The following is a 68,716-nucleotide window of genomic DNA, read 5'->3' as shown; positions in this document are numbered from 1 at the left end:
TGAACTAACTCTACAAAGACAGAGCCTTGTTAGAGCCTGATATGTAACAACCAGAAATTTTATAACTGGTTAATATGACAAAAGTGGTGAGCTGAACATGTAATAACTTTTTGCAAGTTTGGTTGGTTACTACATTATGGGGTGTAAAAATAATATTCTCCCGATAGTGTAATAATGGTATTACCTCATAGACTGAGTCTATTTATGATTTAATTAATTATGCTTTAATGCAGTGTGCTATCTTCTCTCTTTCTTCACTTTATGAAAACAGAAGACTAAAAATGGCTTTGGTAACAGCAATAATACATATGGAACATAGACTGTACAACGACCAAATACTGTACATAGACCATAAGCTGTACATAGACCATAAACTGCACATAGACCAAGAACTGCATAAAGATCATAACCTGTACATAGGCCATAGAATGTATATAGACCATGGGCTGTACATAATAATATGACAATAGACTGTAGACCATAGACTGTACATAGACCATAGGCTTTATATAGGCCATAGACAGTGGCGGACTGGGACTGAAAAACAGCCCTGGACTTTAACTCGACCCAGCCCATAACAACGGGAGACGTCAGTCAGACCAGTCCGCCCCTGGCCATAGACTGAAAATAGACCCATAGATTGTATACAGACCAAGTACTGTGTAAAGATCATAATCTGTACATAGACCATTGACTATACATAGACCATAGACTGCACAAAACAATATGACAATAGACTGTATGTAGACCATAGACTGTAAAAAGGCCATAGACTTTAAGGGCGCGGTCACACTGGCCATCCAAACCGTGCCCTGCCTAAGCACGATTGCCGGCTTGGTGTTTCCATGGTTTCTGGTACTTCCAGGACCAGCCTCCAAAGGACACCCAACAAACTGCAGATTATAGCACTTCTGCTTTGCCTCATATTTTTAGACTGGAGGTTGCCATTTGACATTCTTTTAGTGTTGTTTACTTACAGCAATTTAGGTCCAGTAAATAAGCTGAAACTGACTTAGTATTTGATGTCATAAAATTATTACACTACTAGGAGAAAAACATTTTGCCTGCCCCGTAACGTTATAACTGACCAATCTGGCAAAAAGTTATTGTGTTTTGTGCTCAGCATCTCGTCCCATTGTTGACTAGTTTTAGGGGCTTTAACAAGCCGAGAAAAGGGTGCTAAAAGCTCAGACTCAAAGTAGCTGAGAGTGTTTTTATCTCTTCATTGTGAGTGGTTGAGACTGAAGGCACCCAATTTGCAAAGTTGTCAAACCAGCTTTGATTTTTTTTTAAAGATTTCTCAGTTTGTATTCTTCTATTGTCCGTTTTTGATTTGAAAGATTGTGTCTGACTTTTTTCTCTACCTTGTTTAACTTCTTTAAAAAGCACACCAGACTCTGACCAACATGAACCAAGACTTCCTTACCTGTAGAAACAAACATACTGCTCCTTGTAGGTGTCTCGCTTCAGTTTGGCGCTGGTCGTCATGGAAAAGGGATTGCTTTGATTGCAGCTGAAGAAACAGGAAGAAAAGAAACAATCACTGATGAGGAGCTTCTTGTTTCAGATAGTTTTATCAAAGTTTATGTCTTTATTAAGAGGATAAGAGGATTCTGATTGGTTCTCCTACCATCCATTCCTTTATGCATCTATTTCCATCCATCCATCCAGTGTTCTCTACAGTTCTCACCTTGAGCTGTTGAGTTTTTGAAGTAATGTCTCCATGACCTCCCCGCTCATATCCCACACCTCCAGGATCACCACCACACTGTACTGAGACATGATCTGCAACACAACACACTGTTCACACACTTCACAAACACTCTGTCACCATCATCACTGGTGTGCTTCACAAACACTCTGTCACCATCGTCACTAGTGTACTTCCCATAAACTCATTAAAGGAGGAGAAGGAGTTACCTTAATCAGGTAGGGGACGACAGACTCGTCTTTGACTTTCTTCAGCCCCAGGCGCTTCACGTTGAAGGCCGCAATCTTCATTTTAGCTTCAGGTGGCTAAAACTGACCTTAGTGGGAATAACGGTGACAATGTGTGTAGGTGTGACGGAGCAGGGCGCGCGCGCGCACCGGCCCACCAAACTTTTTTCCCTCGGCTGCATTCACCCGCCCAACACCACCCTCAGCCCCCACCCTCCCCTTAGGTCAAGAGTTTTCCTGGGCGTGTAATAGTAAACTCCATATCGCTACATAAACACACATTCGCACTGTTCTGTTCGCCTACCGTTCAGACCCCGACCAAGTCCGGAGGGGGTAGGTATCCCAGCGGGGGTACCTGCCTCGGCACAGCAAAGGTTCCGAATGAGGAAAGCGCGCGCCAGCTGCGCATCATTAATCTTAATGGAAAGTGGCCACGTGGCCCTGAGAGAGCTAATCTCTTTGTTTTAATTTGAGTCAGTTTGTGTGGTAATGGGTTCAATTAAATGCCAATTTAAATGGTTAAGTGATCATTGTAACTGTATTCGAAGTAAACGTGTTGAAATGCATGAAGTACGAAAATAAAATATTTCATTTAAATCATATTATTTCCATATGTAATATTATTATTTTTTTTATTTTTTTAAAAATTTTTTCCTGTGTTTTTCCACTTTGAGTCTACAAAGAGCAACCTTCAACAAATGGGCAATTCTAAAACTATAACAAGTGTTTGACTCCTCTTGCAATTTGCAGGAAAAACAGTAATGATTAAAAAAAAAAAAAAAAAAAAAAAAAACATGGTCCGTTCGTGGTGTATCCTAGCTAGAAATTTCCCAAATAGTTAAATTTAAGATGAAAAAGGCTCTGACGTGTCCAGCAGTGAGACTTCATAAAATCTGCATCAACAATTAAGTTCTGTGATATCTTGAATGGATTGGAGGAGCCAGCTCCTTAGTTTAGATTTTTATTTATTAGTTGAATTATATTTTTGTTATTTTTGTGTGTGGACGTGCAGAGAGTCTTGGCTTTAGAAAAGTTTAATTAAGAGCCAACAGAGAACAAGAACCCAGTTATTTTTTTAAATGCAGAATAATGTATTCTTAACCAACCACAATGAATTACTGCAACACTATACATGGGTCTACAAAACATTCAATGATCAGAGCTAAATATTGACAAAGAGCCGGGTCTTAGACCTTCTGACTGATTCTACCCCAGAGGACAAAGAGGAGAAGGGTCAGATTAAGGCCCTAAGTGTTCCCTGAACAGATGAGTCTTCAGACATTTTTAAAGTAGAAAGGGACTCTGTGGATCGTATAGAGTTAGGTAATTCATTCCACCATTTGGGCACGACAGAGGAGAAGAGTCTGGCTAGAGATTTGGAGCCATGCTGGGCTGGGAGCACCAGGTGTATCTCACAACCAGAACCTAGTTGGTGAGAAGGGGTGTAGACCTTGGATGAGGGACCCCACATGTGATTTAGACACTTTGAGATGAAACACAGCATTGGGCTGATGAAGCTCCACCTTTAAAGAGGCTTCACCTGAAACAACTCAGGAAGCAGGTTGTGGGTTTTGGTCCCTTCACTCAGAGAAACGACTCAGAGAGAGGACGGTAAGATTGACTTTCTTCACTCAGTGCTTCCAGAAAATCTGCAGAACAGGATCAGATTTAAGTGACTTTCATTTCTTCAGGGTTTATTTTTTTATTAAAGTGAAACAGACTTTAAACTTTTAGCTGCTGATGACTAAAATCCATCAAAGGTTTAAACGATGAGTGACTGTGGTAACTCTCAGCAGCGGGGGAGGGGGAGCACCTTCCTGTTGTAGCAGCTTCCTGTGCTGTGTGCTGGTTTCGGCTTCACTCAGAGACTGAATGGCTTCACCCTCAGAGGAGGATCTCTGCTGCCCGGTCTGTAAGGACGTCTTCAGAGACCCTGTTGTCCTGTCATGTAGCCACAGCTTCTGTAAAGTCTGTCTGCAGACCTGGTGGAAGGAGACACCAGCACAGGACTGTCCAGTTTGCAAGAGGAGATCTTCAAGGCCAGATCCACCTCGAAACCTGGTCTTAAAGAATCTGTGTGAGTCCTTCTTGGAGAGGGATCAGACTCCTTCAGAGGATCTCTGCAGTCTGCACTCTGAGAGACTTAAACTCTTCTGTCTGGACCATCAGCAGCCAGTGTGCCTCGTCTGCAGAGATTCAGAGCGACACACAGACCACAGATTCAGGCCCATCGATGAAGCTGCCAGAGAGCCCAGGAGGATCCTGGAGGAGACTCTGGAGCCCTTGAAGAGGAAGTTGGAGGACTTTCAACGAGTTAAAGAGAAGTTCCATCAAACTGAAGAGCACATCCAGGCCCAGGCCCGGCACACAGAGTGGCACATCAGAAAGCAGTTTCAGGATCTGTACCAGTTTCTAGAAGAGGAAGAGGAGGCCAGGCTGTCTGCGCTGAGGGAGGAAGAGGAGCAGAAGAGTCAGAGGATGAACGAGCAGATGGAGGCTCTGAGCAGAGAGATAGCAGCTCTTTCAGACACAGTCAGAGACACAGAGGAGCAGCTGAGAGCTGGAGACGTCTCATTCCTGAAAAACTACCAGGCTGCAGTGGAGAGAGTCCAGCAGCGCCCCCTGCTGGAGGACCCACAGCTGCCCTCAGGAGCTCTGATAGATGTGGCCAAACACCTGGGCAACCTGAGCTTCTACATCTGGAACAAGATGAAGGACGTGGTCTCCTATCATCCTGTGATTCTGGACCCAAACTCTGCTGGTCCAGAGCTGCTCCCATCCAAAGATCTGACCTCTGTGAGGAAAGGAGAGTCCCAGCAGCTCCCTGAGACTCCAGAGCGGAGCAATCCTTTCTGCTCCATCCTGGGCTCTGAGGGCTTCAGCTCAGGGACTCACAGCTGGGACATGGAGGTGGGGGGGAGCTCCAGGTGGTTTGTGGGTGTGTTAGCAGAGTCGGTCCAAAGGAAGGGGGACCTGAGGTCTGGGTTATGGGTTCTAACCCTGTGTGGAGGTAAATACGCAGCACGCTCACCTTCAGAGCCACACACCGTCCTCTCAGAGCAGAATCACCTCCAGAGGGTCAGAGTGAGTCTGGACTGGGACAGAGGAGAACTATGGTTCTCTGACCCTGATACTGACACACACATACACACCTTCACACACACCTTCACTGAGAGGATGTTTCCTTTCTTTTGTATCGTAGACATGAAGGTTTTACCTCTGAGGATCTGTGTGACACTAGAGCAGGTCTGACAACTCTTTGGTTAGAGGTCAAAGGTCAGATGAGCCAGGCTGAACAAAAGGAGGTATATCATTTTCTGGTGTAAACAGAAAAAGTTCAGTCTGACTTTTTCTCTCTAAGCTGCTCACTGACTGTATTTTTTGCTGCAATGAATAAATTCTTCCTGAGAATTAACAAAGTGGTTTCCTATCTTTCCATCTTGTGAAATATGTCAAATCACTGGAAAATACTGATATATTATCAAGTGTTTTTGTCCTATTTTCGGTAGAAAACGTCTTCTTGGAATTAATATGATCCACATTTACCTGATAAGTCCAGAAACATGTCTAGTTTCAAGTTATTTAAAGACAAAATGAGGTCTGAATTGCTTGTAACAAGTTAAAAAAATCTGCCAATGGAACAAGAGAAAAGTTACTTGTATTAAAACATTATTCTAGTTTCAAGGAATATTTTGAGCAAATTTCTCTTGCTGCGAGGGTTATCTTATAGGCACTTTTTCACCATTTAAATATATATACACAATTTTTTCTACTACTGTCTTACGTGTACTACCCCTTACATAAATGTGCATTTACTGACCTTTTGTTACGTTTTTTGCTGGCCAAAAAAGTTATAAGGAAGTTATAAGGAAAAAAGTGTTAATAAAAGCTTTGTGTGTGTCAAGACAATGAAGAAAACCCAGCAGCAGATGGTGTGAGGTGTTTTATGATGATTGTGTTTAAATCATGTTTCTCAAACCATTTTTTTCCCTACGCTCAGTTTGTCTTTGTTCAACGACCATCTCATGTTTGACCTCACGTCAGGCTGAGTAGAAGTTAGGTGAAGTCATTTCTAACGTGGTGTCCACCTCTGGTTGGTCCAGAAACAGATAGGCGGCATCACTGAGACTACAGTCATGTTGTACACGGACTATGATGTGGACCTGTAGAGTCCCTCCTCATGTTAAACCAACAGGACACCAGAGGAGCGAGTGAGCTGAAGAGGCTTTAATATGAAACAGACTGAGTACAAAAAGAGCACATGGTATTTACAAAATTAGATCGACAGGTCACAGACAGACAGATGGGTTAGAGGCCCAGCAGAGTTTTGGCGGTCTGACTCTGAGCCTGAAGAGTCTCACTGGCGTAACGCTGCAACAGCTCCATCTTCTTCCTCCTCACCAGAGCCTCCTCCACCTGAGAGACAGACAGAGAGACAGTGACAGAGAGAGACAGGTTACCCAGGTTACCCAAACTTGTCCTCATAAATCATAGAACGGTCTGACTCTGGGTTCGACTCAAAGGGATAATTTGAAGCCTCCTCTCTCCTCTTCGGCACCAGAGGTACTTTCTGAGTAACCAATTTGAAGATTGTCCATAAGACTGAGCAGTATTTGTGCTCGGAGGAGAGAGGATGGAGGAGACTGATCGGAGGAGCTATGATCAAGGAAACACAAGAGCCGGCTTTGCAGAAGTCTTTTCCCTGACAGACACGCCCCCATATGGAATATCACTCTCTGATTGGATGATGCAGCAGCTCAGACTTTACATGAAACTTCACAAACACAACGGAGTTTAATGAGAGAAAAGACAAGCTGAGGACAGAAACTGATCATAACTCTGGTAATAAAGTGTTCGCTGTGAGTTTAAAGCACAAAACACTGAACACAACCATCATCAAATCAATATAACAGAAGGTTAATACAGAAAACTGACTGATCAATAATATCTTCCTGAGACACAATAAGGTGGGTTATTAAGAAGCTTCAGAGGTCAGGATCAGATGGGCTCTAAATAAAGGATAAATAATCTCACAATTACGCATTTTACCGGTAAAGTGATCCATGAGCTTCTAAACAGCTCACAGAATAAACAGAGAGCAGGTTTTCTTCATGGTAACGTGTTTGTTAAACAGGTTAAAGAAACAGACAAATCTCTGTTACTGTTTCTGTTTGATAAGAGTTATTACAGCGCACATGTGCAGACGCACAAACAGCTGTTGGAGATGACTGACTGATGATCCAGAGGTGATCAGCTGATGCCGTCATCACTGAAACACGTAGCTTCATGTGACGATCCGAAGGAGAGGATGTCCCATTGCTCTAAAAACGAATCTCCTCCATCCTCTCTCCTCTCTTCATTTCCTCTCCTCTCTCCATCATCTCTGGTGGGAGGGACTAAGACGTAAGTGAACGACGCAAGTGGAGGAAGGAAGGATGGAACTTTGGAGCTTTGAGACGCACCCTCTGACTGGTTATTTCCTGGTGTGGGTCAGTGTTTGGTCTGAAACTGTGACAGTTCAGAGTGTGTGTGGGCGTGTGGGCGTGCGTGTGTGTGTGTGTGTGTGTTACCTCTTTCTGTGAGGGTACAGGTACATGTGCCATAAAGGTGACTCCTCCCTCCTCTGTCTCCAGCTCCTCCTGGTTCTCCTCATCATCATCAGGCTGTGAACACAGAACAGGGTTCAGTTCAGGTCGACTAACGCTGGTTAAATCCATTAAAATCAAAAACACACAAAGGTTTGTTCATAAAGTGCAGAATGTAAAGTGTGAGGGAGTTAAAGGACTAGTCGCGGTTCATGGTTTTAGTCCAGATCTCAGTCCAGGAGGAGGATCTGACGCTGAGGTCATTACATCAAACAAACACTAACAGCTGATCAGCCTCACGTCCTTTATTTTCCATTCTACTTCTTTTACAGAGTCCGTGAAACTCCTGGAGGCTCCTGGAATTTAAAGAGAAAGTTCACCTCTTCGTTGTGGACTGTGTAAATGCTCTCCTCTTCCTCCTCCTGTTGTTGTTTATCTCCTGACAGACGATTCTCCCTCTCTGTTTTCCACTTCTGCACCGCCTCCATTATAGCTGCATACACACAAACACACATTTAAAGACACACAGCTCAAAGACAGCAACCCAGATGTTCTGGGAATCAGAAGAGTCCAAAGCTTGTGGAGCTAACACATGTGGAGGCTCCATTAATGCCACAGTATGGAAAGTCAATATGAATTTCTAACACTGTTTTTTTTTTCAGCATTAAAATCAGACTTTGAATTTTAAAAACCATCAAATGTCTAGCACCTTTTTTTCTGCATTTGCCTTTTTTTTAAATGTTGCAATAAATTCAGTGGCAAAAATAGCCTCAAAATATCGAGATTTAAAAAGTTCCAAATGTAAAGAAAAAAAAACTTCTCAAAAAAGTTCTGGCCTTTTTTTTTTATAATTAAAAAAAAAAAATTAGTGTACAAAAATTTAATGAGAAATTCAAACTCCAAAATTTAAACTCAAAATATTCAGTGTCATCATCCAGGTACAACACAGAGTTGAAAAGCCTGTCTCTGTTGTAGAAGTGTCCAGGTGACAAAGCTCAGCATCCATTTTCTGTTAAGGTGTTAAGGCTGTAATCCTGATGTGTCCACATGCTCTCTTAAAGGGCATTAATGGGCTTTCAATTTTTTTCTAGATTAACACTTAACATTGTCTGATTATGGCAGTAGAATAAGTCGATAATTTATTTTATTTGTTATTCAACAAAAAAGGCGCAAATTTAGAGGAATAAGTGGCTTTTTTTCAGTATAGCTGTTCAAAACACCCTTTTTTCAGCATCGCTTTTTTGAAAAAGAAGGGACTCACATTCCTTTACTCCGCTTTGGGCCAATGTGAATAACAGGTTGTCATGAGTGAGATCGGCATTTCGGGTTGTTTTTATTGTGTTTCTGCCAAAGTATCATTTAATTTGACCATCCATTGAGATGAATGAAATGTGTTTGGATGGATGGATGCAAAAATATTAGCTTAACAGGACATAAAGTCCACTATTTTGGACTCGGTGAGTTAGCTTTTGTGCTTGTATTCGTTTTGTGCAGAAAAAAGGCAGTAGCCCATGGTGCCCATTTCTCAACAGGAAGATTGATATGATGGAGTCTGTTTTATAAAGTCTATGGATGGAGTTCAGGGTGGGATACCGAAGCTGGGTGAGACTACTTTCCCATTAGACAACTACAGCTTCACCAGCAGCAGCAGCCTCTAGCTCGGCTCCTGGTGACAGAGGTAAACAAGGATCGTCAGAGATGCAGCCCAAGGTTCAGCCCGACAGAAACGTGAGCTGAGCACCGTAGCAAAGTCTTGATTTTCTGACTCTAGATCAGCGGATAAACCTCTCTGTCTTTCTCTCTATGGGCTTTATAATGACGGCTCAGCGCGTTGCTTTATGATCAGCTCCTACACCTACTACTTATATTTTTTAAGTCAGTGTATCTGATTTCGAACTTTAAATATGCTGATGTGAACACAGCATTAGGCTACAAATCACTAGCTAACAGCACTCACTCACCGGGACACCTGCTCCTTCTCCTCTGGCTCTCCTGACACCACAACTCCTCTGCTCTCCTACGGATGTTATTCCTCCTAATCCTGCCCTGTTCCCACTCTCCATCTTTCCTAACAGGCTCATCATTATAACCCTGAGGACCATCATATGGATAGAATACAGATTTTCTTCCTCTTCATTAACAGGAGTGACAGTCTGATCCATGTTTATCAATGTTAAACAGAGGCAGAAGCAGCGGAACTCCGTTTTTTTAATGCGGAAGTACAAAAACCTGTACTAAAACGTCTCCAGGAGACTCTGTGGTTTATTAATTTAGGAATTTCTTTCAGTATATTGTTTTCAAGTTATTTTCCTATCCATTTCTTAAAAGTTGTCATTAACCTGCAATATGCCCTTCAAATGTTTGTGTCTGTGCTCTGCTGCCTGAGCCTTTAAAATATATTTTACTGATGTAGTTTTCCCTTTGTTTGAGTTGAAAGTGTCTGATTTCGTCTGATGACACAGAGTTTATTAAATGATCATAAATCCATCAAACCTTGTTTCTCGTACTGAGCCTCCAGAGGCAGCAGCACACCGTCATCTTCGTCTCTGTAGCCATAATACTCTGCATCCACTTCCTTCATCAGCTCCGCCCTCGTCTTCCTCAATGCTGGGGCAGCTGGAAGTCACATGATCAGAGAGGACCAATCAGACGACAGCACAGAGGCAGATGTTTTGGTATAAAGATGAAGAACAAACAGAGTTCACGTACGCTCCTTTTCAAACAGCTCTCTGACTCCAGGAAGGTCTCTGGCTGCTCCGAAGTATTTATACCCTCGATTACCAGGAACCTCTTTACCCTCATGGTCCAACATCCTGGGACCCACTCTCTGCAAACACACACACACATACACACTCCATTACTCTGTACACACACATAGCATCACTAACTGTAAAACAAACTAAACTCTAAAACACAAACCACAGGTCATGATCTAAAAACACAAGCTGAGACTGGTTCCCCAGGTGGTACTGGTTTCAGATAAAGTTCTTGGTTCTGGTTAAGGGCACTCCTACTAGTTCTGGGTTGGTATTTACCGCGTAGTCGGGTCCTCCGAGCTCTTTGATCCGGACCTCCCAGTGACCTTTCTCCCTCAGCAGCTTGTTGATCTCATCGTTCAGATCACGGATCTTAAACTCCCCGAGACCAGCTGAACCACAGACAGATGAGAGAGAGACAGACAGGTTAGAGAAACTGGTATTAAAGCAGCTTCAGAGAGAGACAGACATATAAGACAGAGAAAGACAGGTGTGTGAGAGACAAGTGAGAGTAAGACAGGTAAGACAGCGATAAGTTGGAGAGAGGCTGATGGGTTAAAATGGGCAGATATGTTAGAGAGACAGGCAGGTTTTAAAGAGGTAGACAGGTGAGAGGGCGAGGGTAGGTTCAGTGAGGGATAGACAGGTGAGAGACTGAGAGAGAGAACTAGACGAGTTGGACAGACAGACAGGTGAGGGGGGGCAAACAGGTTGGAGAGACACAGACAGGTTAAGGGAGGGAAAGAATGGCTTGAGAAAGTCAGACAGGTAAAAATAAGACAGACATGTCCATGGAGACAGAACTGGTTTTGGGAGGTGGAGATGTTTGAGGGAGACAAGTCTGTGAGAGGCAGACAGGTTAGAGGGACTCAGACAGGTCAAAGAGGAAAAGACAAGTCAGAGGATGTCAGACAAGTCAGGAAGAGACAGACAGATGTTCAGAGAGAGATGGGTCAGAGATGGACAGACAGTTGTGTGACGTTGAGACCAAGAAGGAGAGAAACAAAACTACAGGGAAGCAGGGGAAGACAAATTAGAGACAGTGAGACAGGTGAGAGGCAGACAGGTCACAGACAAAATTACAGAAACGGGAGACATGTCAGTGAGACACACAGAGAGAGACAGGTAGGTAAGGAAGACAGGAACAAGGGGAGACAAACTGGTCAAAAACAGAGACAGGTTTGAGGTAGATCAGTCAGAGGAAGAGAGACAGGTCAGCAGGTGAGGCTGAGACAGGAAGACAGACATTTACCGTTCTGAATCTGAGCCACTTTCTTTGAGATCTCACTGATGATCTGAAACACACACACACACACACACACACACACACACACACACACACACACACACACACACACACACACACAAAAAATCACACAACAGAATAAAAAAAATATCCAGGGACAACAACAGAGAAACGTAGGTCAACTACAACTCCCAGAGTGCATTTCAGCACCAGTCACAGAGCCCAAAGACGCCAGCACAGTTGCTACCTGTCGTCTCCATTTCTCAGCTTTAGGGAGTTCACTGCACTCTGAGGCCAGGTAAGGTCTCCTCTCCTGAACACACAGAAAGGCAGACAGACAGGTAAGGAAGAGGAGGGGCGTCAGTTCTTTTGTTCTTTTAGAAGCTTTAAAACAAAAAGTAGGGTAAAAATACAAAAAAACATACTTTGACTTTCCCCTCCTCCAGCTGGGCCTGTCTGAACCGAGCCAGAGCCGTCCTATGAGACCCAACAGAGACACAGTTAGAAACAGCAGAACAACAGAAGAACCTTTAAATACCTCATAACTAGGGACGTGGGTATGTTTCATTTCACAAATCTAATCTAGATACTGTCAGACGCACTGGAAGTACTTTTTCATCAGACTGTGTAACACTTTGAGTCATAAAATTCATCAACTTCATAAATAACTTCTGGCTGCTTAGGAATATTTTTAGTCACTGTATTCAGCTGCCATGAGGAGCAAGTCAAGGCAATTTAGACACAAATCTGAAGAGTTAATCAGCATTATGATAATCTATTATCATTTAATTATATCACCCTTACGTCACAACTTACTGGACAGCTCTTGGTCTACAAACAAAAATACAATCAGTCATATAAAATACAGTTACAAACACAAAGACCCAAACAGTATACTCACATGGCTTTCTCTGCGTTTCTTGCCTGTAAAAAAACACAAAGAGGTTGGTCATAAACTTAAGTAACAACATGTTTAAATGCCGCTTATTGTAACGTATTATTGTTAACAGACTTCACACTCTGATATGAAGCAAAGACGTGATATCTTCATTCAGCCCTCACCAAACTCCATTCAAAAGTCAGTCACTTTTATCCCCCACATTGATTTATTTCTCAATCAGCTCGTTGGAACAAACTGTCCAACCTTTTGTTTTGTTGGCAGTTAACCCTGTACAGCACTAAGATCAAATTAATTGTGGATTAAAATAAATATAAAAGAAACTTTACTCATGTTTAGTCTGAGGCAGCTTTGCTACATTACTTGAGCGCTTTAAAGGCAGGTGGAGCTGGCTGACACCAAACCTCATTCATAATTTTACAAGTTTACGCTAATATTTGATTCCGAGCCACAAAACCGCCATCTAAAGACTTTGAATTTTAAACTTATGTATTCCAAACATTTCGTCTATGGTTTAATGTTTTGAAGACTCTCCAAATGTTACTTTTAGTTATAAATAGTAAACATAAGTGAGCAAACCCGTTAGCTCAGCTAGCAGGCTAAACTCTGGCTAAAAGGTTAGCATGCTCTAAACAGTGAATCTGTTTAAGGTAATGTATGAGTCAGAGTGAAGGTCTGCTCCGCTGCTCACCATCTCTGTTGATGTTTTGTTATCTGTTTATGAAGAATTCAGTGAACTCCAGAGAAACTTCTCCACAAACGATCAACACACGGAGACACGACCCGGACACGTTCATCCGACTTCTTCTCTTGTTTCCGCTCCACGACGTCTTCACCAGGCCACTACTGCCCTCTGCCGGAGAAGGCTGTTTCAAAGGGCCTTCTAACTTGGTAAATAGAAAACTATATTAAAATTAACTCAAGGTTTACAAAATGTGATTCATAGATACAATAATATAAAGTTTCATAATTTCCAGGTTGAGTTGAACCTCTTTACTTCTGCCCGCTGACACTATTAGTTTTATTATCAGTAAAACGTGGAGTTTTTAAACATTACTTTCAAATTATTTGAACAACAAAAAACGTCAATTCTGTTTAATTTGCATATCCCAAATGGAATTAAAGTATTTACAGTTCTGTAAATATAAATATTACAGAAATGAATGTAAAATAATAATACTGATATTATTATTATTATTATTATTATTATTATTATTATTATTATAAAAACAATGATATGGAAAGTTTTTCAGAGAGCTCCTTTTTCACTTTTTACTTGTGTAATATATATTGAGCTATTGAGCACTAGCATGTTTACGACTCTCCAGTGGGACTCATATAATGTGTTTCAAAAAACCCAGTGATGTGGTGACTGTTCCGCACCAAACCAGACATACCATCCTATATACTAACTATGTATGACTGATGTTAACATGGAGTTCCTCAGGGCTCCATCCTCGAGCCTCATTTTTTTCAAAGAGTTAAAAATTGACACAACGCATCCCATATTTTTTTCCTCTGTATGTTTCACCTTGGCAGGTACTAAAAAGAGCTCATTATATACTTATTGGTCAGTATATACAAAAACAAAGGTCTCAAGAATGTCTGGCTTATGTGGTTATACTTACATGTTATACTAAATGTGATAGCAACAGTTTTATTAAACACACCATTTTTTATTTACTCCTTTGTCTTTAAATTTGTACCTGTTGATTCTTGTGTCCAGCAAATCCTATAATTTTTGAAAGGTCCTGCATAAAAATGAGCGTGCACAAACAAAGAGGGCAATTTATTAATGATTTAAAATCAAAGACCTGTTTGATGAACACAGGTTCAGCTCTTTGCTCGTGTTTCTGTTCTGAAATAAACTGCGCAGACAGGAAGTTGTCTCTTCATCCTCCATTTTTTTTTATTGTCAGATAAAACTTACAGGCTGAAGTACAACCAAATGACATTTTTATAGTAGCTCTAAGTGATATATTGTACAAAAATAACATTTGGATTTTTTTTGTATTTTTGTTAAAACATTCTCGTCTCTCCAAACTTAAAATCCTCATTTTAAAAGTGTTATTTTCAGTCTCGGTCTGTCAATCACTCCATGAGTTCCAAACAGCAACAAAAAGCACCTTAAAGATATTTAGAATTCCTTTTTTGAATGTCGGCTCTCATTGGCTGCTTCGTTTTTACATGATCATATCTGCAGCATGATTGGCTGTTTGCTGAAGCCAATCATGTTTCTGTCAGACAAACTTTTTTATGAAAACAAATTAAGTTACTGAACAGGTTTTAAGAAAGAAACTTCAAATATTTCCCTCGGTCAAAGCCCAGCCCACTTCAAAGTTGGGGGCGGGGCTTATGTATGTTTGCACTCCTCAGCCAATCAGCTGGGCAGAAAGGATTCTTAAACAAAGCTTTTCACGTTTTATCAGTGCTACCAAACTAAAAACACAAATCTGATTTCTCTTTTAAAAACGCTGAAGAAAGTTTGCTTTTTAGTGTCCACCCTTTTTCTCCTTCTGTCTGCTCTGATTGGCAGCTGCAAGTCTGACTGACAGGCCTCCAGACCAACCAGAAGAGGAGGATCATGGGGAATGAGTAAAGAGAAAGAAAGAAAGAAGAGATAAAAGAGAGAGCGAGGTCAGGGTCGGGGTTTGGGTTTGGAGTGGCAGCTAAGCGGTGGCCTCGATGGTGCACTCCTTCGCCAGGTGACCTGACTTCCCGCAGTTATAGCAGTTCAACTCCGACGCCTTGCTGCAGTGCACCGCCACGTGACCGATCTCCCCACACCTGGAGAAGACACATCCAATGCCCACACCTGTGTCACTTTTTACACCGCTCTCAATATGAAAACCAGAAGAATGAGATCACAATGAGCTTACCTTTCACCTGTTACTTAATCTTATAGTTTGGTGTAACTGTGGCTCATGGCTCACCTGGAGTGTGTGTTTACCTGTAGCATTTGACCTTCTCGCAGCATTTCTGGATGTGTCCGAAGCCGCCGCAGGAGTAGCACTTCTGCTCGTGGGCGTGGTTGCAGTCCCGGGCCATGTGTCCTGCCTTCCCACAGTTGTAGCACAGCTGCTCCCGCTCCTTCTTTGGCTCCTTACAGTCTCTGGAGATGTGACCTCCTCTGCCGCAGTTATAACAGGCTGCAGAGACGACAGGACACGCTCAGATTTAGCCAGCCAACTTAAACACACAAAGCAAACTTCACTGAGTGTGTTCAGGCTCATTAAGTGCTGTAGCAACAACAGCAGTTTGCTCTTGGTTACAGTGATAAGCAGTTAGCATCTTTGCTCTGCTGTGTGCTCACATCTTGCTGGAGCTCCACGAGCAGAGGATGAGCTGAACTGGGATCGGACACTTTCTTACCAGTTTGTCAAGGAGCTGATTCGTCACAGAAGTGATAAATATGTTACTGTTTATAACAACACCTCCTCCTTGGAGTGAGCCAAAAAACAAGAGCAGCCCAGCATGAGGAAAATACATGTAACAGCAGTGTTTTTCTTAGGTTTCTCAATCTGGCTTCCGGTGTGACCACTCCACTGAGACTGCACTCCTGTCAGTCACAGAATCACTGCCACTGGCTCAAGCTGCTGGTCAGTCCTCTGTCCTACTACTACTGGACTTGTCTGCTGCTTTTGACACAGTAAACCATTAAATCCTCCTCTTCACACTCTCTGAACTTGGCATCTCAGATCCTTCAGAGTGTCATGTCAAGGAGAAGTATCTAAATCACATGGCTTATCAACAGGGGTACCCCAGGGTTCAATGCTTGGTCCCCTATTCTTTTCCTTACACACTGCCTCACTTGGTGCAGTGATCTCCTCTCATGGCTTCTCCTACCACTGTTATGCTGACGACACTCAGCTTTTCCTGACTTTTCCTTCTGATGTGTCTCCACATGGATGAAGGAACAAAGGAACTTCAGCTAAATCTGTCCAAAACTGAGCTCATTGTCCTTCCTGCTTGTCCCTCAGTTCAACCACAGATCAATGTCCTGCTTGATTCCAATCAACTTGTGCCACAAACTCTGATGATTGATGACCAGCTGACCTTTAAGGTTCATGTGGCCTTGATGCTCAATCTTGTGGATATGCCCTCTATAACATCTGGAGGATCAGACTCTACCTGACACAATGTTCCTGTGTCTGTGTGTGCATATGTTAGGGATGCAGCGATTAGTTGACATAATTGATTAGTTAACGATAAAAATTAATTGACGCAAATTTTAAAAGTCAATGCGTCGTATTATTGTTTTTATTGTGGTTGTCACATGGTGAAATCAAATACCAGGGGTAATACTCATTTGTAACTTCAGTTCACAGCATGAGGTGCTGTGTTATTGGATACTTTTATGGGAAAAGATCACTAAGTTCATACGTGAGGAATATTGATGAGGAAAAATCTCCACTCCTAGAGAGCGCTGTGCGCTGATGGAGGTTCTGCATCTCTGGCTTGGACAGCCTGACAGCTCCAGGAGTTTAGCGTCTGATAACGTGATTTAGAGAGTCTCCTTCACTCTCTGTTACAGACAGTTTTTCAGGATCTGAGTCACAAACTAGGGTCAAAACTCCCCTAACTTTTGAAAAGAGAGGACATTTATCTGGAGGAGCTCTCACTCTAAAGCTCACACTGCACCGGTAACACTCAGCGGGGAGGAGGAGGGGCGGAGTGCGCATGAGCGAAATAGCGCATGTAGAGAAACTAAACTAAACGCGTTGTCATGGAGAGCTGGGAGAGAGTCAGACAGGATCATACAGAGAGCAAAGCCCCAATAAGCAAATAAACATGAGAAAACAAGCCCAAAGTCATTAATGTGCGATTTGTCCAACTCTGCTTACAAAAACTTCATTTCCCTGTTACCTGCTTCATTCATTTTGAGATTATTATTTTTTTGTATAGAAGTCTACTTATATTTTTTTATGTCATCATGAATGAAATTAAGACAAACAAACATGACACAGGGCTGACCAATCAGAGGTGAGAACCTAACTCCGAGTAAATGCAGTGAAAATGCAACACACGTTGAATTTTACAGGTCTGCACATTTTAAAGGCCAAATTAGGTTGAAACACAAAACAACCGTGAAAACCTTGAAAAAAAATAACTGATAGATTAGTCGTTTTTAAAAATAATCGTTAGTTGCAGCCCTATTGGACTGTAACAGTAAACAGACTGGCCTTTTTATTATATTTTTTATAATTTTATTCAATTTTGCATTTTGCTGTGCAAAACACTGTTGTTTAATTAGCTCTGTTATGAGAGAGATCATTTTGGTATTTATTTGGGATACATTATGGTTTTGAAATCATTGAACAACAGAAAAATAATCGTTAGACTAATCATACAATTAGTCGTTAGATTAGTCGACTAATCAATCAAATAATCGCCCGATTAATCGTTTTAAAAAAAATTGTTTACCCCCAGCCCTGGTATACGTGCAAATGTGTTTGAGTGTCTGTGAACGTGTTGGGATGGATCTTTGCCATGCACCAAAAAGCACAAGGAAAAATGTGAACGTGACGATGTACAGATAAATGACATCCTGTCATATAAATTAAATAAATAACATAGTGCAAGGAAATCTAGGTCACCTAGAGGGCAAGTATTGGCAAAGACTGCATCGCAATGCTTGGATCACGATACAACAGTATATATCACAATATTTCAGTATTGTGATAAATTGTGATATTCTGCACTGTGTACTGAGAAAAATAAAGAGATGATGTATATTTTAATTAAAACATTACTCATAATTAAGAACACCAAGGAAAACATTGATGTCTACTGCATACAGACTTGCTCAGTACAACAAAAATCCACATTATCAAGTTTATAAATTAAACATTTCAAATACATTTTAAGATTATATTTATTTTACAATCTATTGGCAACATACAGGGTAATAGCTCTTCGGCGCCATCTACCACATTGGAAGTGCGGAAGTCGTAAGTTACTTTCTTCTCGGCTAAAATATGAATTTAATTTTTTTTACAAAACTACTAATATTAAGAGTTGAAATATCCGTATTGGAGGTCAAAGTATCACAATATATTGCTGTATGAGTATGTTTTCACAACTCTAGTTAGAAACAGTGTTAGTGAATTATTTTGTTTTACAGACGTATAAGCTCTTATTTGTGGCACTTTTAGATTTCTTTGAAACGTGTAGTGTCTTTTAAATAAAATGTATGATTATTATTATCAGACGTCTCCTGTTAAGAGGCTCATTAGTAAAAAACAAACACCTTTTTGTTCCATAATATCTCATAGAAACTTGCACTGATGCACGTTTGTGAAGTGAACATGTATCCTCACCGTCCTCAGTCCTCTCACAGTCTCTGGCGACATGTCCTGGTTCCCCACAGCGATAACAAAACATGTCTGGAACACAAACACGTATACAGGCTTTAGTTTTAGTGGTATATATATTTCATTTATTGATGGACCGCATTTTTTTTACTAAGCTGTAAACATGTTTATTTCTCCAATAAAAAAAAGGTGTGCTGAGATGGGACCAGATGAAGTTCTTTTGGTGACAGCCTCGGGTGGATCTTTACAGGGGCCTACATTTTCAGCTGCAGTCTGCAAACATTAATATGACATTACTAACCACAAACAGCTAACACGCCAGATTTTCAGTCTTGACGTCAAAGAAACATCTGCAGCATCAAAGATCCAATAACTTAACATAGCATAATGCAACATTTCATACTTTAAAGAGGGGGTATTCTGTCTTCCCATATTGTAAATATCATACTGATCTGTCTGTAAATGGCTCAAAATGCTCTGTTCAGAGTGCAGATGGCTCAACTGTCTGTGTTATACCCAATGAGGTTCGCCCTGGAGTGGGTGGCCCAGGTGTGATTCCAGCCTGTGGCCTGTTTCTTCCACGTCACTCCCCACTCTCACCCTGTTCCCCTGTTCTATCCACTGTCCTGTCCTCTATAATTAAAGGCATAAAAGCCCCCCCAAATAAATCACGAACAAACAAAACGGCTCTGTTTTAAAAATAGCACAAGATCTACAGAGATAATTTATTGAAAAAAAGAGAGAGTTGGCCAATCAGAGGATAGGGGGTTTGTGGAGTGGGGAGCCTTAAAGAGACAGCAGCTAAATCAGACAAACAGAGGCTAAATCAGAGTTTTCTAAAACACCAGGGAGAGAGAAAAATATGGACACCAGAGGGACAGAATAAAGACTAAAAAGGCAGAATACCTCCTCTTTAAGTCATAATTATAATATAATCAAATGTAAAATAATATAGAGAATCAGAGTCACCTTTCCCTCTGCCGCGTCCCTTCCCTCGACCTCGGCCTCCACTTGGACAGTTCTTCACCCAGTGACCGCTGCGGCCACATCCAAAACACTCACTGCTGCTCATCACCACGACCACGGCTGGACACACATACACATACACATACACATACACATACACATACACATACAAATACACAACACAGATGGACATACAGAGAGTTAATGAATGTCTCCTTTGCATCCCTTAAAAATCAACACCGTCCAAACATGGTGTAAAAATGTCTTTTTTTCTTTGATTAATGATCAGTCTGCTCATTGTTTTGGTTCATTAAGGAGTGTGAGGGGTCAGTCTAGCAGCTGACTGTAAACACCCTGGGTGAGGTGACAGTAAAGGGAGATTAGGTTATTTTCTTAATTTACAGATCAAACATGTCTGTTTTAGTAGGCAGTAAACTTTATTTACAACTACAGTTTAATCCTGTCCTGCTGGAGCAGCTGGTTGACCGACTGATGAGTTCAGGTGAAACTTGTTTTTTGTATACTTCAGCTCAGCTGTGTAGCAGAGAAAAACTTCCCATGATGGTCAGAGAGCTGGATTATACAACCTGTTATTATCATTATTACGTGTTTTATTACATCCCCTGCTTGTAAAGTTTTCAAAAGTTAACGATGATTTATTCTACTTTCTATAAGTGAGGCTAACTGGTGGTTTGTTATTGTGATTCAGCAGCCCTCTGAGGCAGCACCGCCCCCTCGGTCCTTCACGGCCTGACGCCGCTCACAGACGGCTCTGTGCGGCCACCAGCTCGGCAGCCTGCTCCGGGATAATCGCCTCTTACCCCGGGCCAATAGTTCCGATCTCGGCCCGGATCTGCGGGTTCCCCCGCTGCTGGTGCGGGGAGAGGCGGCCTGTGAAGAGGCCCATCGCTGTCACACTGTCAGCTAGTCTGCTAGCTGGTTAGCATATGTTCCACAGCGGATCTAACAGCGGGAGATTGTCCGCTCCGCCGCGCCTCCTCTACGGATGAATCACACCGGGGCGGAGCAACACGGCGCTCCGGCGGCAGTGAGCCTGCTGCGGGGGGAAAGAGCGGGTTGATCGGCCGGAGCTCAAACTCACCTCAGACCCGAAACTGTTTGTTTTCTATCCTCCTCTGCGCCACACGCGGTCTGCACACGGTCCCATATACACACACACATAAACACACACAAACAGGCACACACGCACACACGCGCTCACACTGAAACACGCAAGTTGTGCTGCATTCAGGGACGGTCGGAAATGTCATAGATCTAAACTCATATATCAAACCATAGCCTCAGTGTCATAATGATCAGAATAATAACTACTGTTAATATTATTATACATTATAATTAAAAAACAAGCCTCCAAAATAAAGGAGACCAAATAATAATCACCATCATTACAAATAAAAAACACACTAATGACAGAATTTACGGCCACTTCCATTAAGTGTCAACAGACATGTCCAAAGTCAGGACTGGGTGCCAATCCTGGCCCAAGGTCCTTTTTTACATGGCCCCATCTTCCATCTAATGATATACAGAGCATCTGGAAATTATTCCAAGTGCTTACCTTTTTTTTATGATTATGATGCCACAAGCTTTGCTAACCTATCTTTGGGCAGTTTGGCCCATTTCTCCTTGCAGCACCTTTCAAACTCCATCAGGTTGATAGATAGATAGATAGATAGATAGATAGATAGATAGATAGATAGATAGATAGATAGATAGATAGATAGATAGATAGATAGATAGATAGATAGATAGATACTTAATCTATTTAGGTTGGATGGGGAGTGTAGGTGCTCAGCCATTTCAGATCTCTCCAGAGATGTTTGCCTGGATTCAAGTCTGGGCTCTGACTGGGTCCCTCAAGGACTTTTTCAGAGTCATCCTGAGGCCCCTCCTTTGATATCTTGGTCTTGGGGTTGTTGCCCTGCTGAGAGATGAACCGTGGCCCCAATCTGAGGTCCAAAGCGATCCAGAGCAGGTTTTCATCCAGGATGTCTCTGTACATAGCAGCATTCATCTTTCCCTCAGTCTTGACTGGTCTTCCAATTCCTGCAACTGAAAAACATCCCCTCAGCATGATGCTGACACCACCATGCTTCACTGTAGGGATGGTGTTGTCCAGGTGATGAGCGGGGCCTGGTTTTCTAGAAACATGACGCCAAAGAGTTCAATCTGTGTCTCATCAGAGGATTTTCTTTGTCATGGTCTGAGAGTCCTTCATGGGTCTTTTGGAGAACTCCAGGTGGGCTGAGCCTTTTACTAAGGAGTGGCTTCAGTCTGTCCACTCTACCATACAGGCCTGATTGGTGGATTGCTGCAGAGATGGTTGTTCTTCTGGAAGGTTCTACTCACTCCACAGAGGCCTGCCCAAGCTCTGACAGAGAGACCATCCAGTTCTTGGTCTCCTCCCTGACTGAGGCCTTTCTCTCCTGATCGCTCAGTTTTGACAGGGGTCCAGCTCCAGCCTGGACTCCTGGAGCCTCCAGGAAGAGTCCTGGTGGTTCTGAACTTCTTCCATTCACAGATGATGGAGTCCTCTGGACTCATTGGGACCTTCAAAACATCAGAAACTTTTCTGGACCCTTCTCCAGATTTGTGCCTGGAGACCATCCTGTCTCTGAGGTCTAAAGACTGTTCCTCTGACTTCATACTTGGTTTCTGCTCTGACATGCTCTGTCACCTGTTCTACTTAAAACAGACAAGTGCTTGCCTTTCCAAACCAGGTCCAACTGAATTTACTACAGGTGGACTCACATTAAGTTTTGGGAACATCTGAAGGACGATCAAAGGAAACAGGATGAACCTGAGCTCAATTTTGGGCTTCATGCTAAAGGCTGTGATCTCTTCGTTTTTATTTTTGTTAAATTTGAAGGAATAAAATGTCACTTTGTCATAATGGGGTGTAGAATTTAAAGAAAAAAAATTGTCTTATTTTGGAATGAGGCTGTGACATAACAACATGAGGAGAAAATGAAGCTGTGAAAACTTTCTGGATGCTCTGTACTTCTTCAAGCACTGAAACCTCTAACACATAATTGTACCCAACATGTACTAACACTGCCATTACTCCAGCTTAATCTCCTCAAACAGCATCCATCCATTTCACAGGGGACATTGTCATTATCATTGTTTGAAATATTATTATTTTGAACATTTTTTAACAAATTTGTTGGTGATTTCTCTTCTGTCTGTTATCTTAGGGAAAATACTGAACTTGAGATGATTTCTCCCAAACACTGAGCTCAGTCACGGACAGGAGGCGGGGCTATGAAGTTAGCTGTTCCAGGTTTATGGGTTACTGATTACTGACTGACATGTGAAGGAGTTAAAGGTCACAGACGAAGAGAACGTGCAAACAACCCTCTGCAGCACACCTGTCCTAGCACACCGAGAGGTCATGACCTCTGTGGAAACTAGTCCACCTCGGGAACAAAGGTTCAACCTTTTAACCTGACGGAGGATTTAGACAAAGCATTAAAGAGAAAGAGAAACACACGGTGAGTTTTTAACTTCATTAATCGTCTTGTTCCGTCTGTAGACACAGCTTTAAGACTAACTGACCCTCATTAAGTCTTCTCCTTTTCAGAAGAACTTTTTCATGTGAGGTTAAAAAAAATCTTTTTTGTGAGGTAAGAACACTTTCAGGTGAGTGCTGAACAGCAGCTCTTTGTTCGGATGTAAACAGTCAGCAGAGGGTGTGTGAAGTCGTAGGAGTAACATTAGAGTGACAAACGAAAGTGAAATATAAAACAGAAAAGGAAAAACAAATCTGTAACATTTCATGAGAAATTTCTCTTTTTTCATCTTTATTTGTTCTTTTATCTTGTAAAAAAATAATTAAAGAGGGGTATTGTGCTTTCTCAAGTCTTCATTTTGTCTCTCTTGAGTCACTGCAGTGACTTTACATACTTTACAGCTCAAAGCGTCTCTGTTTCTCTAAGCAGTGTTTTAGAAAACCCTTATTTCAGACCCTGTCTGAAACGTTAAGTTTAAGCTACTGTCTCTTTAAGGCTCACTGCTCAGCAAACCCCCTTCACTCTGATTGGCCGGCCCTCACAAGGCTTGTTGGGGTGAGGCTATGGGCAGACCTTGGTGTTTGAGGCCCACCCCTCCAACGTGTCAGGAACCAGTTATGAGATGAAATGTGATGCGAAGTGACGACTTTAGCAAGTCTCGTGAAGATCTCATGAAGATCTTGTTTTATTTTCAGAACGTAGCGTTTTCTTTGTTGTTGTTGTTGTTTTTTTTAATGTAGATACAGATTCTGGGATTTCTACAGCATATGACAATGTAGAGGTTTGAAAACCTCACGTTAAGTTTAAACATCCAGCATTATTACTCTTTGTATCCATGTTTACAATAGGAGAAAGCAGAACATCCCCTCTTTATTATGAATAGTAATGTATTTTATGCTTTAAGGTGAATTAATTTTTTTTCCTGTTTTTATTTGTTGTTTGTTCTGCCTGGTTCTCACGGTGAGTGGCCATGCTTGGAAGAACGGGAGCTCTCGCCGGTCGCTGCAGGTTTAAGTTGCGGGGATGTTGCTCCTTCTCCTCCTCTGTGCCGCCTCCTGAGCTTCCCAGACTCCATTACCCAGCAGGCAGTGGGAGCAGGAAGTACAGGACTGGGTTGGAGTCAGAACCAATGAGCTCAGCTCAGATCAACCAAATTTTGAAGGTGAGATCCGTCATTCCCAGACGTGTATCCTTCATAAAGTCACAGAGTCAGTGAAAGAGTGAGTTTTCTATTTCAGGCTAATGAATATAGCCACACCCTCCCCAGAGGCCCCGCCTCCCACGGGGTTCTGGGCTTCCACAGTAACATGTTACCCTCCAACCATCCTGGTGAGGACCGTCGGAGCAGCGCCACCTGCCTGCCAGGCCGAGGAGGCGTGCTGTTTGGTGTATTCGACGGCCACGCGGGGTCAGCGTGTGCTCACGTCGTCAGCCAGAGGCTTTTCTACTACATCGCCGTGGCCTCGCTGTCGCTGAGGATACTAGAGGAGCTTGATCGGGCGGTGGAGGAGGAACGGGCTGTACCGCCGCTGCTGGAGTGGCATAAATACCCACGAGACCACAGCTCCCCTGTCGGAGAAGCGACTTCTTTCCAAAGCCTCCGCAACTACTGGCAGGAGAGGCTGGAGGGAGAAGATGAAGAGGAGGAGGAGGACGATGAAGAGGAGGTGAGAAAACATCCAGGATAATACCCAAAGACCAGAGTCTATAGACGGTGTATGACAGATTCAGCAGTTCAGTCATTGCAAAGAGAGAAGTTACCTACAGAGACAAACCGTTCATTTTAACATGGAGCTCTATGGGGACTGACTCACTGCTGGAGGCTTGCTCTAGAGGACGCTCAGGGAACTGCAGTTTATGTTTTCAATAGTCTCTGGTTTTAACAGGGACATTAAGACATCAGCTGAACCCTAACCCTGCTGTCAGAAGGTTTTAGTTTTAGGTGTCAAGGTCTGAAAAACAGAATGAAGGTCAAATAAATAAAATAATATCAGGTTTAGACTTGACTCTGGTACCAATGTGATATCTTCTCTGATTGGTTGCAGGATAGCGGGAAGGTGACATCAGCGCTGGTTAATGCTTTTCGTCGCCTTGACTACGACATTTCTGTGGAGGCCCAAGTCCACCTGTCCATGTCTTCATCCAGGTCCTCTTTTTGTTCGACTCCTTCACTGAGACAGATTAGATCAAAGTTCAGATCATCTTAATTCACATTAATTAAAATGATGTCATCATTTACATTTCTTCAGTTTTTGGCGTGACACTTTCAGCTCCAGTAACAGCTTAAAGCCTGAGCTGAGGTTTTTATCCTGTGTGTGAAGTTGTTGACAGCGCTCAGTTTGAACTGGACTGATTGTTGAGTACAGGTTGTGAGTGTTACAAAGTTAGAGCTCAGGATTAAAGCAGAACAGGAGTTTGTACTTAGGCTTAAAAAAAAAAAAATCAGGTCTTAAAGGAGGTTAAGGATTCTTACCCTGGTAGTTTTTGGAAGTGGAGAAAATAAATGATCAACATAAGTATTGGGTTTTTTTTATTGCTGTTTTACATTTTTAAGTCAGGTTTTTAGTTAATTATTACTATTTATTTTATTTTTCTTTTAATTCTTTTTTCAGTCTTTGTTTAAAAGCTTGGTTGGGGAAAAACGATCAACAAAAGTATTGGTATTTTTTTTTTTTTTTTACAGTTTTAAATCAGGTTTTTTTAGTTAATTTTTTTTTTTTTTTTTTTTTTAATTTTAAATCCTTCTTTCAGTCTTTGTTTAAAAGCTTGGTTGGGGAAAATGATCAACAAAAGTATTGGTATTTTTTATTGTTATTTTACAGTTTTAAATCAGGTTTTTAGTGAATTTTCTTTTTTTTAATTTAAATTCTTTTTTCAGTCTTTGTTTAAAAGCTTGGTTGGGGAAAAAAAGTTACTGCTCTTCTCCAGCAGAGGGTAAAATGTTTTTTTTTTCACTATCCAGTAACATGATGTCAGATTCCCTGAATAAATCCTAAAAACTGACTCACATTTAATGTGCATTCTTTTAGCTTGTGGCTGTAGACATCAACACCATCATCAACAATACTTTAGGACAAAACTTTAAGTTTCACAGGAGGACGAATTATTTTGACCTCAACTGTACATTTCTGCTCTTACCATTCTACTATTTTTTTAAAAACAAAAAAAACCTTCCTGTTATTTCCATTTTTTTGTGTCACCCTGTGGCTTTGAGTCCAACATTGTGTATTTATCAGCAAATTTCTGACTTTTCCGTATTGATTTGACTTGTTTTTCAACGTTTTACCTCCCAATCACTTGTCTTCCTCTCTTCAGTGTTCCAACCTGTTTCCTGGAGTTTTAATTAATTTTTGGCATTTTTATTCTTTTTAGACATTTTGACTTTCCCACTGTCAGCAGTCAATAATCTTACTTTCACTCAAAATTCAAACCTGCTCTTGTCACTTTGACCTTTTCCACAAACTGCTTGATAAAAAATAAACTTCCTTCCCCAGTTACTTATTCCAGTTCCTGGCCCATCAATATTTTGCCATGAAACTGATAAACTGGTTGGCTTTTAGTCAGAACTTAATTTTTCAGTCTTGACCTGTGAATTTAAAGTTAAACATCTCGTGAAATGAAACTGACAGAGCAGGTCTTGTCTGAACCCCTTCAGATCTTAATCCATGACCCTCTGCTTGTCCACAGGCGGCTGGCTCTTCCTGGAGAGGGTATGTCTCTCTCCTCCCCCCTCAGGGTGGCGCTGTCTGGCTGCACGGCCTGCGTCGCCCACATCTCCAACAGCGTCCTCCACGTGGCCAACCTGGGCGACAGCCGGGCCGTGCTGGGCGTCCAGGAGTCAGACGGGAGCTGGTCTGCAGTCAGCCTCACCAACGACCACAATGCACAGAACCCAGATGAGCTGCAAAGGATCCTGGGAGAACACCCACAGTCTGAGTGGAGGACGGTGGTGCGCCACGATCGCCTGCTGGGTCTACTGCTGCCTTTCAGGGCTTTTGGTGACGTTCGCTTCAAATGGAGCCCAGAGATGCTGAATCGAGTCTATGAAACGAGACCTGATGTGATGTCCGTGGTCAATGAGGGGGTTAGGACTTCGCCGCAGAACTACCTTACGCCACCGTACCTGAGTGCCGAGCCAGAGGTCACCAGGCACCACATCAGACCCTCTGACAAGTTCCTGGTCCTGGCCACTGATGGACTCTGGGAGCTGATGCATCGACAGACGGTGGTCCAGCTGGTGGGGGAACTTCTGACAGGTCAGAGAGTGGTTTCAGGAAAGATGTGTTCAGACCAGGGGGCTTCTGTACATGGGGTGCATCATTTAACCGCTGAGCTAAACAGACCCAAAATTTCTTTTCTGAATGAATTTTGGATCAGATTTAAAAGGACAGGAAGCAGTGAGAGGATCTGAGACTTCTGAGGCTGTCTTTACATTAATTATCTGAGTCTTCACACCTGGTTTGATCTGAACCCCTTAAAGCTGAACTAAAAAAGCGATAAAGAGCAATCACCAGTTCACCTGTGACTGTAATCTTTTTGCTTCACAGGCCTCCAGCAGCAGGGACCCATAATCCCTAGTTCTGGGATGACACTGGGCAGCCTGCAGCGCCTCCTTCTGGAGAGGAAAGGACGGGTCCTGTCAGTGCAGGAGGACCAGAACGCCTCCACCCACCTGCTCCGCCACGCCCTCGGGGATGATGGGTACGGATCTGTAGCTCCAAATCGTCTGGCCAAGATGCTGAGTCTACCCACAGATCTCGCCAGGAGGTATCGTGATGACATCACCATCACTGTCATCCACCTGAATGAGATCAACCTTTAATCAGGTCACCTGTGGGAGCTAACATGTCACGGACTCAGCAGGTGACAGATAAATAACCATCATTTCTAACTGTGTTACATGGTCCTCTCTTCCTGTTCATCTTGATGTCTTATGTCCTTTAAAATAACTTTGTTCTGATGTTTTTGCTTTTTGTCCTTTGAGTCTGGGTGTTCCACGTTTACACTCTGATTTATCAATCACACACAGATTACACTGTCTGTTTCTCTCATTGCTTAAAGAAACAGAGATATGACTGTGTATCAAACATTAATAAAGTTCAAGATTTCATTTCGTCCTGTTGACACTGTGGCAAGAACACATCTTAATTTGTTGCATGTACTGCAAATTGCCAACAAGAGAAGGATCCAGCAGGTCTGTTGTCCCCCCACCTGCATTCGCCCATACACCGCTTTTTTCCCCCCAGGTCATAGATAAAGACACAGAGGTGGAGAAGAAGAATAAAGACATACCAGTGTTGCTTTCTCATCACTTCACTTCTGCCTCACAGACTGTCAAAAAATAGTTGTGCCATTGCAGTTATAATGTTGACTCAGTCCAGTTGGGGGAGTAACTCACCCAAACCTGAATACAACCCACATTAAACAGAAAAAAGCTGTGTCCCAATTCAGGGTCTGCAGTTTAAAAAAGCTGCAGCCATTTGAGGACCCGGCCATCTTAGCCTGCGTAAAAACTGAATCAAACAGAATTGAGACGGTCTGATTTACAGAGCACTTCCTGTTTGTCACTCTTGATGTCAGACAGCTACGCCCTCACCTGTCAGCCTAACATGACTTTTTAAACACGTAAAACACTAAGTTTTTATACAATCAATTTTTAAAAATACTTCACTTTATAACTATTATTTTCTTCATTTATAGAGTGTAGAACCACCATGTACGTGTAAGAGTTAAGCATCAATACAGAATAAATAAACAAATAAAGCAAGCTGTTATAGTTTTGCTTTTTATTTTAAGAGTAATGAATTAATTGTATGTACTGTTTAAATTTCTAGTAAAAATATGTTGAAAAAAAAACTTTTTTTTTTTTTTTAGAAAAATGTACATTTTTGAACATAACATTTTTCCTTAATGAGAAGATTTATGAAGAAGGACTGTTTCTCCTCAGTATATTACTTAAAAAGAGCCCAAACAACACATTTCTCCACAGCAAAACAAAATCTTCTTCAGATTTTTAGAAATACAATCATATCCTTCACATCTGGATAAAACAGGACTCCTTCTGGAGTTCGGCCGTGTCCACCATCTTCGGCGTTCACGCGCAATGAATCTTGGAAAATGTGAGGCTACGAATGATTCATTAAATCCGTCCTTCAAGGCATCCGTAAAAGGATGCCAGACGCGTCAACCACATTTTGGAGGACCCAGCTAAAGAAAACAAACAGCATCAGTGCAGTGCATTGTGGGAAACAGTATGCAAGGTTGACTGGTCTGTTGCATGCTGACAATCTTCCTGGATCAGTAGGACATCCAGGGATTTTGGGCATACTGCAGATTACGCACTAGTGTGCAGTTTGGAAAACAGCCTGAGTCTTTATGCCAGAAAAGTCACTAAAGCTAATGTCAGCATCTGTCAGGAGATTTTGGTTTCACTTTGGAAAACACAGGAGGAAGAGGAGTGGCCTTTCATCTTTATTCACCGTCTAAGAAGGACAACTGTGTCACACACACACATACACACACACGCACACTGGTTGTAACACACCATCAGAGTCACACCCTTTCATCAGAATAACACACAGCAGCTCAGTGACTTCAAAATAAAATTTAATCAAGGACTTAACAAAAATCATACTCTTGATTAGAAAACATCTCAGTACCAACCAATCAGCTGACACCACCTTCATCTGCCGGCCTCATCACAGCTCACGGAGCTCAAACATTGGACGATACTAAAACAGGCCACGCCCATCAATGCTAATGAGAATTCACAACAGGAAGTAAACGTGATGAAAGCAAACAGCGTCCTCCTGGCTTCTATGTTTCAGCAAATAAGAAGGGAGGATTAAAAAAGGAAGTCCAGTGTCCAATCAGAGGGCAGTGATGTTGGTGAGTCACCGTCGAGGGGGCGGGGCCAGTAGCTGAGTGGCGGTGGCGGACTCTGGGAACAGGTTGTGGTAGGTGGGCAGAGGGACGTACGCCGCAGTGATCATCTTACCTGAAATGACACGTTAGAGGTCAGAGCTGCTCTCTGATTGGCTGTTAGTACAGCAAAGGAGTCATGTGACATGAAGTCTTACCAGCAAAGTATCTCCCGTGTAGAGCGTTGACGGCAGCCATGGCAGCAGGGATAGTCGGACACTTCACATACACGTTTCCCTAAAAACAGCCAAGGTCAAAGGTCAAACAGGTTCCATACATACACACACCCACACACACCCACACACACTGAAGCAGAATGTGATGCTCACCTCAGCAGAGTTCTTGTCAACGTAGATGTGGACGACGCCTCCGTGTTTGTTACACTCCTCGATGACGTCATGCTGGATGTCCGTCTCCCAGCCTGGACCCTCCTCGCTGAAACACACACACAGCTGCACATCAACACACACGCACACATCACCCAGTATGCATTTGGTGTCAGTAGACGACTGCAAACTTTTTTATCCTTCATCAGGAATCAAATCAAGCCTCCTTCAGCCTGCCCTCAGACCACAGCTGCCTCTGGCTAACTACTGAGGCATCTCAGTGACGACAGTCTTTGGTGAAACGACTTCCATTTGAGGCTTTCTTCACTGCATACTGCATCGTTTACGCCTAACAGTTTAGTTAGTCTTAGTTTCAGTCTAGCTAACTTCGGGGATATGAAACGGATTTTCTTCTGATAAACATCTGAAATAAAACAGGATGTAGATAAGTAAAAAGTAGAGCTTTGTCAGGTCGGTCCTCAAGAGAAGAAGAAAACTGTTTTAAATGTGTTTCTGATGCATTCAGGGAGGTCAGGAAACCTAAACCCTAATTGTCTTTAGTGACTCAGCGTCAAGTGTTGATGTTTAATCATGTAAATATCTGTTCATGGAGAGAAAGAAATCCCCATCAGGGTATACAAATTGTAGGATTTCATTACGCTGGATTTTGTTCCTCCTGCTTTTGCTCTCCATACTGGCTTTTGTCCTGCTGCCCCCTGATTGGTCAAAACTACCTAGACTACAAAAAGAAACTTAAGTCAATAAAATTCAGACTGTCAGGACTCTGATTGGATCCAGACAAGACTCTGTTGTCCATGATCTCTTTAAAGACATATTTCTTGCCAAAGTGTATTTGTTTTAAAGCAAATGAATAGAGAGCAGATCTTTTTTAAATCAACTTTTCTTTGTTTAAGACAACTTTTGATTGAGGATGCAAAGCAACAAGGTAATGGATTTTTTGGTGGCTACATTGTGCTATTGTTTGAAACGTGACAACAATCAAACTCTGTAAACTCAGGTTTTACCTTAGTTAAGTAGCTGGCTGTATTTATTGCTACTCACTCAGACGTGTCTGTAATGTGTGACATGTAACCTCACTCTTCATTTTATTGATAGACTCTCAAGTTTGAACAGACCACTGCAGAATAACTGCTGACTGTGGGTTGGAATCAACATTGTGTTGGCCTTTAGCTTGTGCTCTATCTCTCTCCTGTTTATCTTTCTTCTGCTCTTCTGTCATTTTTCTGTCTGACAGTTAGGCTCCTGTGTCCACCATCACTATAAAATTAATCACAGAAATCACTTAAGTCAGAGAAAAACACAGATCTCTCTTCTTGCTTCTGAACTTTGTAAGCTGTTGTGGTGTTGTCATAGAGACTTCTATGTGCTGTAAATCTATCCTGATCAAACCAACCAGGGAAACCGAGAGGAAAAGTGATTTTAAATAACTTATTTTGGCACTGATAAACTCATTTTTCAAGTGTGGATTGTGGTCAGGAATATATCTAGAAGGGAGACTTTTTCAAGATCACTTAGAAACTCCTCACAGAGACTTTAAAGATAAACTTCCTGTCAAACACACGTCCCAGCCCGTTGCCCTGACATTTTAAAGAGATGTTAACCAAATTTAAAAGGATCCAGTATAGATGAGTGAACTACACATCACACCTCCAGGCTGTAAGCAGCTGTTTCTGTGTGAACACACAACAGCACAGTCATCAGGAGAGACAGTCAGGTGTGGAGACAGTCAGGTGTGTGTACCTGTTGGGGTTGAACATGTTGGACAGCTGGAAGCAGTGTGTGGCGAGCGGCTGGGAGGGAAGATTCATAGGAGCAGGGTTCATGTTCATGTTGAGAGCTGGATTCATGGCAGCTGAAACACACACACAGAAACACACAGGTTAATGTTATCATGAGGAAAAACAGTCATTTGTACAGTTACATATGTTAACATTCATATCTGCTTTGACCAGAGGCCTGTGAGCATCACTTAGTTTTATAGGGTCCGAGCAGAACAGACAGAGGGCCGGTCTACGTTTTCTTGGGCACAATTCACCCCATTACACTACTTTTTTACTTTTTTTCCGTTGCTAGGCGCTGCGCCAAGGTAGCTACCTGTTGCAGCAGCTCTCTCTTCTTTGTCTGTTTCTTGTAATTTTTTTCATCTCGTCTCTGTCATTTTTGTATTTGGAGTGGATCATCACTTTGTATGGTTCATTTTTGGTCATGGACTCCAAACTTATTGTAGCTTCAGCGATATTTTTTACTTCTTTTCTCCTGTATTTGTCTGGAGATCCTACATGTAACCATGGCTGCATTGTTTACATGTAAAATTCGATGTTAGCAGCCTGTAGCATGTCAATGCTAACTAATGTAAGGCTGGATGATTTCCCTCGAGCTGAGGAGAAGGAGGTGACGACGTGGACCTGTCCTTCCATCCATCGTTGTTGGGAACGTGGGATCTATTTCCAGTAAGATGGACGAGCTAGCCATGCTTGCCCAGCGGCATCGTGCTGTTCACGGACGTGGCTGACGGAGCTGACATCGGACGCCGGCCCCACATTGGAGGAGCTTCGCCTGCTGTGGGCAGACAGGATCCAGGAGACAGAGACTGAACAGACTGCTGGGGAGGTTCAGTCCTGGACCCTGTGGAGGTGGAGACTGGCTGGGCCGGAGAGTGGTGGACGAGTCGTCGTCATCTATTTTCTTGTGGGCCTTTTTGCACTTTCTATACACTTTCTTACTTTTGTTTTCTTGAATGCTGCTGTGACTCCTGAATATCCCATTGGGGATAAATAAAGTATTTTCTATTCTATTCTACTTGTTTTTTTTTTGCACACCAATAGTGTGTAAAAAAACTAAGAATGATTAGTCCACAAAAGACGTGACATGTGTGACAGGCCTGAACCTAATTCACTGCTCACTGCTGCTGCACTGAGCTGCAGAATAACACAGAAAAGACTGAAGGGAAGCGGGAGAAGACTGGAGAACTCCTCTGAGGTAACCAACAGTCTTTTCCTCTACTCGTCTGACCTTTGCTGACATCATCTTTCACTGCTGAACCTCACTCACAGGAAGTTAAAGCAGTTCAGAGGGATAATGGCTCGTAGTCTTTAGGGATTGTTTGAGCCGTGAAGCTTAAGTTGGTCTGTGTGTTTCCTGCAGCAAAAACACACATGATCAACAAAAAAAACAGTGTTTGTGTACCTGACACAGCAGCCATGGCTCCAATAGCGATCGCTCCACTCATCTGCAGAGCCTGCTGAGCTGCAGGAGGGATCTGAAGACCTGTACCTGTTCACACACACACACACACACACACACACACACAAACACACACACACAGAGGTCAACATTATGATAGGGAGGATTATCATAGGGAGGATCTTCATGCCTGATGTGAGAACAGGAAGTTGCTGGTATCAGCAGGTCTCACCCTCTGCGAGTCGGGCCATCAGCTGTAAGCGTCCCGTGGTCCCGAGGTCGATCCCGGTGCGTTCCAGCTCGTCGCTGTCCAGGAAAGATGACGCAGTGGAGCCGTCGGTCCGCTCAGTCACATGACCCACCTTCATCGGGCGACCCGCCAGCTCGAAGCCGTTCAGCTGCTCCAGAGCTTTCTTTGCACACTCTGCATCTGAAAACTGAGAGACAGACCTGGTTTTTAAAACCTGTCACTAAACCACTTTTCAGTCCGTCAGATGATCTGTCATCAAGGACTCACTGTGATGAAGCCGTAACCTTTGGAGCGTCCAGTCTCACTGTCCATCATCAGCTGGATGCTCTCAATCTGTGAGACAAGACACACACAGCAACACACACTTTACCTCATTATACAGATACTCAGAGAGGTACATTAAGTCTGGCACTGTCCTGTGTTTGGGGAGTATCTTAAAATAAAGCTCCTGGAGTGGAAACACAGCCCTGCTTCCCTTCTATGTGTGTATTACTGTGCACAGTAAATGTAGCCGTGTGTACACGGTGTGTGAGAGTTTGTGCTTCATAAATGTTTGTTGTTGATTCACAGAGTGTACAGTAACAGTCAGTGTGTGTGTGTGTTGTGAGGTGTAGGTGTTTAAAAATGAGAGGTTTTCATGTCTGACCCGTCCAAACGGCTCAAAGATTCCTCTCAGCATCTCCTCGGTGATGTTGAAGTGGAGTGAGCCGACGTACAGCCTCATGGGTCCTGCTGAACCTTTCTGCAGGTTGTTGGCTGCTGCTGCTGCTGCTGCCCTGTTTTTCTCTGCCTGCATTTACACACACACACAAACACACACAGTCAAGTGACAGCAGGGTACTCTGATGTGATCAATGTTGTTTGCTTGGACCAACTAAAGGAGATCATTTCCTGTTAATATTTCTGATCTGTGTGTGTGTGTACCTGTGAAGCCTGAACAATGATGGGAACTCCCAGCAGTCTTTGCCCTGTCAGTCCAATAGCCAGAGGGACTGAGTTGGCCTCCATAAACTCGATGTAGGCGATGCCCTTCGACCTGCGGGAGTTCCTGTCAGAGATCATCCTCACGTCTCGAACCTGCAGAGAAGTCCACAGCCGATCAGCTGATCACTCAAAAAGCCACGCCCCTAATTACTCTGGAGTCGTAATGCATAAGTCTGGAAAAAGAAATCCCAGCACAGTTTTCCTAAATAACCAAACAAACAACTGAGCCCATGGCTGTAAACACGTTTATTCCTGCTGTAAAAAGCCAGTTTCTCACAGTGGTTCCTCGGAGTCTGGTCTACGTGGCCACCTGGTGACTTGGACTTAAAAGATAATTTTGGTTCATACAGATTTTACATTGTTTATAGAATGAAGTAGAACAAAATACTCACCCAGAAGGCTTTCCTGGTCCAAGCAGTGCTTTGGGAGATATTTAGATCCAAAATCGTGCAGCAGACGTCCGTATAATGGGATCCATCGGGGCATAGACAGCACCGCTCCTAAAACTGCATTAATCGTCCAAAAACTCATGTTTTTCACCAATATTCCATCATGGTCCGCTCCGGGTTAGTCCTCTGCTGCAGTCTGTCACTCCAGACAGCGCTGTGTGGCTGTACTGACCTCTGAACTGACAAAGACTTTGTTTACGTTTGCCCCTCAAAGAAAGGAGGACGTGGAGTGAGCTATTCAGAGAGTACTGCGTAATGCGCGGAGGGGCAAACGTAAACAAAGTCTTCGTCAGTTCAGAGATCAGTACAGCCACACAGCACTGTCTGGAGTGACACAGACTGCAGCAGAGGACTAACTCGGAGCAGACCATGGTGGAATATTTGTGAAAAACATGAGTTTTTGGACGATTAATGCAGTTTTAGGAGCGGCGCTGTCTATGTCCCGATGGATCCCATTATACGGACGTCCACTGCACGATTTTGGATCTAAATATCTCCCAAAGCACTGCTTGGATCAGGAAAGCCTTCTGGGTGAGTATTTTGTTCTATTTCATTCTATAAATAATGTAAAAGCTGTATTAACCGAACTTATCCTTTAAATCTCCAACAAGGCATGTTAGCGTTTACCTTCCCCACAGCAGAGAAGAAGTCCTCCAGGTCTCGAGGTCGTATCCTGGCTGCCAGCTGCATGCAGAACACCGTCCGAGCATCTCGTTCCTCTGGGGTCAGATTGTCTATCGGCAGCCTGCGTAGAAACAGACGGAGCACGTTCAAATGTCTGCAGACGCTCCTGAGCCTCAGTGAAACACTCTGGTTCTTAGTATGATGAGGGTATTTCAGCCATCTGCGGAAAAGGCTGAAAACACACACTGCTGCTCTCTGGTACTTCAAACTTTTGTTAGCTTACTCTTGGCTTCTCATTCATCTCTGAACTTTTGTCTATTTTTCTTTAGATTTCTCCATTAAAGGTAGAGTCTACAGGAAAAAATAAAAAGTCAACTCTTACAGAAATAATCCTGCTCAATCAGCACTTCTGGGCCTCTATACACGAGTGTTAGTGTCTGTGTCTGCCTCAACCCCCTCCTCTGCCTGTATGTTGATGTTTTGGGACATTTCTGGGCAGAGGGTAAGCGTGGTTTTTTGCACAAGTGACTTTGCCCATGTTGAAGCTTGGCTCAACTTTCCCTCACTTTCAGGAACTTGTAGAGCAGCACGAGAGCAAATATCGACACAAGTTAGCTTCCTGGTAACCAGGTATGTGTGAAATACTCGTGATTAGCTTTTGCTAACATGCCAAGTGAGGTGCATGGCTCTTGAGTCTCTCCCATGTAGAAACAGGATGCTACATGTGGTTGCTGGGCTAGTGAGTGTGTTTATGTAGTCACAGCCAGAGGGTGTGGGTGTGTGCTGCTGCTGGCACTGAGCTAAGAAGGAGGAGCCCAGTTTGAATGTGTGTTTACTAACAAGTAATGCAAATTCCTGCAGACTCTCGCTTTAAAACAAATAAAAACCCAAACTAGTAATGAAAAAAGGGCCACAAACTCTTACCTGATGGGGCTCTTCTCCTTCTTGACGGGACTTTTACTCTTTGATCTTCGACGGCTGACAACACAAAAAAACAGACAGTTAGAGGGAGCTATTGGTGTCTGTACATTTCACATTTTCCTTGAAAAGCTTCAAATGTCAGCTTAAACTCCTATACCTTAAAAGTCTATCTTATTTCATCTCATGTTTTAATGTACTCATGTGCTTTCAAAGCGTCTACTCGCTACTTTTTTATGAAATTTTATTTGTAAAACTCATCTGAATCTGTCAACTACACTTGTGGTTCTGAAGTGAGACAGAATCAAACTTTGCTGCCATTAGCTGAAAACATTCTGCCTGTACGTGCTGAGAGGATGTTGTGGTCAGGTGTGATCGGAGTGAAATGAGGGACTCACTGTTTGTGGTGGTCTCTGTAGCGGCCCCCCCTCTCCCTGCTGCCACGCCTCTCTCTGCTGCGACTTCTTCGTTTTTCTCTGCTGCGGCTGCGCTTACGCTCCCGACTCCGGCTCCTCTTCCTGTCTCGACTTCTGCTTCGTTTCCTGTCTCTGCTGCGGCTGCGCTTCTTCCTGTTTTAGACACAGCGGCCAATCAGAGCCCAGCCTGATACCAAAGCCTGTCTTTGTTCAAACTGCAGTGTAGTTTACTGCTTAACCCACACGCCTGGAGCATCAGGTTTAATATGGAGCTCTCATAGTATAACAGAGGTAGACTGCAGGACGTGTTACTCTTAACCTCACAGAAAATCAGTGATTGAAAACAAAACTCTGAAACTACAAAAAGATTTGCCTTCATTCTGTCTGTGGACAATAAAAGATCAGAAATGATAAAGAAAAATAATCTAACCTGTGTGTTCTGCTTCTGTAGTATAATCTTAATCATTTCTCAAATCTAAAGCTTCATTGCAAACTGCAAAAACAGAAATATAAACCAGTGTCTGTGTCTTTATTTTAACCAAAATTGTCTTATTAGATTTAATATGAACCACATTCACCTGACAAGTCCAGCGAAATGTATTATTTCAATATAAAAAAGACGAAAAGACACCTGGGTTGCTCGTAAAATGTATAAGAAATTTACCAATGGAGTAGGAAAACTCAGTTGTAGTTTTTTGTGTTAAGAAATTATTCTTATTTCAGAAACTTGACAAGCGAATTCCTGCTGCTCACCTTGGCCCTCATGTGTCTGTCTTAAGTGGGAACTGGCGTGGGTTTGGGCGTAGAAACGAGCTTAGAGCAACACTCACATGTGATTTATGAAACGTGTACCTGAGCCAATCACAGTGTATCAGGTATAAATAAACATGGTGGTCGAAAACAGTTCTGATTTAAATAACCCGTCACGAAATATTCACCATTTAGCTCAATCTACGGACTTTTCAACCCAAAGCAACGCATCACTGAAAGAAAGAGACTTCTCTGTGCTGGAGATCGAGTTGGGGGGAAATTACGTTTTGTTGCACAAAAGTCTGAAAAGTGGCGTTTAAGAGGCTTTGAGGAGGATCTGTTTAATTAGACAGCAGCACTTCGTGGCCCAGAGTCTCACACATTCAGACGTGACTTTTAACGAGGCATGTGTTTGTTTTGGAAATGAATGGTGATATGATCTTCTTTCTAACTCTGCTTTTCTTTGTTCTGGAAAACTTTTTACAGGTTACAACACGACGAGGTAAGGTATTAATCAACTGTTATGTAGCGCTGTTTGAAACATGACAAGCAAACTTTGTCTGTTTGTACCACAGTTTAGTAGCTGTCTATATTTAGCTCAGCTGACAGCCCAGTGTTCTAAGACATGTCTGTAATGTGTAACGTTAGTGAATCCTGGTTATGTCCTGCCAGTCATCTACCAATCAGAGCTAACGTAACCTCACTCTTCATTTTATTGATAGACTCTCAAGTTTGAACAGACCACTGCAGAATAACTGCTGACTGTGGGTTGGAATCAGCATTAGTACAAACAGTTTAGCTCCTGTGTTAGCCTTTAGCTCGTGCTCTATCTCTCTCCTGTTTATCTTTCTTCTGCTCTTCTGTCCTTTTTCTGTCTGACAGTTAGGCTCCAGTGTCCACCATCACTACAAAATTAATCACAGAAATCGTTTTCAGCAGAGAAAAACACAGATCTCTCTTCTCACTACTAAACTTCGTCAGACGGTGTGGTGCTGTTCACTGATCAGGAGGATCAGAAGAAGCAGCATTTAGTTATATACTTCATTGGTGGTGATAATCTCACATTAGGATGCAGTCACACTGGCAAACTGTACCGTGTTTAAGCACGCTTCAACCCTAACGCCCAGTTCGTTTGGCCAGTGTGACCGCAAGTGTGTCTTGCATGAGCACAATCCACTTCTCTGCTTTGGCACGCTTCAGAGGTGGATTTTAGCGCGGTTCACTTTGTGGACAAGCACAAGCTCATGGACATGAGGTATAACCCATGATGAATGATCGCTGCTCCTCTCAACAATCATTTTAAACAAAGCAGGGGCGTTACAAGACTGTCTGACCAAAACGACTTACAATAAGTCAAAAAATCTCTAAAGCTGTAGCAAGTGGTGCTCTCTGTGTCTCATTAATTCTCTGATGAGATCACGATTCAAGTAAACAGACGCTTCCCGATGACGTAAGCAAGCCGTTTGTGTGTGTGATACCCACTTAAGTCTGGATCATAACTGAGTAGTGTGACTGCTGGTCGTACTCACCAACGGGGGAACCGTGCTGCAAGGGGGCAATCGTACTTGAGTACAACATGGTTTGGATGGCCAATGTGACTGTGCCCTTTAAGTGAGGATTATGATTAGGCTAGGCCTGTCACAATAATCAATAACTCAATTAACTGAACGATAAATAAAAATGTTCTCTGTAAGTTTGCCAGCCTCGATAAACTGACACGTGCATGCATGTTTGTTTTCCTCCTCTCTTTCCACCAAAGAGGCTGAATGAGAAGATGGCTCACTACGTCTGTCTTTCCTAACATCGGGGTACATAGGTTCTATAGCGGATTTAGTGGATTTATAGCGGAGTGAGCATCTGTCAAAAATACGATCTTTGGGGTGAAGACGGGGCTGCTCGCGCGTACACACAGAGAGAGCTGAAGCGAGTGTCCTGAGGGGTAAGGAGGAAACACACGCTAATATGAGTGATGGCATGAAAGATACGGTTCTTAAGCCGCCTGCCACAGTCCCAGTGTGGGAATATATTGTTTTTTATCAGAATGAACAAAGTGTGAGCTCATGAACACCAACGAGCTGATATGTCGCATTTGTTTGAAAATAGTGGCGACGAAGAAGAAGAAGAAGAAGGGGAGGTGCAGTGGAGCCTTGTTCTTTGACAATCCGCTCTTACTGAGGCTTTTGGTCGGCAAAGTAAATAGAAATAAAAGCGCCAAATGGTGGCGCTCAAAGACAGCTCCATTGCCAAAGAAATGCAGCCCTTCAATACGGTTGAAAGCCAGAAATGTTAAAAATGTTTGACAGACAGTACGGATTGACTGGGAAAATGTACATGATACAAACAATTCAGGAACTGTATAAACTTCCTTTTATTTAGGCTTTAGTTTTTATTGTTGTCGTTTCTTTTTTTTGGGAGTTTTTTTTTTTTTTTTTAGAGACAGGGTCTATGTTTTATTGTTTTTGATTAGTATTATTTTCATTGACATGTATTTTTTTCTAAAAGAGAGTCCATTTCATTTTCATTGTATTTTTTTTCTCTTTCTTGTTTGTTAAATTTATTATATTTTTGTTTAATTTATTTAAAAGATCCTGACCTTTTCATTACAGATAAATACTCTTAAGAAATTTTTCCACAAGAAGCCACACGGACTAAGCATAAACTGAGCTTGAGGAACAGACTAACCTGCACCTTGTCCGATACAGGTAACAAAACATTTTCAAAATGCAGGGCCGCAAATTTGTTAACCTACAAACTGATATTCTCCTTTGCTCTGTTTAACTTGTAAAACCTGAAATTTGCCATTCTGTGAATGAGAGTATCGGTCTGTGTTGTGGTTGTAAAATATCACACTTCTCTCTCGTCTCTGTCCTGCCGGCTCTCTGGTTTTCACAGAGGTGGGCTGAGCTCAGACACTTCATCCTGCTCCTGTTGAAAGGTGTAAAGACACACCGCCCCCTCATGTTGTGCTCTAACTGATGACACATTACGACGAGGTGAGAAACGAGCTCATCATCTCTGCCTTTAGCAGGATGTCTGAGCAGAGAGTGACTGTTTGATGGCTCAGTTTCTCCTACAGATCTGTGAGGCACGCTGATAGTGGAGACAAACAAGCAAACAGGTGTTACCTCTTACTGCGGTCCTCCTGTCCGTTGGGACTCTGGCTCTTGGTGTCCTCCTAAGGTCGACAGAGAACAGCATGAGGAGGCAGACGCAACATTCAGGTGTCAGGAGGGGGGAAAGGGGAGGGGCAAGAGAGAATATAGACAAAATTTAATGAGTCACATTGATACACGTTGTTCTGTGGGGGGTCAGAGGTCAGTCTGGGACAGTCAGTCAGTCTTAGGCTGCAGACCGGGCTCTGTCTGTGGGGGGGTCAGTGTGGATGGAGCTCCGGCTGCAGACAGACACTCCACAGTCCAGCTCTTCTTCAGCCGGGTGGATGCTGTGCTGGTTTTGGGTGCTGGGACTCCTCTGAAGGGCCCTGAAGCAGACAGGAGTCTTAGTCACTCAACTCAGCCCAAAACCAGAACCAAGGACACCCCAACCACACTAAAGCTCGGCCCTTCCCTCTCCTGTCAGGGACCTGTTTGCTGTGTGTTTGTCTGTCAGTGTCCTCCAGGACTCACCTGTAGCTCCCCTGGATAAGCCCCTCCCACCCCGCTGTCACCCTGACTCTGACTCTGGACTCTGGACATGACACCTCTGGTCCTTCTCAGCTGGGATGTGGAGTATTGTTATGCTAAGCTAAAGGCTAACTGGCCTGTTTGTGATGCTATCAGCCATGCAGTGTGATGATCCACCTGTGAGTAAACTGCTCCTCTGTTTGACCCCTCTAACACTTCATCTCCCACAATCCTCAGCGGCTCCACACCAGGGAGGTAGGGCCAAAACCAGGTGACACATTAACCAAGGGGACCACAGTCAAGTTACCATGGGGACCACAGAACAGCAATGCATGATGGGGGCATTTTACTACCTTCATGTTTGTGACAGATCACACTGGCATTCAGGGGAGTAGAGGTGAGAAATCGTTAGGCAAGTCTACAAAGAGAGATAGATGGGCATTTATTCATGACAGTCTGTAGAGGAACGCCACCATCATCATCATCACATCATCATCAACATCATCAGTGTCAGCCCGACTCTACTGCTCAGAGATAGCAAACATTTTCCAGCCTGATGCCACCACAAAGTAGTTTTATAAATCTAAAAAGGCAGGGAGGAGGAAACGCTCTCTGATTCTCAAAGCTAAAAAAAGTGACTGTTTTCAAAAATCAGAATCACGATGTTCGACTTTTAAAAAACCTTAAAGTGATACTCCGGGATGGAACAAGTTGGGTCCTATCACAAGGTTTAGGGCAGAAATTACCCCTACAGCAGTGATTTTGTGCAGCAGAAGCCCAGAGCGCTCGCACCAAACACCCCCTCCCTGCTCGTCAGACGGTTTCCTCTGCTCTCAGACGGGGCCAATTTTTACTTGACCAAAAACACAAATAAATGGACTCCCACTGAAAAATTCTAGTATCGGTCTGCATTCACGCTTTATTTAGAGAATTTTCAGCGCGTTACTTTCACACAAAAACACCGCTAAATAAGGCTCTAGTTCTCATCGTGTCTCTTTGTCCTGGCAGACTACCTGCGTTTGTTTATATCTGGCACGCCGTGCGCGCGGACTAATACACTATGTGGCGAGTGCCTCGTAGCCAGCTGTGGCTCTGCAGCGGAGGTAGCGCCGTTTTACGACATGATGAGAACCAGAGCCTTATTTAGCGGTGTTTTTGTGTGAAAGTAACGCGCTGAAAATTCTCTAAATAAAGCGTGAATGCAGACCGATATCAGATTTTTTGGGTGGGAGTCCGTTTATTTGTGTTTTTGGTCAAGTAAAATATGGCCCCGTCTGAGTGCAGAGGAAACCAGCAGAGGAGCAGGGAGGGGGTGTTTGGTGCAAGTGCTCTGGGCTTCTGCTGCACAAAATCACTGCTGTAGGGGTAATTTCTGCCCTAAACCTTGTGATAGGACCCAACTTGTTCCATCCCAGAGTATCACTTTAAAGCTCATAAAGATGCACTACGCTGACCTGATGCCACCACTGGGTCAAAGCTAATGAACACCTTCATATGTGTGTGTGTGTGTTTCTCTGTAAAGGGAAACACTCAACAATATTGCTTCACTGACTATGATGAAACCAGGGATCAGTTCAAAGTGTTGTTTCCGAGTAATAATGAGCTGAAAATGGTAATCACCTTTTTTTGGGGGGGGATTGAATAATCCATTGCACTCAGAGCCAGTCTTTTGTAGAAAAACTGAATTTGTCAGAAAACTACGGGTTGACCAAATCTGGATGTTCTATCTACACTGTAGGAGCAATGAAATCCTTTACCTACAATATTGATGCTACTGTCAACTTTATCTGCATGTAAAACAGAATTTTAGGCTGTATTCAGACCAGAAAAGTCCTTTGGTCCACTTGTTTGGTCCGGACCAAAAGTGGACTTTATTTTTTTTGTTTGGTGCGGTTCGTATTCAGATTGTACTTTTTGCAAGTGGACTATATTCTGTAAACACATCCACGTGTGTGACGATCAGTGCTCTCATTGGACAGCACTGACGAAGGGCGGCACACAGAATACTGACCCGGAAATGGAGGTAAACGTGTGTGTTTGTGCTCTTATTAGAGCTGCAAAATCATTTTCAGTTTCAAGAGCAGCTCCTTCAGAGCAGGTTTAACGACAGCGTTTCAAATTCTGGAACAGCGAAGACGAATGCATGCAGCGAGGAGACGCTATGCTCTGCGTGTCCTGACCCACAACATGCTAGCAACAGCATGGCTAAACAGAAGAAGGAGGATCAGGTATGAACCAAAGACGGTTAGGTTACGGTGGCTTTATAGGCCCAAAAGGCGCATGTATCCTTTAGTTAGTTTGGATGGACCTTGGTTTGTATTCAGACCTGCACCAGAGAACCACGAACAGCACCAGAGTTCGTTTGGAAGCAGACCGAGACCACCTTAAAAAGTGGGTCTCAGTTCGGTTGTTTGGTCCGCACCAGGGTTCGTTTGTGTCTATTCACACCTGCATGAAAAGTCCGCACCAGCGTGGGAAACGAACCCTGGTCCGTTTAAAGTGGACCAAACAGTCCAGGTCTGAAGACCCCCTAAGTCACACAATTTTCATTGTTTGGTTAATTCTGCCCTGTTTTCACCAAGCAGTCCGGTATGGATCAGCACAGTTTGGTACAGGTCAGATCAGTTAACCCTGATACTGTTTGCGTTTCCACCGCCAACTGTGCCCCCTCGTGGTTGGCCACATGATGCTTGTTGCCGCATCAGCTGCATAATAGCTTGACACCATAGCAGTGAGACACAATTTACCTGATCAATCCAACGAAGAAGAAGAACGTGACACAGTGAATAAACAGCAACGATAGAAGGCGTACAGCATTCCCCCTTTTCTTTGTGATTTCCATGTGGCTCTTTGTTACAAAGACGATCAAGCTTTGTTTCAGAGAACACTGTGTGCCACCAGGAGGAATACAGCAGCTGCTGTCACATGGGGTGGTGATTCTTCCAACCATTCAGCAGACTGCAGTGTTGTAGCTCCACTTTCTGGGGTCAGATCAGTTTAGCCTGGCACCCCAATGGAAGTGTCCCAAAAAGTGGCACGGTACAGGTCAGTAATTTGGGGATCTGTCCCAAGATCACTTAATGGAAACACAACAAAATGGTTTACTAATCGGACTGTTTTAATCTGATCATTTACTGTAGAAGTAGGCCAAGATCATACTTTGTATGTGAAACATCTTTTGGTTTCTCCTCTTGCTCTGCCTTAAGTCTTGTAAGTTTCTTGTTGGAGAGATTATTTACTTTTTGTTGTTTGTACTTCACCCCATGTGGCTGAAAGCCCTGGTTGTCAGTGAAGTCTGAGCGTTTGTGCTGTTTGCCCAGGAGCTTTGGACTGCCAGAAGGAGATTTGAACCTGTATGTAAACAATCTCAAGAGATGGTGTTTCCGTCTGAGGACCTGGAGCAGTAGAGTCAGGCTGACAGTCTCAGTAACACAGAGGACAAACTGAGTCTCACCTTCCTGTACGGAGCCTCCAGCATCGCCTCGATGTCCAGGTCATCTGCCATACTGCTGCTGGTCTGCACACACACACACACACACACACACACACACACACTCCATAAATACAATGAAAACTTCAAACTCTAAGACATAAACAATCATATTTCAATCAATATTAAGACTCTTTTATCATATTATTTGAGGGAAAAGTTACATTGTATGAGAAGTGGAGTTTAAACAACCAAAAGAAGTCGACATAGAGGATCATGTGACTAGTCTGTATTTTGGCAGCTCTGGGGTCAGTTCTGTAATCTACAGATAGTCTTCAGCAGCTCTAAGTCCTCTTTGAAAGCCTCTTTAAACTGCTCTGAAGTTAAACGATCTAACTTCGAGTATAAAATCTTTATTCCATTAAAGGTTTTTGTCAGCTACTGATGAGACCTGACAGCTGACAGTCATTCTCGGAACCAAGTTACAGCTACCAAAATACCCCGACTGTAGGACACTCAGCAGAACTATAACACTCTAAAATCCAAAGAGCAGCTCAGTTATACTTCTGTTCACATGTGTATTAACCCAATGTTGTCCCCCTTTTTCAGGAAAACGTCAGGTGAACAACACCTGAGCCGCTAACAGACAGCTGCTCGCTCAGTGCAGGAGCTAGCTAAAGCCGTGCAGGCCTCGCGCGCTGTTTTCTCGGCGTTTCCCGCCTCTTAACGGGCTTAAACTGAATAGGTGGACGGGGCGGGTGAGCAAAATAAAGTTTTACCTGGATTCGCAGCAGTTCAGCGGGGTTTCAGCTAGGAAACGGTCTCTCTGTCCGTGATCGGTCGCTCTTCAGTCGTTGCCCTCGCGTAGGGAATCCTTGCTTTAATGGCGTATGACGGTAGCCCGTCTGTTCTCGCGAGACTAAGCATCCACGAGATGACAGCGAACAGAGTGGTTTCCAAGTCGAGCTCCGACAATAGCTTTTAGCACAAATCGATTTATGGTTAATGATGGACATAATGGACGGTCAGATTCTATTAAACTCCACGAAGCACCTCCCCAACGTATTCCTAACCAAAAATATGACACCAAAAATAACTACTTTTATTGTCCATTCAAGGACTGCTAGTGCTAGACAATAAATAAATAAATAAATAAAAAAATAAAAAAAATAATGCTGTAATAAATTGACAAGGGGAAATCTCAATGAAATATTATTCTTATGCAATGATTTTACACATATCTGATTTTAAAAAAATAATTGAAAATTATTAACAATGTTTAACATCCTCTTCACCACCCAAAACAAAAGAAACACTTTAAAATTATGAACGACATGTATACTTTGGTAAGTTCCTTTGTTCACATATTTGATTTAAACAAAATTATGCTCCCTTCCAAAAGTGAAGTCCAGTCCATGAACCATGTTTTTTTCCTCATGCCAAATTGTGAAACATTGTGCACTTTTGTCCATGAATGCTTAAAAATAAAATTTTGCCCCTCTCCAGATGCATTTTTAATAAATAATATAAATTTTGGTTTATAACATAAAAAATGCAAATATGATGAAATCATAACGCATAATACTAAAACTTTTCTAATTTTTGATACAAACAAAACAGAACCTTGAAATCTCCCCAGAGTTGTTTTTTTCTAAATAAATTCGAAATGAGCCTGAGATAATCATAGATAATGGAAGGACCAAAAATATACACAAAAAATCAAATGATTTAAAGAGAAAAAACAGAATTATATCAACTTATGGATCAAACTCTGTCCCTTTGTGTCAGAAGTGAAATAACTGAGATGTCAGAATCATATAGGTGAACAAAAACAGGCGCGCCGTTAGTTCCTCAAGTATTGTCCCTTGGTGCCCCCTTCTGGTGGTAAAATGTAGATGATTGATAAAGTCCTGATCCTGCCATAAAAAAAAAAAAATCCTGAGATATTTTCCCCACATTACCCACTAATGGAGGACACTTTTCTGAAGAAGAATTAAGACTTCATCATACAGATCATTTTTATTTTTTCTTATAAACTGCTTAACTTTTTTTTTTACATGTAATGTGGAACTGTACATGCAGTTATCTGAGATTTTTACACAAGATGTGTCCGAGTTTTTTATAACCATCAAACCATCATCAAGTTAATCATCCACAACAAGCTGAGCTCAAGCAGCTGCTGTGTTCAAGGACACTCACACATCTGACTTTTTGCATTCATTCAGTCTTTGTGACACCAATCTGTGTCCTCTTGTTTGTCCATAAAAAATATATTTTTTATCCTCATTTGATTATTGACCCCGACAGTCCTTGTGTCAGATGTCGTCCTGCTCTGCGCGCTCTCTAGAGGAAACCCACCTGCTGACGATCACCTCCTGTTGACAAAACACACAAACACAATTACTGTCAAGACACAGTGTGTCTGTAAAAGACAAACTACATCCCCTCCAAGGAGCACCTGCTCATGTGTTTGTGGAGAGTCTCAGTTTCACAGTAAGCAGTAAGTTCTACAGAGGCTTCACTCTGACTTTCTTCAGTGGTACAAAGCTGAAACACAAACTGGTTTTCCTCCTATTTTCTTGTAACTAATCCAGAATAACTAAATCTGTGAAGCTGTTTTTGTTTCTCTATTTTCTTTTAACACTTTCAGTTGTTTCCTTCAGACTGGATGATTAGGTATAATTCAGTCTGTTGCTTCTTGTTTCTCACCTGAACCTTCAGTTTGCTTAGACACGCAGGTGAGTCCAGCTCTGCCTCTGATAGGTCGATTGGATAGATGATGTAACAAAACATCAGCTCCTGTAAAGAAATCAAACTGAAATTACAAACAGATAACAGAAATGAACAATAGGACTAATTCTGTGGCGTCTCGTTACCTTGGACACATTACAGGTGATTCTGCTGAGAGCAGCGAGAGAGCGCCAAGAAAACGGACGCAGCCCTGAGCCCTTGAACTCATCGTCCACCCGCTCAATTACCACCGAGTAACTACAGGAAGAGAAGAGGGACAATCAGTGATGTGGGTGGTTTTCGAAGAGGAAATGTGTGTGTGTGTGTTTTACCTGGCATGGTAGAAAGGTGGGCCTTTCCTGTACAGCACTGAAAACACATAGAAACAGTCAATGAGTAATGTGATTTCTAAATTTATATCAGGAATCTTGTCTGTGTTTGTGTGTCTCTTACTGAGGTCAACGCCGTACTTGGCCCCGCCCCCCATTTTAGGGACCCACCCCCTGCTTCGGAAGTGCTGGTAGGCTGCAAAGGAGCTGATAAAGTTGGGCTGCAGGGACCTGAGTTTCTGCCACAGCTGGAGAACTGACAGGGGCTCCTGACCAATCAGAGGAGAGGACATAAATAAGGTCATCTTTAGTGAAAGGTGACATCACACCTCTGTTCCACTATTTAACAGTTTCCTGATGTCTGAATGAAACATCCTCAGCGTTATTGAGTGTAAACATGACACCAGAGGAGGTTTATAACACATCCAGAAACCTGCAGCTGTGGAGAGGCTCTTTCCGCCTTTTTGGATTAATCTTAAGGTGAACATTGGTGAAGATGATTGGTCTGAGACTTATGAGGGACAAAAATGTGCTTGTTAGTGTTGGTGTTACCTCCTCCAGACTGAGCTGCAAATACTCTGTGAGAGCCAGTGGAGACCGCCGCACCTCCCTGATGTCCTCACACTCCTGAGGACACACACAATCACACAATGGTCAACATAATACACACATGTAATAACCACACACTCACAGGCACACACCATAAAAATATCTAAAGAACTACAGCCATGATGTACACAATACAGACAAAACTCTGACCTGTTTCTGTGGGGGTGGAATGTTTAGTTTAGACTCTGACTGTGATTCAGTTATGAAAACACCTCACTACTTGTCACATGCAATACCTCTTCAGCATCTTATAGTTCCATACAGGTTTTTTTTGATAGATCACATCTGAAGTCCCAACTCATCAGGGAGCAGAAACGCATCCTGAGGAGCAGTCTCTACACTGGTTACCTATAAAATCTAGGATAGAGTTTAAAATTTTACTTCTGACTTATAAAGCTCTTAATGGCATCGGGCCATCCTATTTTAAAGATCTTAAAGAGCTCATTGTTCAGTATTATCTGCCTAGGTCACTGTTTTCTCAGCACCAGGTCTGCTCATTGTACCTACTCTAAAAGTAGTATGGGAGGTAGAGCCTTTAGTTATCAGGCTCCTCTTCTATGGAATCACCTACTTGATGAGGTCTAGGGAGCAGACACGGTCTCAACCATTAAGAGTAGACTTAAAACTTTCCTTTCTGATAAAGCTTACAGTTAGAGCTAGGTCCGTCTGCTGCTATAGGTTTAGACTGCCGGGGGGAACTGACACACAGGGCTCCTGTTTCTTTCTCAATCTGTCAGTCTAACTTCTAGTCTTAATGTCCTATAATAGTTACTGATCATACACCTCTCTGGGAGGCTCTCAGTTTGTTTTGTAGGTTCCTCTGGATTGGTGATGTGAATGTCATGTTTTTTCTCGCCATTGTAACTTGCTAAATGCTGCAAAGTGCTGTACTCATGGTGGGTTAAGATGAGTTGAGTTAGCGCATGACTATTTAAATGAATACATGAAGAAGGAAATATTTGTAAATCTACATTTTTTTCAGTTTCAATAACAACTGTTTACTGCATCTATAGAAGAAAAATTTGTTTTTCAGCGAGGGGAAGGTGGTGTCTGGCGGAGCTTGTCAATCAAAATCATGCTCGTAAACTACTGTGGGTGAGAGCAACGCGCTCTTTGGATGAGAGATCAGCATGGATATGAGGAGAAGATGTGAGATGACAGAGGCATAGCGAGACGTTGCAGAAAAGTTCAGGCAGCTCACGCTCCAAGTGTGGATGTGTCACAGGAGTTGATTGAGTAAAAGAGCGGCACGATCACAAAAAAAAGACAACGGAGATCATGGAGAGGATCAAAAGATGGAGCACCCAAGATGAATTTGATAAAAAAAAGTACATTTTCTTTGTCTTATGGATCTAAACAGGAAGAGAGACATAAAAGAAGAGAGTCCATTCTTCTTAGGGAGTTTTGGTAGGGATGGGTTCCTTTCACATTTGAAACAATACTGTACCGACGCAAAGTACCTGGCAATCAGCACTGGTACTCAGTGGTACCAATTTCTGGTACTTTTTTGTGTATATGTGGTAAAAATTATCAATTTTTTTAATAATAAAGTATAAACATTTTTCAATTTAACATATTTATTCTTCAGTATATAACCTTGTAGTGTTGTGTTCATGTTCAGCACGGAAAATCGCGAATTCACGAAAATCTGAAGTTATTTAGATCCAACTGATTTTAGCCGCACTTAGCGGGGGGCCACGGCAAGGGAGCTTCAGCGGGACATGATCTATGCAGAATCGCTCATTTCGGCTATATTTTTTCATCCATCGCCAGTGTCACATAAAGCCAGCTTGTCTACTGTCTTCAGGTGGGTCAGCTGACCCAGAGCTGACCTGGTAAACAAACGTTTGACGGTTGTCCTTACCAGTTTGAGCCTGAGTACACGGACGAGGAGCTCCATGAAAGAAGGATGAGAGACAAAGAGCTGGCTCAAGAACAACAAACAGGAGCATGTCCACGACTCAATGCGAACTGGTGGTGCGCTTGTGGACAGTGTTCGCCTATGGCAACAGAGGAGGAGCTGACTTGATGATAACACTGGCGATGGATGAAAAATATAGCTGAAATGAGCGATTTTGCAGAGATCATGTCGCACTGAAGCTCCCTTGCCGTGGCCCCCGCTAGGTGCGGCTAAAATCGGTTGGATCTAAATAACTCCTGAAAGACTCCGAGCTGCATGATGTTTGTCTGAGTGAGTACATGAGCATGCACACACCTATAAATCAGATCCAGGTGTCAAAAAAATGGAGTTGCCCTTTAACATGTCTGTAACACTGTTGTAAATAAATTCTGTGTTTGTCATATGAAAAAGACAATCCACAAAAAAAGAGAGTCCAAAAGATCATGACACCATAACAAGATGGTAAAGGTTTGATGAAGTATTGTCTTGGTGTGTGACCTAAAATTAACACTTTTTAAGACTATTTATGAACCTAAATTTTAAAAATCTGATGTAAGACTTGTTTAAGGAGCCACAGAAACTGTGCATTGAGCTACATGTTAAAGATCATGAGATAATTTCAACCAATCGATGAACTAGCTGTGCTAACCCAGCACCAGAAGGCAGAGTAGCATTATGCTAGTCACAGACTTAGCTAACAGAGCTAACACTGGATACAAACATTACACTGGAAGAACTTCACCTGCTGTGAAAGGACTAGACAAAGGAGAGCCAAACTGAACAGACTGCTGAAGAAGCTCAGTGCTGGACCCTGTGGAGGTGGAGGCTGGATGACTGAAGAGTGATGGACGGGCTGTCGTCTCTAATGGACTTTTTTTTCCAGGTTGAAACATATTATTCTGTTTATAAATTCTTGGAATTTCACACATTCTTGTATTGCTGCTGTGACTCTGAATTTTCCTACAGGGATAAATAAAGTACATTTTATTCTATTCTATTCTATTCTATTCTATTCTATTCTATTCTATTCTATTCTATTCTATTCTATTTTATGTTACAAAATAAAAACAATTATGACAAAAGAAATAAACATGATTACATCCTGGTTACAGAACATTTTGGTCATAATTATAGATAAAACTCAGGCTTAAAGCTGATATTTGTATAATTTGGGGGTGTGGTTAGTGTATGACATCACAGTTGCTGCATCCATCTTTAACACCAGAAGACTCACCTTATTGTCTGACACCACCAGGACAAAACCAGGACCTGGAACCAAAGGATCAGGATCTCCACCATGATCAGAGTCTGAGTCTGAGCTGGGATCATGATTAGAGTCAGACTCCCTAACTGAGCTGGGGTTCAGGTCGTGGTCAGGGCTCGCGTCCTGTGGCTCCGGCCTAAACAATAAAACAAAGTTCACCCCACAGTCTGAAACTTTGGTAATATTGACACCAAATGTGTTTGAGTTAAAAGAAGATAAATTTAGAAGAACGTGGTACCACTAAAGAGTAAAACTGACTCTACCTGCAGCTCCTCTTGGGCTCCGGCTCATCCTCTGACTTCACAGGTGCACGTTTTGTCTGGGAACAGACTCCGCCCTCTGCTTCTGGCTCCTCCTCTTTCTTCTCCTCCCTCTTCAGTCCGTTCTCCCCTCCTCCCATCTCTCTTCTCACATCCTCCACCTCAACCGACTGTGAGAGTCTGAGCAGAGTTTGACGGACAGCTTCTCCGTCCAATCCCTGAGCAGAGAGAGCCGAGCCCGCCCACCTGAGGAGCTCATCATACCTGAAAGAGGAAGAGGAGAAGAAGAAGAGTGAGTTAGGAGGAGAGGAAGCTAGGGAAGGATAGAAGTGTATAAGGAGTAGGAGAGGGTAGGAGTAGAAGAAGGGAGTGATGAGAAGAATGGTGGGAGAGAAGGGGGGGTAAAAGGAGGGAGAAAAGGAGAAACAAGAAGGGAGGAGACGAGGAAAAAGAAGATGAGGACAAGTAGCGGAGGGGGAGTAGAATAGTGAGGGAGGAGGAGAAGAAGTGTAAGATGGCAAGAAGAAAGGGAGAGAATAAATGAAGGAGGAGAGGAAGTGAGGAGGAGCATAGGGAAGGGAAAAGAAGAAGAAGATAAGAAGTGGAAGAATAGGAAGGAGAGGAAAAAGATAGATGGGGAGAAGACTAAGTGAAAAAGAAAAAATGAGAAAGGGAAGAGAGTGAGGTGGGAAAGAAGAAATTCTGATGATAAAAAGAAGCAAGGGAGGAGAGGAAGAAGAAAAGGAGGAGGTGAAGATGATTAAATAAAGAAGAAGTGAAGGAGGGGGAGAAGAAGGTAGCAGAGAGAAATAAGGAGAAGAGGAAAGAAGGAAAAAGGAAGAATGGAAGGATGATGAAAGGAGGAAGGATTGGAAGAAGAGAGAGAATGGGGAAGCAAAAGATGGAGGGGAAAGGGAGCTAGGAGTTAGGAAAAAGGGACACACTGACAAGAGTTGAGATTAGGAAAAGAGGAAGAGGAGGAGAGAAGAAGACTACAAGATGAAAAAGAGGAAGATTACAGAGGAGGAGATGAAGAGATGTGAAAAGAGAAGGATTAAAGGAGGAGGAAAGTGTAAGCGTGTAGAAGAGAAGAGAAGGAGAAGGGGGCGAGGACAGGAACAAAGAGAGTGTGAGCAGGAGGTGCTGATGATGTCACTGACCTGGACTGTGTGACGACTGGAAGCATCAGACCTTCATGTTCTGTAAGACAAATAGAGATCAGCTGACTGCAGCCAACAGCTGATGATGATGTCATAATGTTGTTGTAAACTCACGCTCCCATTGGTCAGAGATGCCATGGTCTGGTCTGGCTCTGGACAGGATGCCTTTACCAAAATAACCCTGAAACAAAAACCAAACGTTTCTCAACACTGACCTGAACTGAGACACAGTTTTACAGTACGCAACTAGCAGACCTTGTTCTCTGATGTCACCTGATCATTTTCATCATTTATATTAAAGAAAAATCTGGTTTAACACATTGGGACTTATCTTAGATCAGGTTTTGGGTGATGTGGTCTTCAACATGACAGTTATAAGACATGTTACTGAACTCCATCAAAATCCTTCACACCATAACCTGTCAGACTGAGGATGAGTTTGGACACAACTGTCTACAGACTTCTTAAAACACAGTTTTGGCTCCATCAGACCTTTTTTTTCTATTTTGGGAATGCAAGAAAACAGGTGACTTCATTTTTAACTTCACATCAAGTCCACATTAGACCAGGTCTTGATCCAGAACCCTGTTACGTAGACTTTTAATGTCTGACCTAATTATGTTAGAGAGACTACTGACTCTGTTTTTTAACTTTTTTTCTTTCTAGACCACATAAGACTAGGTTCTGACACAAAACTGAAACACCTAAACTCATCAGATCAGGCAAAAATCTCTCTAAAAAAAACAACAAACTTTTAAACGTGCTAAACCTTTATGACCTCACTCATATGCCCCCCTTTCGACCATAGTCGACCAGGTCTTGACCAAAACTTTACACCTAAACTTCATATATCTGAAGCTCAGTAACAGAATGAGACTACAGACACTTTGAATCTGTGTAATTTGGTGTCAAAATGATGTGGATTGATTTGAGCTTGGTTGTGGGTTTACTCGGACCTGGTTGTGGATCTTCTGGATGTGGTCCGGATGACAGACCAGCACGTGTTGGTTGATGAGCTCTGCCCTGAAATGAGTGCTCTCCTCTGGGCTCCGGCTCACCGGCAGCGGAGCCTCGTACTCCTCGAAGACGCGAATCCGTCTCCGGGGAGCTCGAAACTCCGCCTGCATGCTGCCAGAGACCCACCGGGACAGAACAGGACCAGAACCACACCTGTACCTGGACCGTGTTTGTTTCCACCGCTCACTTGTACTCCGTGATAAAATTAGTTTCTTAGCTACCTAGATCACAGCGTTCATTTTTAACGCATGCGCTATCATCACGTTCACTAAGTTTAGCAACATTTCTTCATTCAGTTATTCATTCAACCATTCATTCATTCCTTCACTCGTGAGAGCTTATGGCGGGTATGTTTTGCCGACGGACGCTGTTGTGTCAGCGTAGGTGTGTTCGGCTAGAAATGTTGGATGTATCCCTGGTTCCGCCTTTACGTCAGACATCGGTTCAGACGCTGCTGGGCGGAGCTCCAGTGTTTTTATGTATCTTATTTTTACTTACTTACAATTCCTGTCGCAAATATTTAACACCCTCAACTCAAAATATGTAACAGTGATTTGGATTAAAGATAATGATGATGATGAATGACAAAAAGCTCATAAAATAATAATAATAATAATAATAATAATAATAATAATAATAATAATAATAATAATAATAATAATAATAATAATAATAATGGTGATGATGATGATGATGATGATAAATACATCTGCGTTTTTTTATACAGCAGAAATTTACCTTTCTTTTTCTTAACCAAAAGCTGTGGTTGACTCAGAGGTTTGCTTGGGATCAGTGTCCTACTGTAAAATCTCAAAATCACCAAGGTTTTATTTTTTGTCAACAGAAAGCATCACATTCCTTGTAAAATAGTGTAATATTTCTTCATTTTTGATTAAAGAGTTTGGGATTAGCTGCTGTAATTGTGGATCATGCATCAATTAGAGTGGATTTAGTTTGTAATAAAACCTTTAACACCATTTTTCCAATCAATGTTTGAATCCAATACAAGTGTAAGTTCATAAATTGAATATTACAACCAATAGACACTCAAGTACAGCACTGTGGTTTACACTTTTTTTCCCAATCAAAACTGTTTTGCACATGTTAGTGGGTACTTGGCAGAAAAAGAAAAAAAAAAGTTTCCCAGGGGTTCCTCACCGAAAAAAAGTTTGAGAACCACTGTTCTAGTGTGCTTCTGGTTTCCTTATGGCCCTCAAAAGTCAAGTAATCTATAATAATCTGTTAAAAACAGAATGGTCAAATCAACTCATTTACAAAACTGGGTTCCTGGCTGAGGGTGCTGAGAGGTAGTTGGTCCATTGTGCTATATATGCTGAGTAAAAATAATAACTTCTTTCTTAATTATTAGTTATTAACTATTGCAGTATTAATGGAAATTTACACTGATTTTAGGGTATTCGAAATTGCATGGAAAATAAGCTTGACCTAAATTTCAAAGCAGCAACAGATGAACAACAGACAGTGATACAGATGGTTGATACTCAAAGATGGGACCTCAGACCAGTTCATACATTTATTATGATACAGAGTAGAGAGGATCCACCCACTTTTCAGAAACTATTAAAAACTATTTACAGGCCATAGAGTGTAAACAGAGAATTCATCAAAATAAAATATCTAATAATTCAGCCACATGGTCAGCATTCACTAACAGGAGAGAGAAGACTGGTGGAGTTTTAACAGAGCCCAGACGCTCAAAAGTATTCAACCAGATCAAATTTTTGTAAAGAATAACAAAACCAGAGTAGAGCTGGTCATTAAATGTTAATTTTTACCAAGATAAACCACAGAGCAGGTTTGTGGTATTTTGGACCTTTGAGTATAAGTGGGATGAAACTGTTGAAACCATCAAACAACATTTAACATCTATAATGATTCAGATTTTGTTGTAAATTGCTAAACTGCTGAACATAAAGGATGAGGTAGACTTTGGTTACAAAAAGATTTATCACATTTCCAAGCTGATACCAGGGTTTTAATAAAAAAAGGGGCAGGTCAATAAACCAGCACAGACTGTTCCTACTGAAGCAGTCCCTAATATGGGACTACAAATAACAAAGTTAGTCTGGAGGACCAGATTCATTTATCAGGGTTTATCCGCTGTCAGGTGAGTCCACCTGTCCCACCTCCTGTCTGTCCACCGAGTAGTACTGGTGTCTCTGGATGTGGTCGTACAGCGTGTTGTATTTGGACACCCTCCTCATCCTCGGCAGGATGAAGCTGTGGGTGAAAGTCTCTCTGGTCAGGGAGCTGCGCCCCTCTGCTGCTAGGACACTGTTCACAAACTGAAGACAGAAACTGAAGCAGTTGTGGTCCTCGTCATGGAACCTGAGAGAAAGACAGGTGGCCAGGTGAGAGACAGACAGGTGGCACATATCAGTTTGATGATTACCTGGGCCAAGGCCAACCTGTGTCGGGCGTGACGTTTGCCTGTTTCACAACTATTGAGGCATGAACAAATTCTCAGGTGTGACTTGTTCCTCACTTGTTCCTGTCTGATGGTACCTGTGCCAAGTTCTGGTCTATTGTAGTCCCATTTCTGGTTTAAGCCATACCTCTGGCAGATATGAAACTTTCCCGCTCTTGTGGTGTGGTTTATCAAAACCAGGTGTGATGCCTTACAGTGTCAGGTCAGGTGTACCTGTGTCAGGTGTGTGGTCTACCTGTGCCAGGCAGGGTCCCACATGGGTCCATCAGAGAAGCGGTCCAGGTACTGATCCCACTGAGCCAGCAGGTGGAACATGTCAGGGCGGACCAGAGGGACACTGACGCAGCGTTCCCACCCACTCTGATCTTTACGAACTCCACCACGAGTGTAGTTATATACAAGCCCTATGCACACACAGAAACACACAGGGAGACAAAGGTAGAGCTTCAGCTAGCTAATATGCTAGCGCTAACAGTGCTAATATGTGAAGGTTGGTGTGACCTCTGACCTTTGAGTCTTACCTGAAGTGTTGGAGATACCTGTGTGAAGTTCTGATGTCCCGTCAAACTCTCTGAGGATTCAACACACACACACACACACACACACACACACACACACACACACACACACACACACACACACACACACACACACGCACACACTGGTTAGACTTAACTGGGTAATCTCTGTATCTACTTGTTATAATTGTCTGTACTTACCTGTATCAACCTGTTGTATATGTGTGTATACCTGGGTGTCTGTGTTTACCCCTTTCTTTGATTCTACATGTTGTGTGTTTACCATTAATCTATTATAGAGTATATGAACCTCTTGAATAGATGAATACCTATCTGTAAGTATCCACTCTAATCATACAATGATTTTTTTAATCATCATAAACGTCAAGTATGCACTCCACTATACATATGTTTGTAGCCGTTACCTTTGTAAGTTTACCAGTTTTAACATTCATACCTGTCTGTATGTATCTACTTGTGTGTAAACCTTTGTTTACACACACACCTTTGTTTACCTGTCTTTTACATGATTACCTGTTTATATATATTCATGATGTGAGTATACTTTGTATTTTTACTAGTTATGAGGACATTCAGAAAGTGCTTATAAGTGTGTGAACATGTATTATATAATCTGTTTTGAGTATGACCTTTTCTGTTTTTATGCATATACTTACCTACATGGACTAGACTGAGCGAGCATATTTGTGTGTGTTTTACTTTTAGGTACATGTATGAACCAAACATCTATATGTGTATACCTTTGGGATGTCCTGATCCAATACACTGATCAGTATCGGTGGGGTTATTTTTGGAGGATTGGATAGCATCAGATTTTGTCACGTTATAGGGACCGATCCGGTTTTCATGTGTTTTCAGCGCTGTCACACTTCACGGCTGCTGTAAATCAAACCACATTGCAAACATGTCCGCTGTGTGGGACTACTTCTCTTTGGATGGTAAAACATTTGTAAAGTGAGTCTTCCTTGAGGAGGGATCAACAGGGCTCACTTTGATACAACAAATATGATTCATCATTTACAATGGAATCACCCAACGGAGTACGGATTTATCAGAGAAAGGGATCAGTATTGCATCCATTTTGGATCGGTATAGGCCAAACATATCATGAAAAAAATTGCATCATCCCTAGTATACCTTTGTGATTTACCAGTTTTACTCATTCATACCTGCCAGTATAGATTTGCATGTGTGTATACCTTTGTTAACAATGTGTGGCTTGTTGTGTACATGCATTCCTGTCTGTATGTACCTGTGTGTGTATACCTTTGTGTATTTACATTGTATCTAATAACGTTCTTATATGTGTTAAGACTTATATGATGAAGTCTGTCGTGTGTATACCTTTGGTGTGCCTACTGGTGATGTGTTACACTGACTGCTGTGTGTATACCTATGTTGTTTAGCTTCTGGGTGTGGTGAGCACTCTGTAGCATTTACCCTTTGTGTTTGTATCAATCCTTATTTATATATTTATATATTTGTTTATCCACCTGTTTTTGTATGACCCTGCGTGTTTTTTACCTGAAGGGTACATGCATACCTGTGCTTATATATCTGTGTATACCTTTGTGTATTCACTCCTTTGTATGTTTATGCCTGTCTGAAAATACCCGAGCATACTTTGTTGACAATGTAGTAACTAATGTTTACATGTCTGTGTTATATTTATAGTCATGCGTATACCCCCGTGTTCTGTACCCACTGTGAAAAGTTTGTTTGTATTTCACTTTAGTGATACCTATGTGTATTTACTTATTATGTGTATGTCCTTGTGTATATTAACCTGTTGTGTGTATACCATGTTGCATTCAACTGCTTTCTGTGTATAACTTAATGGATTTACCTGTAATTCTTACTGTAATCATAAATTTCTGTATCCGTGTATTGTGTGTATACTCATGTATGTGACTGATGTGTGTACACCTTTCCTCTGTTCTTATATTTTATGTGTGTAAACTTGTGTGTTTACATACATGTATATGTTGTACATATGTGAAAACCTGTGTATATTTTTCTATGTGTGTATACTCTTGTGAGTGACTGTGCTCAGTTACTGCTGGTGTGTGTGTGTTGTTGGTGTGTATACCATGAAAGTCTCTTGTTATGTGTGTGTATGGCTGTAATTGTTTACCTGTTGATGTTGTCGTGTGCAGGCGCCACCAGCAGGCAGCAGGAGCTCTTGTGTCCGTTGGTGAAGGGGGAGGGGAGGCTGACCGGCGCCTCCTGCAGTCTGCTCCCCTTCAGTTCCTCCCCACAACTCGGACACTCCTCCGGGACGGAGAAACAGAAGATCTCCTTCTGACAGTGACTAAACCGAATCACGCTCCTATCCATCCTCCTCTTCTCCTGCTCACTCTGTCTTTACTCCTCTGACTCCTTCAACGCTTTTATTGGTCCTCTTTTTACTCCTCCACACTTGTTTTTTTTCCTCTTCCTGTTTTTTAATTCCTCTCTTACCTCCTCCTCGCCTCCTCTGTTCTGTCTCCAAGTTTTGATTTACCCCTTCTTTCAGTCCAGCCTTTGTTTTTCTTCTTTTTTCCTCCTCAACTCCTCCTTTTACACCTTTCTTCACCCTTCCTTTACTTCTCCATTCCTTCCATCTGTTTGCTTCTGTTAGTAATCCTCCAGCCTTAGTTTTTCTCCCTCAAATCTTTCCTTAACTCCTTCTCAGTGCTTCTGTCCTCCTTTTAGTTCACAGCTCCTTTTGTCCAGTCTTTCTTTCGCTGAACACTCCTTCTTTCTGTCCGTGTGTCCTCCTTTCTTCACTTCTCCAACTCCTCAGATCTCTTCCCCTTCTTATCCTCTCTTCCTCTCACTCTTCGTTAACTGGTTTTCTTCTGCTCTTCTCCTCATGTCTGTATGTTTCTTCTTCTTCCCTCCTCCTTCTCTCACCTGGTTGCTATGTGACAGCCTATACAATGACTTCACCTGTGGCTCTGGCCTATCAGGTTGCAGGTGCTGCCTGACAGACAGCCATGTGACCCCAGCTCACCTGTTCCTGCTTCAGTCTGAACAGGTGACCTTCGGACTGTGTTATCGAGAATGGAAAACAGTGATGACCCTCAGGGTGGAGTTCATGAAGCCTTAAAGGTAACAGAGAGGTTCAAAGGCAGAGATTCAAAAACAGTATAAAATGAGAACCAGGGATGGATACCTTTCATATTTGAAAACCATACAGTACCGGTGCCAAGTACCTGGTTATTGGTATTGGTGCTCAATGGTTCTAACTTTCAGTTCTTGTATGTGTTCATGTGGTAATAAATATTAACTTGTGTGATAATAAAATCTCAAAGTTTTCAATTTCATTCTCAGTACGTGTCTTGCAATGCCCTGTTCATGTCCAGCATGGAAAATCACCTACTCTTCCACTCCCTCGCAGTCACAAGGATGTGTTTGGATACCTAAACATGGTACTATTTAAATTAACTTGAATCGACATTGGGTATTACAGACAGAATTTAAGGGGGTACCTGTAAAAGTGACAAATCCTGTAATCCCTACTGCTCACAACTAAAACTTAACTTTGTGAACACTTCTGGCCCTCAGAATAAAAGCAGGTGATTTTATCTCAGGGGCTTTTATTTGAAAGGGGCTGATGCACTCGTTATCCAGACATGGATGTCAGTCAGTGAGGAGTTTTCTCACAGTTTTATGAGAACACTTACCACAGACAGAGTCTGTCAACATATATTGCATATCTGAAATTTAATATGAGCCACAAAACATAAACATGAACATCAATATAAACATGATGAAACCTTCAACAAAATGAAGTGGAATGGAACTTTAAAGTCCACATTTGTTTGGCTCAGCAGACAGCCTGAATCTAGGTCAACACTTTTTCCATCTCAGCTGTCAAGCATGTGTGTGTGTGTGTGTGTGTGTGTGCGTGTGTGATCTGTCGGATCAGGTGTGTTGCAGACAGTCTGACAAAACCGTCACGTGTGAAACAAAACCTTTATCATGTTTCAGTAATGCATGTGGCTGTGCTGTAAACCAGGGCTGTCACGCTCATTTTAGATCAGAAAAATGCATTTTGAAAAAGTTTAAATCTAAATCACCATCTGTTTACAAACCCCTGTGAACAACCTGGAATTTCTTGATACAAATCATTTCTAAAAAATGATACCTCAGTTTGTCATTCACACATGTGCCTCACAGCTTACAGACATACAGGCCATGGACCCAGGTTGCTATAGGCTCAGACTGCTACAGACTTTGACTATCCCACCCTCTTTTGTCATATCAATGAAGTTCTCTTTCTTTATATATTATTTTTACAGTAATACACAGTTTTGAGAAATTCAACTCAGTTTTGAGTTCCCCTGCCCCATAGGTTCCTCTGGTTTGTTGCTGTGGAGCTTCTTTGCTCCAACAGCTATGGCTAGTTATTTGACTGACTTTTATTATCATAACTAATTTGTACATGTGAATCCTAGAGGTGCTTGACTCCATCTCCCATTATCATCATAATTAATTCCAAGATTATCCTTTAGCTGTTATAAATCATCATAACCTGCAAAATCATCTCACAGTACAAGCTGAAGCTGATCATTTCTTTTACATTTGTATTAGCATTAAAGGCATTTGTTTGTGTTGTTTATTATTGCTATTCATTTCTCATAAAGTCTTTCTGTATGTTTTTCTGTCCCACTTCTCTGCCTCTCTTGTTACTGGGGATAGCTGCATGCTCAGTCTGGTTCTGCTCCAATTTTTTGCCTGCTGATGAAAATTCATGCTTTTTAACTATTGCCAAAAGTGTCTTTCCCCTGGATTGACCCGTTTTATACACACGCAGGCAACTGAACTTCACATAAAAAAATGCCTGTTGATTTAACATTTAAAGCATCAAAACATGTAATTAAAGATTAATTAAAAAAAACAAACAAAAAAACAAAAACAAATTAAAACATAAAAATGGGGGCTGGGGGATGAAACAAAGTATCTTAAAAAAAAAAAAAAAAGATAATAATAATACCACCAAAATTGTACTACTAGAAAAAGCATAAAATACGAGTGTGGCACAAAATGGCAAGCTTTCCAATCAAATAAAATATTTAGATTTAAAGTGCTTCAGTCATAATCCATAAAAGTAAAAAAAAATTAGCCTAGATTTGACAACATTTACGCCTGAGGCTGACTTCAGAGGAGTTATGTGCTATGATCTCCTTGGTTTGGTCAGAACCATGGGTCAAAACTCGGAACCGAATGTAATAGAGCAAAACAGACAAACAGGCCATAATTGTCCAAGAGTAGCAGTGTGTGCTACATTTTCGTATTTACTTTTATCATAAAGTTTAATATAAAATATAATACAGCAGAAAGGTTTTGACCTGCTCTGTTTTGGTAAGATAAACAAATCCATTTTGGGGGAACCGTCCTGCTGTGACTCATGTTTGCTCCCGGCTGTGTTTGGACGAGACACCAACGTGACACCTTAAGAGCAGCCGTCATTCTCGAAGCTCCGCGAGGAAGATGAGTACCAAACAGGTGACCTGCAGGTGAGTCTGTTCCTCCGTGTCTGTTCCTCACCTGTCTGCCAGTCTCTCACCTGTCTGCTCGTCAGTCTCACTCTCTGTTAGTGACGTAGATAGCGGCGGACGCGTTAGCCTCGTGCTAATGTTTTTAGCAGTTAGCTGTTAGCTTGTCCTTTCAAGGGGTGAGAAGTTACAGAATGACAAAGAACCGCCTCAGAGCTGATACACCCTGATACATGAATCCAGACTCTTGTTCTTATTGTAGAAAAAGGTGTACAGAGCATAAAAACACTCAGATAGTGAATAAATAACCAGCACAGAGACGATAATGTGACGATGGATGAATTCAGACATGTTCTCTGAACGTTAAAGCCCATCTTCATAAACAAACGTCTGCTGATGTGTCTGTGTTGATATGTGGGACTATATAAGCTCATGTGGCAGCTGTTGCATTGCTCATGTGCGTAAAAGTCTAAATACATTCATTCTGACAGAATACAAGGGGTGTTTTCAATGGTTGTTTTCCTGACTGCAGTAAAATATCTTGTGGTGGTTTCTGGTCGAGTGCTTCTGAAAAACAACTAAAACACTTCAGACTGTACAAAGCAGAGTACATTGACTCTTGGCTACATCGACTCTTCACTGTGCTTATAGAGATACTTTGATCTGACTAATGTGCTTGAGATGCATGAACGACAGTCTTGGCTAACAGTGAAGGTTAAATTAGAGTCAGGTCTTCAGTCATTCATGCTAAGTGTCACACTGAACAGGACACTATTGTTCTTCCATGGTAAATCGAAATATTCTGGTCTTGGTCATGATTACATGACATGATAAGTGAGCTCTGGTTGTCTGGTTATCTCATCTCCTAGTCCAGGAACAAACTGCATGATAAGAGCTGGTCTTTTTAGAGGATCACCTGCCCAGGATGAGCTCCCTACAGGCACAGTAATGTGAGACACATGGATAACAGAATTTTACTCTAACAATTTTTGAATTTGTCTATGTATGTTATTTTTTTAATTAACTGATCTATTGTTTTTTAAGGAAACTGAGTAATGTTTATTTTATTTTTGAATTGATGTATTATTATTGTTTTTGGATTTTTGTTTTGTTGAGTGAACCCCAGAAAGACTGGCAACCACTTTGTGGAAGCTGACGGCGGACGGAGAAAAATAGAAAATACATCCCTAAAACCTAAAGTGAGGACATAGTAGTACATCCAAAGAACAGACTTCTTCTTATGATCATTGAAAAAAAGAGAATCATACAAGTAAACTGATATTTTGTGAAATACTTTACATTTCTAGTCCCATCTAAATTGGCAGTAAATGCATTTATCAGATTTTATTCAGACATCATTATTTGTCTTATCGTTTCTTTTTTTCCAAGCCTACCATATTTAGCACTTTGGTTCCAATACAGCCGTTCCTCTCTGTCTGCAGTTGCTACTCTGTCTCTAGCATTGTCTCACCAACAGTACCACCTGATTGATGACACACAGAACCACTTTTTGGAAAACTTGACTTACTGTAGAAAACTTAAGGAAGCTTTTTATTTTATTTTATTTTTTTGAGTTTTCATTTCACTTTACAAGACAGCTACTGAGCCTGGGAGCTGTTTAATAAACATATACTTAGCGGTGTTTAAACAAAGTTTAAGTGTTTAAGAGTTTGTATTATGCCAAATTTGACACCAATATTTTCACTTTTACTGCAAATGAATATCAGCCCCAAATATCGATTATCCTCCCCCTTGACTACTGATAATTGGTATCGGTATCTGCCCTGAAGAAACCATACTGGTCTGTCTCTAATCAAGTAAAAGTGTTTCAAGTCAATACTGAATGTGGGGGAAGTTTGAGGTTGTGAGGTAAGCTTGTATTCGAGAAATTTGGAGGAGACTTATTGCAGTAGACGATTAAAAAAAAACTCTCTGGTGTGCTTACATACAAAGACATCTAAAATTTGTACTTGCAGCTTCCTTTTGACCGGGACTGGCAGGAAAACCTCAAATGTACGACTCTTAAAACAAAAGAAGCTCTTTATCTATGAGAGAAGAAAAGGCAAAATGTATCCAAAAACGAAAGCTCAGCTAAAGCGCTCAAAGTAAAATACACAAGGGACCAAGAAAATTTTCAAAACACTGGATAAAACACTTAAATAAGAAGTTACAGCCAGAGCTAGTAACCAAAAGTAGAAAACACACTGGGCAAGGTCTTGGAGGACAAGGCAGGTTGACATACGAACAAACAGACTTGAAGAGATGATCTGAAACAAGACAAGGGGAAGACACAGACTTTAATACAAGAAGTAATGGGACACAGGGGGAAACAATGAGGGATGGGGCTGACAAAACAGCGGGTGAAAAAAACTGGAGAAGTGGCCTGAAAGAAGAGACGTTACTTCAAAATAAAATCAGATGAGACGAACATGAAAGATGAAACTGAAGTAACAAGGTGCAAATCTAACATAAGCAACAAAACATGACCCCTCTTCTGTGACTAAAACAAAGATAAAAGCCCTGTAAGTGCCCTTGACCTGAAAACTGTTGTACACAAAGTGCCCTCTGAATTACCCTCTAGTGGATAGAATGTTAAAAACATCGTGCCTAGATGTTTAAGACTGAACAACCGCTGCAGGGAGGACTGTAGCCTCTGTACACAAGGTGTGCACTTTAGGTGTGCAACATGAAAACATGCTCAAATTGTGACATGATTGGTGAATAATAGATGTAACAACTGAAAAACTGAGACATCTTGCTCTGTTCTGTACTGGGGATTTTTCATGCCCCTTAAGATAAAAGATAAGATAAGATGAAAATACTTTATTCATCCCAGAAGGGAAATTCATGAAGGGGACATATCATGCTGATCTGTGATTTAATGCTTACATATAAAATAATAAATTTGAAAATAAGACCTTACACCCCCTGAATTTTCAAAAAATGAGATATTGTATTTTTTCTGATATCCTAGAACGAGATTTGATGCCTCTGAAAATAGGTCATTGACATTTGGCTTCGAGATTTCGACCTTCGTGACGACACGAGGATCCTTTATTTTATTGGAGTAATCTGATAAAGCAGCTCCTCCTCTGTGATGTCAGTTAGTCACACAACCGCCACCGAGGGATACACCCACCAAGAGCCGAGTATAAACGTATAAACTATACATGTTACAGTACCGGTCTGACTCACCACACTGAAGCGTCCTGAGATGATCTGTGTCCAGGTGGATTTTCTTCCTCCTGAGCTGCAGAACCGTCCGGGTCTGACTCGGGGTCCAATACAAAAGGACGTATCCTACACTCTGCCGTTTTATTAGTGCTATCAATGCCTTACAGTGAAGTTTTGGCAAACAGCAAACTCGCTCGGTCTGCTCCATTCAATTTGGCGATTTTGTAAATACTGCCATGCTGCAAAAACCGCCCCCTGGCTCTACCCCCTCCGCCCCTCTGATAGATCTGACCAATCAGAGCACAAAGGGCTGTGACATTGCGAGGTTACTGGAGGTCATTCTGGAAACGGAGCGTTTCAACGAGATCTTCAGAATGGCCTAAACTGAGGATATTAAGAACGCTATTGTGGGGCAATGAAGGAACTAAATGACTTGTACTGTGGGCAGAAATGCTTTACAGGCATCCTAGTCTGGCATAGTGAAAAGGAGAAACAAGCTTGATATGTCCCCTTTAACAGAAATGTTTTGGGTTGGTTTTAGCATCCAGAACATTCAGCTATGTGTCATAATAAGGAATGGGTACCTTTCACATTTAAAGGATTTGGTACCAATGCCCTGTACCTGGCAATCAGTATCGGTACTCAACGGTACCAATTTTTGGTCCTTTTTTGTGTTTAGTGGTGAAAAAAATCATTTTTGTTAATAATAAAATCTAAATTTCCTTCAATGTAAATATTTGTTCTTCTATATATCACCTTGAAATGCTGTGTTCATGTCCAATATGGAAAATTGCCTACTCTTCCACTCCTTCACTGTTACAAGGATGTGTTTAGGTACCTAAACATGGTACCTTTTGATATATGAATTGGTACCCGGTACTTTTGACAGAATTTGGTTGGTACCTATAAAAGTACCTAATTCTGTACCCATCCCTAGTCATATTTGTCATTTTAATTAGAGAAACATGACATTGTAGAATTGCAACAGTGGAGGAGGCTTCTGGAGTGCTTGAAGTGCATAGCTGCACATGCTACACTGCAAAAACTAAAATCTAATTGAGTATTGTCTTATTAGACTTGATATGAGCCACATTCACAAGACAAGACCAGAAAAAAATGTCTTTTTTTCAAGACCCTTGACAAAAACGACTCCTGAATTGTTTGTAAATAAAAATTATCTGCCAGTGTGAAAAGATGTTGTATTTGCTTGTTTGTTACATTTCTTGTGTCAAGACTTTATTTCTATTTGAAGAACTTTGAAGGGTAATTTTGTTTCACCACTTTTGCTGTTTTTTTACTCTTAACAGTTTAGGAGTCACAGGCATCTCTTTTGTCATTAAGGATTTTGAAGTGAGACTTTTTTTTTCTGTGGCTGGGGTAAATAAATTTCTCACAAACCAGACTCAGAGAGCTCCTGTGAAAGCCAGCAGTCATAAAAACCCTAAAAACATAAATGTACAAACTGTTTTATCAGAGTTTCTCTAAACACTTGAAAAGATCTTGGAAGGTTTTCAGTTAACTGCTCTTTAGAATGATGGCTGAGCTGTCAGCCAATCACAGAGCAGATGTTTTCCTGTCACCATAGTGATGACTGTGTGTGTGTGTTTTCAGAAGTAGTCTGCTTCTGTGAGGCAGGAGTAACAGGTCTGTGGTGTTTCAGGTACTTCCTCCACGGCGTGTGCAGGGAGGGAAGCCGCTGCATGTTCTCCCACGACCCGTCGACCAGTAAACCCTCCACCATCTGCAAGTTCTACCAGAGAGGGGTGTGTGCCTACGGAGATCGCTGCAGGTAACTCTCACCTGTTGACAAATGCTAATCTCATTGCTAATGCTAGCATGGCTTATAAACCCACATTCATTAAGATCAGTCTCACAGGTTGATGTTTTTCTGAGGGGTAACAGGTAACACCTGACAGGTAACGTCAAATCCTGTCCTGTGTAAATGTCTCTGACCTCTGAAATGACATCACTTCCTGCGTGTACTCAAGTGTGTGTGACCTGTTTGCAGGTATGACCACGTGAAGGCCTCATATAGAGGAGGGGGAGGACCTCCAGAAAACCACTCCAGTGTAGGAGGAGCTGGGGGTGGAGCTTCAGCAAGGGGCGGAGCAAAGAAGACGATGGTGATGAGAGACAGAGGTGAGTCACTTTCACAGATGACGCACCATAGACTGTATAAAACATGGACGTAGTCTCGCCAACGTCACCCGTCTGTTTCTGAAACGGAAAATATATATATAGCGGCCATATTGGTAGTGGTAAGGGCTTCGCCTACAGCCATAGGGCGCCGACTGTCACGTGACCCTCAGCTGTGCCTCTTATTGGGGGAGCTTGTGATCTTAATATCCTCTGAATGGCCGCGTTAGAAAAAAATTCCCCCCTCTACAGTGGGTGCGGATAGTAAAATTAGGGACTCAGACAGGAGACGTTTTTTGAACCAGTCAGTAAATAGGTTAATTTCTGCTTTGAAAATGGCCTTTTTTGGTTGGTGTGTTTGTGACTTCAGGTACTTCCGGAGCCAGCCTCAAGCGAACACTCCAGAAACAGCAGATTTTAGCTCTTCAGCATTGTCTCATATTCTTAGAGCGGAGGCTGACGCTTGGTTTAACCCTCCTGTTGTCCTGTGGTCAATCTGACTCCAAATTCAGTCTTTTGCTTTTAAAATGTGTTT

At 42.2% G+C, this 68,716-nt stretch overlaps 9 protein-coding genes across 12 annotated transcripts in view; 3 read left to right on the top strand and 6 right to left on the bottom strand.

Moving 5' to 3' along the window:
• The window catches only part of LOC141807184 (deoxyribonuclease-1-like), a 6,811-nt gene extending 4,505 nt beyond the window's left edge, over window positions 1–2,306 (bottom strand). The window contains exons 1-4 of the mRNA XM_074693011.1: window positions 2,243–2,306; window positions 1,921–2,022; window positions 1,691–1,785; window positions 1,427–1,513 (exon numbers count right to left, since the gene is read on the bottom strand). Of these exons, the coding sequence (XP_074549112.1) occupies window positions 1,427–1,513; window positions 1,691–1,785; window positions 1,921–2,001 (263 nt within the window). The 5' untranslated portion in view covers window positions 2,002–2,022; window positions 2,243–2,306. The remainder of the gene's footprint in view (window positions 1–1,426; window positions 1,514–1,690; window positions 1,786–1,920; window positions 2,023–2,242) is intronic.
• Window positions 2,307–3,810: 1,504 nt separating this feature from the next.
• LOC141798886 (E3 ubiquitin-protein ligase TRIM35-like) lies at window positions 3,811–5,190 on the top strand. Its single transcript, XM_074680806.1, has one exon. The coding sequence runs from the start codon at window positions 3,811–3,813 to the stop codon at window positions 5,188–5,190; it is 1,380 nt and encodes a 459-aa protein (XP_074536907.1).
• Window positions 5,191–6,185: 995 nt separating this feature from the next.
• On the bottom strand, window positions 6,186–13,266 carry isy1 (ISY1 splicing factor homolog). The gene is made up of 11 exons (XM_074680818.1): window positions 13,115–13,266; window positions 12,427–12,449; window positions 11,951–12,002; window positions 11,773–11,838; window positions 11,532–11,574; window positions 10,559–10,671; window positions 10,233–10,350; window positions 10,017–10,139; window positions 7,904–8,016; window positions 7,509–7,601; window positions 6,186–6,354 (listed from the first exon to the last, which is right to left on the bottom strand). Exons 1-11 carry the CDS (start codon window positions 13,115–13,117, stop codon window positions 6,247–6,249), a joined length of 855 nt encoding a protein of 284 aa, XP_074536919.1. The 5' UTR covers window positions 13,118–13,266; the 3' UTR covers window positions 6,186–6,246.
• Window positions 13,267–14,510: 1,244 nt separating this feature from the next.
• Window positions 14,511–20,966, bottom strand: cnbpb (CCHC-type zinc finger, nucleic acid binding protein b). The gene is made up of 5 exons (XM_074672164.1): window positions 20,806–20,966; window positions 19,707–19,823; window positions 18,744–18,809; window positions 15,374–15,572; window positions 14,511–15,210 (listed from the first exon to the last, which is right to left on the bottom strand). The coding sequence occupies exons 2-5, from the start codon at window positions 19,807–19,809 to the stop codon at window positions 15,093–15,095; spliced, it is 486 nt and encodes a 161-aa protein (XP_074528265.1). The 5' UTR covers window positions 19,810–19,823; window positions 20,806–20,966; the 3' UTR covers window positions 14,511–15,092.
• Window positions 20,957–28,944, top strand: LOC141791576 (pyruvate dehydrogenase [acetyl-transferring]-phosphatase 1, mitochondrial-like). 2 transcript variants are annotated; one of them, XM_074672145.1, is made up of 7 exons: window positions 20,957–23,218; window positions 23,308–23,350; window positions 24,202–24,398; window positions 24,475–24,903; window positions 25,282–25,382; window positions 26,924–27,492; window positions 27,784–28,944. In XM_074672145.1, the coding sequence occupies exons 3-7, from the start codon at window positions 24,207–24,209 to the stop codon at window positions 28,056–28,058; spliced, it is 1,566 nt and encodes a 521-aa protein (XP_074528246.1). In that variant the 5' UTR covers window positions 20,957–23,218; window positions 23,308–23,350; window positions 24,202–24,206; the 3' UTR covers window positions 28,059–28,944. The 2 variants fall into 2 exon arrangements, with proteins under 2 accessions (XP_074528246.1, XP_074528255.1); XM_074672154.1 differs by lacking the exon at window positions 23,308–23,350.
• An 881-nt stretch (window positions 28,945–29,825) lies between these two features.
• On the bottom strand, window positions 29,826–46,058 carry LOC141791736 (RNA-binding protein 39-like). Of its 3 annotated transcripts, none has more exons than XR_012598333.1 (15): window positions 45,911–46,058; window positions 45,156–45,218; window positions 41,204–41,253; window positions 37,311–37,481; window positions 36,919–36,972; window positions 35,998–36,115; window positions 34,862–35,014; window positions 34,584–34,727; window positions 34,205–34,270; window positions 33,920–34,124; window positions 33,691–33,777; window positions 32,245–32,356; window positions 30,487–30,609; window positions 30,316–30,394; window positions 29,826–30,233 (listed from the first exon to the last, which is right to left on the bottom strand). XR_012598333.1 is itself a non-coding variant. In XM_074672382.1 (15 exons), exons 2-15 carry the CDS (start codon window positions 45,204–45,206, stop codon window positions 30,130–30,132), a joined length of 1,500 nt encoding a protein of 499 aa, XP_074528483.1. In that variant the 5' UTR covers window positions 45,207–45,218; window positions 45,911–46,058; the 3' UTR covers window positions 29,826–30,129. The 3 variants fall into 3 exon arrangements, 2 of the variants coding, with proteins under 2 accessions (XP_074528483.1, XP_074528489.1); XM_074672382.1 differs by having other exon boundaries at window positions 30,487–30,592; XM_074672388.1 differs by lacking the exon at window positions 45,911–46,058 and adding an exon at window positions 42,055–42,119 and having other exon boundaries at window positions 30,487–30,592.
• Window positions 46,059–46,904: 846 nt separating this feature from the next.
• On the bottom strand, window positions 46,905–54,792 carry tsen2 (TSEN2 tRNA splicing endonuclease subunit). Its single transcript, XM_074674059.1, is given in 11 exon segments — window positions 46,905–47,506; window positions 47,841–47,930; window positions 48,008–48,119; window positions 48,194–48,230; window positions 48,315–48,519; window positions 48,743–48,817; window positions 51,934–52,099; window positions 52,227–52,487; window positions 53,384–53,423; window positions 53,498–53,564; window positions 54,340–54,792. Coding segments are annotated over 11 exon segments (1,284 nt in total). The 5' UTR covers window positions 54,511–54,792; the 3' UTR covers window positions 46,905–47,446.
• Window positions 54,793–56,469: 1,677 nt separating this feature from the next.
• On the bottom strand, window positions 56,470–60,270 carry LOC141796750 (MKRN2 opposite strand protein-like). The gene is made up of 4 exons (XM_074678011.1): window positions 59,523–60,270; window positions 57,371–57,420; window positions 57,085–57,253; window positions 56,470–56,749 (listed from the first exon to the last, which is right to left on the bottom strand). The coding sequence occupies exons 1-4, from the start codon at window positions 59,723–59,725 to the stop codon at window positions 56,515–56,517; spliced, it is 657 nt and encodes a 218-aa protein (XP_074534112.1). The 5' UTR covers window positions 59,726–60,270; the 3' UTR covers window positions 56,470–56,514.
• Window positions 60,271–62,724: 2,454 nt separating this feature from the next.
• mkrn2 (makorin, ring finger protein, 2) overlaps window positions 62,725–68,716 on the top strand; it is a 13,268-nt gene continuing 7,276 nt past the window's right edge. The window contains exons 1-3 of the mRNA XM_074673209.1: window positions 62,725–62,892; window positions 67,706–67,834; window positions 68,054–68,184. Of these exons, the coding sequence (XP_074529310.1) occupies window positions 62,867–62,892; window positions 67,706–67,834; window positions 68,054–68,184 (286 nt within the window). The 5' untranslated portion in view covers window positions 62,725–62,866. The remainder of the gene's footprint in view (window positions 62,893–67,705; window positions 67,835–68,053; window positions 68,185–68,716) is intronic.

The sequence above is a fragment of the Halichoeres trimaculatus genome, unplaced genomic scaffold (genome assembly GCF_033239565.1).
Source record: "Halichoeres trimaculatus isolate MK-OKI-2021-1 unplaced genomic scaffold, fHalTri1.1 fHalTri1_scaffold_1, whole genome shotgun sequence".
In the NCBI taxonomy this organism is placed as follows: domain Eukaryota; kingdom Metazoa; phylum Chordata; class Actinopteri; order Labriformes; family Labridae; genus Halichoeres; species Halichoeres trimaculatus.
Note: the sequence above shows the minus strand (reverse complement) of the source record. Positions and strands in the feature narration are given on the sequence as shown.

Bases quoted from the DNA above. Each gene is read 5' to 3' on its own strand.
- LOC141796750 (XM_074678011.1), bottom strand. From the start codon at position 59,725: ATGGATAGGAGCGTGATTCGGTTTAGTCACTGTCAGAAGGAGATCTTC. The intron at 57,421-59,522 runs GTAAACAATTAC...TTGAATCCTCAG, and splicing joins GCACACGACAACATCAACAG to AGAGTTTGACGGGACATCAG. The intron at 57,254-57,370 runs GTAAGACTCAAA...GTGTGTGCATAG, and splicing joins AGGTATCTCCAACACTTCAG to GGCTTGTATATAACTACACT.
- cnbpb (XM_074672164.1), bottom strand. From the start codon at position 19,809: ATGAGCAGCAGTGAGTGTTTTGGATGTGGCCGCAGCGGTCACTGGGTG. The intron at 18,810-19,706 runs GTGACTCTGATT...TTTGTGTTCCAG, and splicing joins GGGACGCGGCAGAGGGAAAG to ACATGTTTTGTTATCGCTGT. The intron at 15,573-18,743 runs GTGAGGATACAT...TCGTCTCTGCAG, and splicing joins CTGTGAGAGGACTGAGGACG to CCTGTTATAACTGCGGCAGA.
- LOC141791576 (XM_074672154.1), top strand. From the start codon at position 24,207: ATGCTTGGAAGAACGGGAGCTCTCGCCGGTCGCTGCAGGTTTAAGTTG. The intron at 24,399-24,474 runs GTGAGATCCGTC...TTTCTATTTCAG, and splicing joins AGATCAACCAAATTTTGAAG to GCTAATGAATATAGCCACAC. The intron at 25,383-26,923 runs GTCCTCTTTTTG...GCTTGTCCACAG, and splicing joins CTGTCCATGTCTTCATCCAG to GCGGCTGGCTCTTCCTGGAG.
- isy1 (XM_074680818.1), bottom strand. The intron at 10,672-11,531 runs GTAAATGTCTGT...TCTGTGGTTCAG, and splicing joins AGTGGCTCAGATTCAGAACG to CTGGTCTCGGGGAGTTTAAG. The intron at 10,351-10,558 runs GTAAATACCAAC...GTGTGTTTGCAG, and splicing joins TCGGAGGACCCGACTACGCG to AGAGTGGGTCCCAGGATGTT.
- LOC141791736 (XM_074672382.1), bottom strand. From the start codon at position 45,206: ATGGCAGATGACCTGGACATCGAGGCGATGCTGGAGGCTCCGTACAGG. The intron at 34,125-34,204 runs GTGAGTCCTTGA...TCTGTCTCTCAG, and splicing joins AAGGTTACGGCTTCATCACA to TTTTCAGATGCAGAGTGTGC. The intron at 33,778-33,919 runs GTGAGACCTGCT...GTGTGTGAACAG, and splicing joins GATGGCCCGACTCGCAGAGG to GTACAGGTCTTCAGATCCCT.
- LOC141798886 (XM_074680806.1), top strand. From the start codon at position 3,811: ATGGCTTCACCCTCAGAGGAGGATCTCTGCTGCCCGGTCTGTAAGGAC.